This window comes from Heterodontus francisci, chromosome 35 (genome assembly GCF_036365525.1).
Source record: "Heterodontus francisci isolate sHetFra1 chromosome 35, sHetFra1.hap1, whole genome shotgun sequence".
NCBI lineage: Eukaryota > Metazoa > Chordata > Chondrichthyes > Heterodontiformes > Heterodontidae > Heterodontus > Heterodontus francisci.
In genome coordinates this window covers 43,779,989-43,852,077 of record NC_090405.1, presented here as the reverse complement: position 1 = coordinate 43,852,077, position 72,089 = coordinate 43,779,989, and the positions used below count along the sequence as shown (strand labels likewise).

Genomic DNA, 72,089 nt, shown 5'->3' with positions numbered 1-72,089 from the left:
GTATCTGCTGGAGTTTAGAAGAGTAAGAGGTGGCTTGATTGAAACATGTAAGATTCTGAAAGGTCTTGACAGGGTGGATGTGGAAAGGATGTTTCCTCTTGTGGGAGAATCTAGAACTGGGGGTCACTATTTAAAAATAAGGGGTCACCCATTTAAGACAGAGGAAAACTTTTTTCTCTCAGAGGGTCGTGTGTCTTTGGAACTCTCTTCCTCAAAAGGCAGTGGAAGCAGAGTCTTTGAATATTCTTAAGGCAAAGGTAGAAAGATTCCTGATAAGCAAGGGGGTGAAAGGTTATCAGGGGTAGGTGGGAATGTAGAGTTGAGGTTACAATCAGATCAGCCATGATCTTATTGAATGGCGGAGCAGGCTCGAGGGGCCAAGTGGCCTACTCCTGCTCCTAATTCGTATGTTTGTAAGTTCTGGCCTACGTCTGACTCCATTTCACTGATATTTGGCTGATTCTTTATATCCTCTGACGTGGCCTAACAAACCATTCTGTTGTAAAATTCAACTAATGATGGGTAATAAGTTTGGCTTTTACGGTGGTCAACCACATTTTGAGAAAACAAATAAAATTCTTTTTCCCTTTTCCCTTCATTCCATTCAGCCCTTTAGAAGCGCCTCTGTGGCCTCAAAAAGTCTCAGACAGATCCTCTTCTTTGACCGCGCTTCATGCATTCACTCCTAATTTCTCTTTCCTTTCTTTCTTCCCATCTCCTTGCCCAATTCTTATCTACTGCCCTTTGTAAAGCAAATTGTGATGTCTCTCTGTACGTGAGGAGCACTACAGAAATGTAGGTTATTGTTGTTACCGTCCTATTTGGAACTCTTGGGACTTTTCATTCAAAAAGGTCATCGACTAGTAAATCTCGAAACTTTTTCCAGTTCTGATGCGAGTTCATCGACTGAAATGTTAACTCTGTTTGTCTCTCCTCAGATCCTGCCTGACTTGCTGAGTGGTTCCAGCATTTTCTATTTTCATTACAAATTTCCAGCATCTGCAGCATTTTGCTTTTATTTTAGAAAACAATAACTTACTTTTATGTCGGACATTTCCCAAAGTTCTTCGCAGATAATAAATTGGTTTGAGGTGTGCACAGTAAGACCTCGCCAACAACATGCAACGTGAATAACTAATTAAAATTCTAATATTCTAATATTTGTCAGTTCCGATGAAGGGTCACTGACCCGAAGCGTTGACTCTGCTTCTCTTTCCACAGATGCTGCCAGACCTGCTGAGTGGTTCCGGCATTTCTTGTTTTTATTTCGAATAACTAATTAATCTGTTTCTGGTGGAGTGGACAAAAAAAGGCTGCTTAACAAGTGGGGCTTGCAACTGTCCTCACCTTCCTGAGGCAAGACCAAAACTGAATTAACAGAGGCTCTTTATGCCAATAAATGGGGCAAATTAATTTAGAATTGTATCTCACAGCTCAACAATACAGCGTATTGTAGCAATAAAGGGTATGGGATGATGATAGTTGCGTCGGCAAATTAACTAACTTGATAACTCACACAAAAATGGGGTCAGTGCAATCTGGTCATTACTGTAATTAGGGCATACCTCACATCTGATTATTATGCAAAAGGAACTTACATTTATATAGCACCTTTCACAACCTCAGGACGTCAAAGCACTTTATAGTCACAAAGTACTTTTGAAATGTAGTCACTGTTACAGTGTAGTGAATGCAGCAACCAATTTGTGCACTGAGGGTTGCATACGTTATGTGGCACAGAAAGAGGCCATTTAGCCTCAGCAGCTCATGCTGCCGTTTATGCTCCACTTGAGCCTCTTCCCGTCATTACTCATCTAAATCTATCCGCTTAACCCTCTATTCCCTTCTCCCTTATATGCTTTGCCAGCCCCACCTTAAATGCATCTACACTATTCAGTTCAACCATTCCCTGCGATAGTGAGTTCCACATTCTCACCACTCTCCGAGTAAAGGAGTTTCTTCTGAATTCCCTATTGGATTTCTTGGTGACTGTATTATATTAATGGCCTCTAGTTATGATCTTCCCCACAAGTGGAAACACTCTCTCTGCATCCACTCTATCAAAACCTTTCTTTATTTTAAAGATTTCTATTAGTTCACCCCCTCAGCCTTCTTGTTTCAAGAGAAAAGTGAGCCTTTCTTGATATTTATACCCTCGCACCTCTGATATCATCCTTGTAAATCTTCTCTGTACCCTCTCCAGTGCCTCTATATCCTTTTTATAATATGGTAACCAGAACTGCATGCAGTACGCTAAGTGTGGTCTAACCAAGGTTCGATGCAGGTTTATTTAGCATAAGCTTTTCAATTCTGCGCATCTAGAAATAAACCCTAATCCACAGCAAGCTTACACAAACATCAATGTTATAATGACCACATAATCTGCTTTAATGATGTTGGTTGAGAGATGAATATTGACTGGAACACCAGGGAGACCATCCCTGCTCTTCTTTGAAACTGTGGCTGGCAATTGTTTACATCACCTCTGAGGGCAGACAAGACCTCAGTTCAATGTCACACGTGAAAGACATTACCTCAGTACAGCACTAGAGTGTCATGGTAGATTTTGTGCTCACTTTTGGGAGTGGAATTTGAACGCACAACATTCTGACCCAGAAGCAAGACTGCTACCCACTGATCCAACATATCTTGCTTATATTGAGCGTTAGTTAAAATTAAAATAGCTGCAATGGGCTAATTAATAATTACTGTCAATGAACGTCCCAGGCTCAGTTAATGTCGCAACAGCTGAGGGGCTATAACTCACAACACTGTGTGCTAGGGAGAAAAATATCAGGCAGGGCTACCACTTTTGATTGCTACCCAGTGACAGCTGCGGGAATGTGCACGGCCATCAAAATTCCTCAGGGTACAATCCCAAAGGTTATGTCATTTGGGAGGCTTGCTCAGGCTCCTGTCTCCTGCAATATTCCCCACGGTCTGCTGAAGCAGGGGATCAACTTGCAAAATATTGCAAAAGCAATGTCCCCTCTCTTCTTACAGAGTCTGGCTTCTTGGCTTAGATCCCACCAGTGGGGCCCATGGCTGTCCTTGTGGAGGTCACTCATCTGGCATACTGACCATCACATGGACACCAGCTCCTTACCGTGGAGGAGGAACGGGAACTCCCAGATAAGGGAGTCCATCACTTTATCTGAGATTTGCTTCGTCACGGGCAGATGGAAACTCTGCCCCTTGAAATTCATGATTGTAGCTCCTGGAGTGCTGACTTGGGTTGCATTAGAGTGTTAAAGTGGAAGTTTGGTGACTGAGGTTAATTAAGAGTTAATTTTATCTTAAGTCTAGTCTGTCTTTTACTTAGCAGATTAACTTAACGGTTGCTGTTTGGGTTGGAGAAGGTGAGTTTTAGACCAGCTTTAAACAGAGTTCACTCAGGCTCTGCTTGCAGCTGCACTTTGTTAATTAGAGAATTGGCTTAAACCAGTTTTCAGGGACTAGAGTCAGTCAGTATAAAAGTGGGCCATCTTACAGTGCTGACCTTGTTTGCAATGGAGTGCTGACTTGGGTTGCATTAGAGTGTTAAAGTGGACGTTTGGTTACTGAGGAAGTTCGGTGAGGAGGGAGCAAGGAGCTCCTTTCATTTCCTACCTGTCCTAAGGGTGAGGGCAGCCGAGAGTTTCCAAAAAGCTCAGCTGACTGGTGAGTAAGTCCTGGTGGGTATTTTTCAAAGTGGATTGAATTGTAAGTCATTGTTTTAGCAAGACTTAGTTGTTTTTTTAAATTATAATCTTCTAAAGTTTTAAATTTAAAGGGTTTAGTCATGGCAGGAGAGCTTGAAGCCGTGGTTTGCTCCTCTTGCTGCATGTGGGAATCCGGGAACATTTCTAGTCCCCGGGACCAGCATGTCTGCAGGAAGTGTGTCCAGCTGCAGCTCCTGGAAGCTTGGGTTTCAGAGCTGGAACGGCAGCTGGAAACACTGTGGGGCATCCGCGAGTCTGAGAGCATCGTGGATAGCATGTAAAGAGAGGTGGTCACACCGCAGCTGAAGGGACTTGATGGAGGAAGGGAATGGGTGACCGCCAGGCAGTCCAAGAGAATCAGGCAGGTAGTTCAGGAATCCCCTGGGGTTCCGCTTGCAAACCAGTATTCCATTTTGGAGGCTGGTTCCTCCAGGGAGTGTGGACAGAGCCAAGCTTCTGGCACCGCAAGCAGCCTGTCTGCACAGGAAGGGGGAAAGAGAGGAAGAGCAATAGTAATAGGGGATTCTATAGTCAGGGGAACAGATAGGTGCTACTGTGGCCGTCAACGTGACTCCAGGATGGTGTGTTGCCTCCCTGGTGCCAGGGTCTGGGATGTCACTGAACGGCTGCAGGGCATCCTGAAGGGGGAGGGTGATGAGGCAGAGGTCATGGTACATGTTGGTACCAATGACATAGGTAGAAAGAGGGATGAGGTCTTGCATCAAGAATTCAGGGAGTTAGGCAGTAGACTAAAAAGCAGGACCTCTCGGGTTGTCTGAATTACTCCCAGTGCCACGTGCTAGGGAGTATAGAAATAGATTAGCACAGATGAATGCGTGGCTTAAGAGTTGGTGCAGGAGGGAGGGTTTTAGATTCCTGGACCACTGGGACCGTTTCTGGGGAAGGTGGGACCTGTACAAGCGGGACGGTCTACATCTGAACCAGAGGGGGACTAACATCCTTGCTGGCGGGTTTGCTAGTGCTGTTGGGAGGAGTTTAAACTAATTTGACAGGGGGAGGGGATGTAGACTCCTAGCAGAATAGGGACACAGCTAAACACAGGAAAGCGAACAAGTCAGAGGGAATACAGCAAAAGTAAGACCAGGATGGAAGGCCTCTACTTTAATGCCAGGAGTATTGCAGGTAAAACGGATGAGTTAAGGGCAATGATTGACACGTGGAATTGTGATATAGTAGCCATCACAGAGACATGGTTGAGGGAGGGGCAGGATTGGCAGCTCAATATCCCGGGATATAAAATCTTCAGGGGAGTCAGAGAAGGGGGTAAAAGAGGAGGGGGCATTGCAATATTAGTTAAGGAGTCAGTTGCTGCAGTAAGGAGAGATGATATCTTGGATGGGGCATCAAATGAAGCTTTATGGGTAGAGTTTAGGAATAAAAAAGGGACAGCCACATTGCTAGGTGTTTATTATAGACCCCCAGATAGTCAGCGGGAAATTGAGGAGCAAATATGTGCGCAATTTGCAGAGGTGTGTAAAATTAATAGGGTAATTATATTAGGTGATTTCAACTTTCCCAACATTAATTGGGATAGTCATTATGTTAAGGGCTTTGATGGAGTGGAGTTCTTAAAATGTATACAGGAGAACTATGTAGATGATCCAACAAGGGAGGGTGAAGTGCTCGACCTAATTCTAGGGAATGAAGCCGGACAGGTGGTTGATGTGTAGGTGGGGGTGCATTTTGGTGATAGCGACCACAACATGGTACAATTTAAGCTTGTTATGAAGAAAGAAATAGACAAGTTGCAAAAAAAGGTTTTGGATTGGGGGAGAGCGAATTTTAGTAAAATAAGGCAGGATCTGGCCAAGGTAGACTGGAAAGAGTTACTTGTCAGGAAATCTACAGAAGAGCAGTGGGGGGCATTCAAAAAGGAAATGGGGACGGTACAGGCCCAACATGTTCCCTCTAGGGTAATAGGTAGGAGCAACAAGCCCAGAGAACCATGGATGACCAGAAACATTCAGGGTACGATGAGAAGGAAAAGAGAGGCTTTTAGCAAATACAAGGAGAGTAAATCAATGGAAGCATTAGTGGAGTACAGAAAGTGTAGGATGGAGCTAAGAAAGCAATTAGGAGAGCAAAGAGGGGATATGAGAAAGCTCTGGCTGGTAAAAGTAGGGAAAATCCCAAGATACTCTTTAAGTATATCAATGGGAAGAGGATAACCAGGGAAAGAGTAGGACCCATTAGGGACCAAGGGGGAAATTTGTGGGTGGAGCCAGAGGACATTGGTAGGGTGTTGAACGAATACTTCACATCTTTTTTCACCCAAGAGAAAGAGGATGTAGATATGGAACTTACAGAGAGACTGTGAGGTTCTTGAGCAAATTGTCATAGGGAATGACAAGGTATTGGAGGTTTTGGAAGGTTTAACATTGGACAAATCTCCAGGTCCGGACGATTTGTGTCCCAGGATGCTGTGGGAGGTGAGGGTGGAGATTAGGGTGGAGACCCTAATTTTTAATTCCTCTCTGGCCTCAGGGGAGGTGCCAGAGGACTGGAGAACAGCTAATGTGGTCCCACTATTTAAGAAAGGTTGTAGAGATAAGCCAGGGAACTACAGACCCGTGAGTGTCACGTCAGTGGTAGGGAAACTATTGGAAAAAATTCTGAAGGAGAGAATCTATCACATTTGGAGAGGCAAAATTTGATTAGGAATAGTCAGCATGGCTTTGACAGAGGGAGGTCATGCCTAACAAATTTGATTGAATTTTTTGAGCATGTGACCAGGTGTGTAGATGAGGGTAGTGCAGTTGATGTAGTTTACATGGATTTCAGCAAAGCCTTTGACAAGGTCCCACATGGGAGACTTATCAAGAAAGCAAATGCACATGGGATACAAGGGAACTTGATAAGGTGGATTCAAAATTGGCTTAGCTGTAGTAGACAGAGAGTGATGACAGATGGCTGTTTTAGTGACTGGAAGCCACAGGCCAGTGGCATACCAGAGGGATCTGTGCTGGGTCCCCTATTGTTTGTCATTTATATAAACAACATAGATGACTATGTGGGGGGTAAGATCAGTAAGTTCGCGGATGACACAAAGATTGGCCGAGTGGTTAACAGTGAGGTGGAGTGTCTTAGGTTACAGGAAGATATAGACGGGATGGTCAAATGGGCAGAAAAGTGGCAGATGGAATTTAACGCTGAAAAGTGTGAGGTGATACACTTTGGAAGGAGTAATATGACACAGAAGTATTCAATGAATGGTCTAATACTGGGAAGTTCCGAGGAACAAAGGGACCTTGGCGTGTTTGTCCATAGATCTCTGAAGGCAGAAGGGCAGGTTAATAGGGTGGTGAAAAAGGCATATGGGACACTTGCCTTTATCAATCGAGGCATAGATTACAAAAGCAGGGAGGTCATGTTGGAGTTGTACAGAACTTTGGTAAGGCCACAGCTGGAGTACTGTGTGCAATTCTGGTTGCCACATTATAGGAAGGATGTGATTGCATTGGAGGGGGTGCAGAGGCGATTCACCAGGATGTTGCCTGGGATGGAACATTTAAGCTATGAAGAGAGGTTGGATAGGCTTGGGTTGTTTTCACTGGAGCAGAGAAGACTGAGGGGTGACCTGATGTACAAGATTATTAGGGGCATGGACAGGGTGGGTAGGGAGCAGCTGTTCCCCTTAGTTGAAGGGTCGGTTACGAGGGGTCACAAGTTTAAGGTGAGGGGTGGGAGGTTTAAGGGGGATTTGAGGAAGAACTTTTTTACCCAGAGGGTGGTGACGGTCTGGAATGCCCTGCCTGGGAGGGTGGTAGAGGCGGGTTGCCTCACATCCTTTAAAAAGTACCTGGATGAGCACTTGGCACGTCATAACATTCAAGGCTATGGGCCAAGTGCTGGCAAATGGGATTAGGTAGACAGATCAGGTGTTTTAATGCATCGGTGCAGACTTGATGGGCTGAAAGGCCTCTTCTGCACTGTATTATTCTGTGATTCTGTGAAATGGCAAAGATCCACATAACCAGTTCCACCATTCTCCGGTTGCAGGAGACCAGGGAATTCCTCAGGGAATTCAACTCCCCCGTTTGTAAAGGATAAGGATTGAGCTCAGGTGTGATTCCCACCACAGTCAACTAGCTCATAAATGAAGAATGGCCCATAGGACCAGGTGCTGAAGTGTCTGTCGAAGTTTATCCTGGAACTGCACCCCAGCAAGAGTCAACACTTTGAGGAAAGGGTAAAATTAGGAAAAAGATTTCCAGTGAGCAAGGTTCTCTCCTCCAATTTGTGGCCTCATTGAACCCCTGCCACTATCTTTAATATTTACAGGATCTGCACTATTTTCCTGGATATACAATGCTGCTGAACTCTTTTGGGGTGGTGGTCAACTTTGTTGATTCAGGTGTGGGAGAAAACTATCCATCACTGTCAGATGACTCCATTGTTTAAAAAAACAAAGTTCTCTGTGTGCGGAGCCAGACCACCCCCAGAAACCCCTCCTTGCACAATGTGAAGTTAGCAGGAAAAATAAAGGTGGGGGCTGAGATACACTGGTCTCATCAACATTCCACACAAAGGAAGTGAGAGACTAAAATGCGGGGACAGGTAAATTCATAGGATTGCATGCATCCATTTATTCTCAAAACAGGGCCTTGGTTGGTTAAGCGGTAGGGTTAAAAACGCCCTGCTCTGCTCAGCTTTCTTTAGCTCTCGGAACTGCATGTTTTAACCCTTTGAGCACCATGTATGAGCTAGGTGTTGGCTGTGGCTCAAGTGGTAGCACTTCACCTTTGAGTCAGACATTGTGTAGGGTTAAGTCCCACTCCAGGAACATGAGTCAGTCATCACAGGTGATGCTCCAGCATGGTACTGAGGAAGTGCAGCACTGTTGGAGGTACTGTCTTTTAGATTAGAAGTTAAACCACAGTCCCATCTGCACTCTTGGGTGGGCGTAAAAGACCCCACTGCATTATTTCAAAGAAGGGCAGGGGAACTCTCCCCAGTGTCCTGGTCAGTTTTATTCCTCACGCAACACCTAAAACAGATTACCTGGTCATTATCAAATTGCTGTTTGTGGGAGCTTGCAGGGCACAAATTGGCTGTGTCGCATTTTCTACATTACAACACTGATCACATTTGTAGAGGAGGCAGTGGCATAGTGGTAATGTTACTGGAATAATAATCTAGAAACCCAGGTGAATGCTCTGGGGATATGGGTTTGAATCCCACCATAGTAGATGGTGATATTTGAGTTTAATAAATAAATATGGAATTAGAAAGCTAGGTTAATGGTGACCACGAAGCCATTGTTGATTGTTTTTAAAAACCCATCTGGTTCCCTAATGCCCTTCAGGGAAGGAAATCTGCTGTCCTTACCTGGTCTGGTCTACATGTGACTCCAGACAACAATGTGGTTGACTCTTAAATGCCCACTGAAATGGTCTAACAAGCCACTCAGATCAAGGGCAATTAGGGATGGGCAATAAATGCTGGCCGAGCCAGCGACGCCCACATCCCATGAATGAATAAAAAAAAAACCCGACCCAAATCCACCCATTTTCCTTGGATAAAATCCACCCTCCCCCCGCCAATAATGGCCAATTCCAACAGAACCAAAAGGAAATTTAGAACATTAAATCATAATATTATTGCATGTGCCTATTAGACACTAGTCCCTGATATCTCCACCAGTCATGGATGGGTGAGGCTTACTCAATTTTGCACCCTTCTCAGTCTGCAGCAGAGAACTGGGAACAAAGTAACAGTGCAGTACAGCAGCGCCTATTAACATTTGCTGCTGTAGCTTTACGCCTGGAAGAACTGGGACAGCCTGCCGCTTGAAAGAAAGACTTACATTTAAATAGCGCCATTAGAATTAGAATTAGAATTAGAACATTACAGCGCAGTACAGGCCCTTCGGCCCTCGATGTTGCGCCGACCTGTGAAACCATCTGACCTACACTATTCCATTTTCATCCATATGTCTATCCAATGACCACTTAAATGCCCTTAAAGTTGGCGAGTCTACTATTGTTGCAGGCAGGGCGTTCCACGCCCCTACAACTCTCTGAGTAAAGAAACTACCTCTAATATCTGTCCTATATCTATCTCCCCTCAACTTAAAGCTATGTCCCCTCGTGTTTGCCATCACCATCCGAGGAAAAAGACTCTCACTATCCACCCTGTCCAACCCTCTGATTATCTTATATGTCTCTATTAAGTCACCTCTTCTCCTCCTTCTTTCTAACGAAAACAACCTCAAGTCCCTCAGCCTTGTTCTCGACCTCAGGGCATTCCGAAGTGCTTAACAGCCAATGAAGTACCTTTGAAGTAAAGTCACTTTTGGAATGTAGGAAACACAGCAGCCAACACAGGACAGCACAGTGGTGCAGTGGTTAGCACCGCAGCCTCACAGCTCTAGGGACCTGGGTTCAATTCTGGGTACTGCCTGTGTGGAGTTTGCAAGTTCTCCCTGTGACCATGTGGGTCTTTGCTGGGTGCTTCAGTTTCCTCCCACAGCAGACAGATGGGGCCTCAGTTTAACGCATCATTCAAAAGACAGCACCTCCAACAGTACAGCACTGAGGAGTCTACAAAATTTTTGTGCTGAAGCCCTGGAGTGAGATTTGAACCCAAAATCTTATATATTAGAGATGAGAATGCTACCAACTGAGGCACGGCTGATACATACAAGCTAGACATTGAGCAGTTTGGGAACACTTCTGAACATCAGACAGAAGGCCCACTTATGGAATTGCCCAGTACTGGTGTTAGCCTCAGCTCAGAGCATGCTCGCCCCTGAGTCAGAGGTTGTGGGTTCAACTATTCTTATGTAGGAAAATGGAGCAGCTCATTTGTGCACAGCAAGATCCAACAAACAGCAAATTGATCTGCTTTTTGTGGCCTTGATCAAGGGACGAATGTTGGCCAGATTATGCCTCATTTTTCAAATACTGCTGCGGGATATTTTATGTTCATACAACTCACCGGAACAGACAAATGGAATCTCAAATTAGCACCTCCATGCAGCCCTCTCGCAGTACTTTTTTAAAATTCATTCATGGGATGTGGGCGTCTCTGGCTCGGTCAGCATTATTGCCCATCCCTAATTGCCCTTGAGTAGGTGGTGGTGAGCTGCCTTCTTGAACCTCTGCAGTCCATGTGGTGTAGGTACACCAACAGTGCTGTTAGGAAGGGAGTTCCAGGATTGTGGCCCAGCGGCAGTGAAGGAACAGTGATATAGTTCCAAGTCAGGATGGTGTTTGGCTTGGAGGGGAACTTGCAGGTGGTGGTGTTCCCATGCATCTGCTGCTCTTGTCCTTCTAGGTGTAGAGGTCTTGGGTTTGGAAGGTGCTGTCGAAGGAGTCTTGGTGATTTGCTGCAGTGCATCTTGTAGATGGTGCACACTGCTGCCACTGTGCGTTGGAGGTGGAGGGAGTGAATGTTGAAGGTGGTGGATGGGGTACCAATCAAGCGGGCTGCTTTGTCCTGGATGATGTCGAGCTTCTTGAATGTTGTTGGAGTTGCACCCATCCAGGCAAGTGGAGAGTATTCCTTCACACTCCTGACTTGTGCCTTCTAGATGGTGGACAGGCACTGGGGAGTCAGGAGGTGAGTTACTTGCTGCAGAATTCCCAGCCTCTGGCCTGCTCTTGTAGCCACGGTCTCTATGTGGCAGGTCCAGTTCAGTTTCTAGTCAATGGTAACCCCCAGGATGTTGATAGTAGGGGATTCAGCGATGGTAATGCTATTGAACATCAAGGGGAGATGGTTAGATTCTCTCTTATTTGAGATGGTCATTGCCTGGCACTTGTGTGGCATGAATTTTACTTGCCAATTATCAGCCCAAACCTGGATGTTTTGCAGGTCTTGCTGCATCTGGACACTGGCTGCTTCAGTATCTGAGGAGTCATGAATGGTGCTGAACATTGTGCAATTATCAGCGAACATCCCCACTTCTGACCTTATCATGGTGGGCAGGTCATTGACGAAGCAGCTGAAGATAGTTGGGCCTAGGACAGTACCCTGAGGAACTCCTGCAGTGGCGTCCTGGGACTGGGATGATTAACCTCCAACAACGACAACCATCCTCCTTTTCACTAGGTATGACTCCAACCAGCGGAGAGTTTTCCCTCTGATTCCAATTTTGCCAGGGCTTCTTGATGCCATACTTGGTCAAATGCTGCCTTGATGTCAAGGGCAGTCACTCACACCTCACCTCTGGAGTTCAGCTGTTTTGTCTATGTTTGAACCAAGGCTCTACTGAGGTCAGGAGCTGAGTGGCCCCGGCGGAACCCAAACTGAGCGTCAGTGAGCAAGTTATTGCTGAGCAAGTGCCACTTGATAGCACTGTCGACAACCCCTTCCATCACTTTGCTGATGATTGAGAGTAGATTGATAGGGCAGTATTTAGCTGGGTTGGATTTGTCTTGCTTTTTGTATACAGGACATACTTGGGCAATTTTCCATATCGCCAGATAGATGCCAGTGTTGTAGCTGTACTGGAACTGCTTGGCTAGGGGCACGGCAAGTTCTGGAGCACAGGTCTTCAGTACTATTGCTGGAATATTGTCAGGTCCCATAGCCTTTGCCGTATCCAGAGCCTTTAGTCATTTCTTGATATCACGTGGAATGAATCAAATTGGCTGAAGACTGGCATCTGTTATGCTGGGGACCTCAGGAGGAGGCCAAGATGGATCATCCACTCAGCACTTCTGGCTGAAGACGGATGCAAATACTTCAGCCTTATCTTTTGCCCTGATGTGCTGGGCTCCCCCATCGAGGATGGGGATATTTGTGGAGCCTCGTCTCCTGTTAGTTGTTTAATTGTCCACCACCATTTACATCTGAATGTGGCTGGACTGCAGAGCTTAGATCCGATTCGTTGATTCTGGGATTGCTTAGCTCTGTTGTTCCGCTGTTTGGCATGCAAGTAGTCCTGTGTTGTAGCTTCATCGGGCTAACACCTAATTTTTAGCTATCCCTGTTGCTGCTCCAGACATGCTGTCCTGCAGTCTTCATTGAACCAGGGTTAGTCCCCTGACTTGATGGTAATGATAGAGTGGGGGATATGCCAGGCCATGAGGTTACAGATTGCACTGGAATGTGAGCCTGAATAATGTGCTGAAACCCGGGAGTGGGCTCAAGGCACATTACTGTGATCCGAAATTGTGTTTATTCCCAATTAAAATAAACAAAATCTATTCCGGGGCGGCACAGTGGTTAGCCTCACAGCTCCAGCGACCCGGGTTCAGTTCTGGGTACTGCCTGTGCGGAGTTTGCAAGTTCTCCCTGTGACCGCATGGGTTTCTGCTGGGTGCTCTGGTTTCCTCCCACAGCCAAAGACTTGCAGGTTGATAGGTAAATTGGCCATTGTAAATTGTCCCTAGTATAGGTAGGTGGTAGGGAAATATAGGGACAGGTGGGGATGTGGTAGGGAATATGGGATTAATGTTCTTCTTTTGGGCCTCCTTATCTCGAGAGACAATGGATACGCGCCTGGAGGTGGTCAGTGGTTTGTGAAGCAGCGCCTGGAGTGGCTATAAAGGCCAATTCTGGAGTGACAGGCTCTTCCACAGGTGCTGCAGAGAAATTTGTTTGTTGGGGCTGTTGCACAGTTGGCTCTCCCCTTGCGCCTCTGTCTTTTTTCCTGTAGGATTAATGTAGGATTAGTATAAATGGGTGGTTGTTGGTGGGCACAGACTCGGTGGGCCGAAGGGCCTGTTTCAGTGCTGCATCTTAAAATAAAATATTCCAATTAAATAAAAGAAAAGAAAGTTGTGGATTGTAGCTACCTAGCGTCTGATTCCATCCCTCTCCCTGGTAACAATCTGATATTAAACCAGTCTGTTCACAACCTTGGTATCACATTTGACCCTGAGATGATCTTCCGACCTCATATTCTCGCCATCTATTTCCACCTTCATAACATTGCTCAAATTCACCCTGTCTCAGTTCATCTGCTGCTGAAAACCTCAATCATATCTTTGTTACCTCTAGACTTGACTATTCCAATGCGCGCCTGGCTGGTCTCCCACATCCTACTCGCCATAGACTTGAGGTCATCCAAAACTCTGCTGCCCATGTCTTAACTCTCACCAAGTCCCGTTCACAATCACCCCCGTGCTCGCTGACCTACACTGGCTCCCAGACAAGCAAAGTATTGATTTTAAAATCCTCATCCTTGTTTTCAAATCCCTCCATGCCCTTGCCCCTCTCTATTTCTTTAATCTCCTCCAGCCCCACAATCCTTGGAGATATCTACACTCCTCCAATTCTGGCCTCTTGCGCATCCCCCAAGTTTAATTGCTCCGCCATTGGTGGCTGCGCCTTCAGTTACCTAGGCTCCAAGCTCTGGAATACCCTCCCTACACCTCTCCATCTCTCTACCTCACTTTCCTCCTTTAAGACACTCCTTAAAACCTACCTCTTTGACGAAGCATTTGATCATCTGACCTAATGTCTCCTTGTGTGGCTCGTTGCCATATTTTGTTTTATAATGGCCCTTTGAAGTTCCTTGGGAATGTTTTATTACGTTAAAGGCACTAGATAACATAAGTTGTTATTGTTGTGGAAGGCTAAGTCGAAACAACTGAATCTGGGAGGAAACTCTATACCAACATAGGAATTAAGTCATTTACCACCAACAGATAAAATTATCTATACACAAACAAATGATTTAAAAAATCACAAGGGAAAATGTTATCTATTAATTAGTATGATCACAGTGTACCCAGAAGGAAAAGATTCAGTGTGATCATTTACTGAAACAAACTGAGCGTGGGCCTTAAGATTAATTGAACAAGCCCACATAATGTTTCCATCAAAGCCCTCTGACCATAATCAATTGAAGTTTAAATGTTGAATTAACAAGGGATTTTAGTTGCATTGAAGGGATAGGATATATTCAAATCTCACACTTATCTGTTTGCTGAGCGACTGCATTACTGAAGAGACATTTGATAAAATTAAGGCACATCTTGAGGGGGTTCATGACGGAGTGTGCAGTACCTAGAAAAGATGTGAATGTTTAATTGGAAAGTAGACGGCCCCTTCTCACTCACCACATAAGGCCAGGGATTCCCTGCAGGGAATAGGGTTTTAGCAACCAAACAAGAATGATGTGAGAAAACTTGGGAGTAGTGAAGGAGCAATCTGCTTCCAAGTCTAGAATGCAGAATGGGAATAGGCTACAAGCAGAAAAGTAAGGTTTGCTTTTTAAAGAAGAAAACGTTGACATGCTCCGTAATCATCTCATTCTGTGGCATCAGTTGAGTGCTTCCCTTTACGAGAAGGGTCATTTGCCTGCAGCTGCGGAAGAACCCTTTGTGAAAATATTCTTCTGTCCCTACGAGTGGAAAAAGCACAGGATACGAGATATGCATGGTGGCCTTTCAAGGAAGAACTGATCTGTTTTCTAAGGTTAGGGGGTTTCCCTGTCATCCTTTGATGTTTGCAGATATAATAATGGATGGTGCAAAATTCCCACGAGCTGAGGATTGACCCTATTGATGCCTGGAGATGACCTCAATGTGTAGCTCACTTGTAATGACAATGTAACTGTGATCAATGAAGGAAGGATGAACAGTGTAAATTTATTCCACCTATTCACACCAGAATGCTCGTGTGAACAGCAGTGACTAAGAAAGAATGGATTAAGCTGCTTACATGTCAAAGTGCTTTTCCCAGCACCAACTCTTTATTTCTAAAGATGAACCTTTTTTCTTCCAAACGCAAGCCGATATTAATGAAAACAAAAGCAAAATACTGCAGTTGCTGGAATTGTGAAATACAAACAGAACATGCTGGGAATACTCAGCACCAATGCTTGTCCTAAATTTTCTTAGTACTGGACGGGCTATAAACTCCTCTGAGCAGCTTACATTTTAAAAATCATAACCTACATTACAATGTAAATTTATGCTGACATACTTAATGGAGTTGTGAGCGGCCTGCTTATTTCAATGCACGGTACATTCCAGATTGCTTTACGGACCCACAGGCGTGCATGTTAGAGGGAACATTGCTTGGCAGGTCAAACAGCATCTGCGGACGAAAAAGACTTGAATTTATATAGTGCCTTTCATGTCCTCAGGACATCTCAAAGCACTTCAGCCAATTAAGTGTACTTTTGAAGATAGTCACTGCTGTAGGAATCATAGCAGCCAATTTGTGTACATCAAGCTCCCATAAGCAGCAATGTGACAATGACCAGAAAATGTATTTTCCTTTTGTGGTGTTGATTGAGGCATATATATTGGCCAGGGGATAACTCCCCTGCTCTTCTTTGAAATAATGCAGTGGAATCTTTTGCACCCACCTTTGAGAGAAGACAGGGCCTCGGTTTAACGTCTCATGCAAAAGACAGCACCTCTGGCAGTATAACACTCCCTCAGTACTGCGCCGATGTGTCAGTCTAGATGTTTATGCTCAAGCCCCTGGAGTGGGGAGATGATGGGGTAGTGGCAATATCACAGGCCCAGGCTAATGACTTGGAAACTTGGGTTCAAATCCTAACATGGCAGCTGGTGGAATTTAAATTTGATTTTTAAAAATAAGTAAGGAATTGAAAGCTAGTTTCAGTATTGGTGCCAGGAAACTATCATCAATTGTTGTAAAAAAAAACATCTGGTTTGCTGATATCATTTAGGGAAGGAAATCTACCGTCCTTATCTGATCTGGCCTACATGTGACTCCAGGCCAACAGCAATATGGTTGACACTTAACTGCCCTCTGAAATGGCCTAGCAAGCCTCTAAGTTGTCAAGTGCAGTCGGGGATGGGCAATAAAAGCTGGCCTTGTCAGCGACGCCCACATCCCGTGAGAAAATAAAAACGGTTCAGATCAATGTCCTTTCACCAGCTATTAATGAAACTGTGACAAAAACAGGGCATTCACCACAAACTCAAGTTGGCAATCATGGCGGGTTCCCATAGAACAGTAAATGAGATTAACGACCAAATAGTGAGCGCTGTGTTGGCATCTGGAACGCATCACCTGAAAAGGCAGCAGAAGCAGATTCAGTGGTAACTTTCCGAAGGGAATTGGATTATATACTTGAATAGGAGAAATATACAGAACTGTGGGCAAACAGCAGGAGAGTGGGACTAATTGGATAGCTCTTTCAAAGAACCAGCACAGATATGATGGGCCAAATACCTCCTTCTGTGCTGTATGATTCTGTGATAATCTGTTTTTGTTTGAGGGATGAATGTTAGCCAGGACCAACTCCCTGCACTTCTTTAAATAGCACCAAGGCATTTTAACAAGCATCTGAATAGGTAGGACTTTAGTTTAGCATGTAATCTGACAAACAGTCCATCCGACAATGCAATTCTCTTTCACTAAGTTGCGCATGCCCAGTGGTCAATTAGTCATGGCCACTCTATGCATGTCCTTTCCCTTAGCTGCTAGTTCACAAGAGACCAGTGACACATTTTAAAAGTACATTTGGGACAGTGGTGCATTTAGATGGTTTTCTTAGAACTGTTATGTACTGTAAAAGGCTCTGTTTATTCCTTGGAACATGCTGACATTCAACAGTGGTTAGCACCGCAGCCTCACAGCTCCAGCGACCTGGGTTCGGTTCTGGGTACTGCCTGTGTGGAGTTTGCAAGTTCTCCCTGTGACCGCATGGGTTTCCGCCGGGTGCTCCGGTTTCCTCCCACAGCCAAAGAATTGCAGGTTGATAGGTAAATTGGCCATTGTAAATTGCCCCTAGTGTAGGTAGGTGGTAGGAAAATTGAAGGAAGGTGGGGATGTGGTAAGGAATATGGTATTAATGTAGGATTAGTATAAATGGGTGGTTGATGGACGGCACAGACTCGGTGGGCCAAAGGGCCTGTTTCAGTGCTGTATCTCTCTATGACTCTGTAACTGCTATTCAAGCAGCTAAAGTGAAGCCTTTCAAAGTTAACCATGCTATATTACTTGAAACCTTATCTACATAGTAGGAGAGGGGTGGTGTGATCTCTGAATCAACACCATTTTCTTCCATTAGACACGGGCTAAATTTTAATTCCAAGTGATGTATTCTACCATATTCCAATGCAAAGATGAAACACATACACATCGAAAATTCCTTTAGTCAAAAATCTAACCCACACATTGGTAACACATGCAGAGAAGATAATTTAGTTTGAGGGGTTTATTGGAACTCAAATAGTCCTGAATAGTGACTTCTGCTTATAAAATGAGAGGTTACCAAGGGACAGATTTTTTACTTTCCCGCTTCATTTTGAAATGTTCGTTCCTTCTTGGTTCCATGTATTGCGGTCAACACACTATTCTCCATCTTGAGTGAGTGATCGGTAGTTTCCCCCTCCCCCCCTCTACCTCATTTACTTTAATAATAAACCCCTACAACAGCAGCCAGGATTGGGGATCAGCCATAAATTCTGTCTCTCTTGGGAACTCTGCCTAATGCCCCTACTGGCTACATGACTTAAACTGAGATTTTGCTTCAATTCTCTCATCCAAAAAGCTGGGGGTAAATTGAAAATGTCAAAACTAAGATTGATAGATCTTTGTTAGGCAAGGGTATTAAGGGTTACAGTGGTAGATGGAGTTAAGATACAGATCAGCCCGTGATCTAAATTGAATGGCTGAACAGGCTTGCGGAGTTGAATTGCTTACTCCTATTCCTGTGTTCCATCAGCACATATCCTGCTATTCTGTGCTGTGTCACTACTGGGCCTAAAATTAAACGACTTTGAGAGAGGATTATCTTTCAGTTCTGTTCGGCAGTGTTTCTGTTCTTCCTTTTCCCACTTCCTGATATTGTAAGTGCATTGCTTCCTCTCTGACGCAGCGTTTTGACAAAGTAAAGGGAAGCAAGAATGGCTCCCAGCATTTACCTAAAGCTACATTTCAGTCAACCGTCCTTTGGTGACTTAGTGCTATAGTTTGAACTGCTGACACTTACTTTGCTTAGTTATTATATTGAGGTTAATACATGATTATAATCCAACACTTACCTGTAATATAGTCCCACTAAAATATATTTGATACAGTGCACTCAAAGTGTAACATTAATAAAATAATACTGCAAGCCATGTTTTTCCAATAATCTAGAGATACATACGAGTCTGACTATGAGGTGATGTCGTGATGGAACTGGGGAAAGAGCTTTGACATTCTTAAATGTCAATATGCATGGTACTTGGAACATTGGAATCTTTATGATTATATAAATAAGGATGAGTGACTCAGCTGTTCCAGTAGTATGCTGTCCTAAAATATGTCTGCCTGTGATCTTGAGGGAACTTCAGTGTTTGATCAAAGTAAAGAGGGTTTACAATAACATTCACTCAATCTTTAAAATTAGGGACAGGACTGTAAATCCTGCAAAATCTTTCTGCTCTGGGTAACAGCTAAGGAACAGTTTCCTTTAAATCCAAATTGGTGAGAGCTCCCTGATGTGACAGGTAGATTCAAATACAGTGTGTGCGGAGTTAACCAATCTTATCTGGAGCAGTAGTTGGGATATTACAATTGTGCTAGCCTCTCCTGACCACACCCACCCCCCCCCCCCCCAACCACTGGGCTACCAAAGGAAGAAAATTACCAGGGTTCCCATTAATGATTGTTATGTGATGAGAGTGTATGTTTGTGTGGAAGGGGAATAGGCTGAAAAGGGATCCAAATTGTCTGTGATTCCCACTGCAGTTAAATAGCCAGTTGACCCTTACTCTTTAGGCCAACAGGTGTAAAAATTGTAAAAGGTACCAGAGGGGCTTCCAGAATCTAAGCATCAGTACCCCAGCGAGGAATACCACTTTCAGGAGTGGAGTGGGGAGGGAAAATGGGGACTCATATATGGTTATAAAGAGCATCGACTAGATTTATAATGTTTTTGGAATAAATAAATACAGTAACCTTGTCATAGTTCTGATTGCACAATATAACTGACAATGCAATTGCTGAAGGTGATAAAAGAAAATCTTCGGCCATATTTTCCGTAGTGTCATTGCTAAATTGTACTGCAAATTCTGTATTGATAATGCTACTTAGAACTGTAGGAATGACTCACCAGAATTACATAGGAACAGAAGGAGGTCATTTAGCCCGAGTCTGTTCTGCCATTCAATGAGATCATGGCTGATTTACGACTTAACTCCACATACCCGCCTTTGCTCCATATTTGTTAACAAATATCTATCAATCTCAGATTTAAAATTAACAATTGATCTAGCATCAATTGCTGTTTGTGGAAAAGAGTTTCAAACTCCTACCATCCTTTGTGTTTAGAAGTGCTTTTCCCATTTCACTCCTGAAAGGTACAGCTCTACTTTTTTGACTTTGAACCCTAATGCTAGACGCCTTTCCAAATAATTTCTCTTTATCTACCTTATCTGTTCCACTTAATATCTTGAACGCTTCGATCAAATTACCCTTAATCTTTTAAAATTGTTCCAATTATTTCTTCTCCTACCCCAACATTAACAGCAATGCATAATGTTCATGCCATAGCATGATATGGGACAAAGTAGCAGGAAAATGTGTGATGCTTCATTCGTCTCATTGTCATTTGTTGGACCTCGCTCAAACAAACCGGCTGCCAGGTATGCAAACAAACACCACTCAGGTAATTCGTTGTTTGTGAAATGCTTTGGGATGGCTTAAGAACATGAACAAGACTATACAAACGCAAAATAAAAACAAGAAATGCTGGAACCACTCAGCAGTTCCAGCATTTCTTGTTTTTATTTGAGATTTCCAGCATCCGCAGTACTTTGCTTTAATACAAATGCAAAGTTTTACATGCTGCTATGTTGGATTTAATTGCAACCTTCAGGGAGTGTAAAAAGGCAAAAGAATTTGCAAATGAAGAACAAATTCTAAATATGCACTGCAGGTCTTTTAAAGGGGAAAGACATGGGTTACCCTGTCCTAAACTTGATCCCTGCATCTTTCTCTACTTCCTACGCTATCTCCTCTCATCTCCGAGCTCATTTTGTCCATAAGACCCACCTCCAGCTCCTTTGACCCTGTTCCCACTAAACTGATAACCAGCCAACCTCCTTTCCTGGCCCCTCAAATACTGTTCTCTCCCTTTCAAAAACACCTATATTCCTAAATACTCTCCTCAAAAAACCAAGCCTTGATCCTTCCGTCTTTGCAAACTACCGCTCTATATCCAAATAATTATTGTTCTTGTGCACAAAGGAACTTGCGTTTATATAGAGTTAACGTTTCAGGTCAATAACCTTCCAGTTTTGTTGAAAGATTATTGACTGGAAACATTAACTCTGTTTCTCTCTCCACAGATGCTGCCAGACTTACTGAGCATCTCCAGCATTTTCTTTATTTTCTTTTTTATTTATTTTTACAGCATACGAGGAGGCCATTCAGCCCATTGAGTCCATGCGGTCTCTCCGGGGTGCAATTCAGTCAGTCCCATTCCCCCATCCGATTTCCGTAGCCCTGCAAGTTCTGTTTTTATTTCAGATTTCCAGCATCCACAGTATTTTGCTTTTGCATTTAAATAGCGCCTTTCATGATCTCAGGACATCTGAAAGCGCTTTACAACCAATTAAGTATGTTTGAATTGTAGTCGGTGTTTTAATGTAGGAAATGCAGCAGCCAATTTGTGCACAGCAAGATCCAACAAGCAGCATTGAGAAAATGATCAGATGGGTCTATTTTAGTGATATTGGTTGAGGGATAAATAGTGGCCATTAAGAGAACTTGCCACGCTCTTCTTTGGATAGTGGCCATGAGATCTTTTAGGTTCACCTGAGAGGGCAGGTAGGGCCTTGGTTTAACATCTCATCTGCCAAATCTGTTCAAAAGTGTGTGTAGCTGAAGCATTAACATTTGCATTTGTAACATTTTTGGTTTTAATTTATGGGAACTGCATTTCCTATGGGAACACCCTTGCCTCCCCCCCCCCCGCAAAAAGAATCTGACAATTTAGGTAAATTCTTCCAAATGTATAACTAGACCTTTGTCACGTAACACCCACTTGCCGTCAATTATGTTTCACAAGTTCAACTTGCATGAAAATAAAATCAAGTTCTATAGATTTTGTTACATGCATACATTTGGAGTAGAAACATAGAAACGAGAGTAGGCTATTCAGCCCTTTCAGTCTGTTCTACCACTGTTAGACTATGGCAGATCTATATCTTAACCCCATCTACCTGTTTTAGTTCCATAACCCTTAACACCCTTGCCTAACAAAATCTAACATATTGCTGTTTTGTTGTTACCTTCTAATTTATATTCCAGTATTTAGGGCATTCATTTCAGGAGATATGTCTCTAAGATAAAGCAGCTATTTGAAAGCCCAGTGATTTTAACAAATAAAATTAGCAGGCTGGGTGGAATTGCTGACAAGGTCAGAGAGATGTTAGAAATTTAAGTTCAAAAAGGGAGTGATTTTAAGTTTAAACTGCTGCATTTGATTTGTGAAGTGGGAAATATCACAAAAATTTTGAACCAAAAGAAGCAATTCTTGGCAGTTATCCCTCATTATTACTCAGCAAGCAGAAAGCAATTGCTGTCATTGCAACCTGACTCTGTTCACACATGCAGCCCTAGTGCGGCTGCTTCGCCGCCCTGCAGTGAAATCCATCCCTCCAAGGAAAGTAGTTCATCAGTTTTTCTTGGTTGGTAATTACAGTTGGCCTGGCAACGCCTCCAGACCGAAAACCATTCGTGTTGAAACGCGTGCGTCGAGAAGCAAGGCAGAGCGCCGGTTTGCGGCGGCAGAGTGGGAATCAGGTTGGGCTGGTCCTCCGAGAGTGAGGCGGCCGGTCCTCCGGCGGAGCGGTACAGCGCGGTGATCGCCGGTTTTAGGGAGGGGGGGCGGGGAGAGGAAGCGAGGCGGCGGATGGATACGGCGCGGCAGGTCCTCCGAGGGCGAGGCGGCCGGTCCTCCAGCGGAGCGCTATAGTGCGGAGGGAGGTGCCAAGCCTATATGAAGAGCGGCGCGGTGGGCGGGACGCGTGCATTTTGTGGAGGGTGCTGGTGTATTCTTGGTCAGGTTTGTTTGAGTTACCGCCGGTCTAGGGATGGAAATGGAGAGTGGGGCGATATCCTGGCCTCACCGCGGTAACCGGTTGATATTTGGGAACGGCGCTGCTGATCGTCCGTTAGGCCCCGGGCGTCCATTAGCAGAGGTTGCGGTCAGTAGGGCCGCAGTTTCACCATCCATGTGTGTGCTCTCAGTGCAGCATCTTTTATCCCAATTAGATACTAGTTAAATATTTAAAATAACTGTAAAGCCTAGCTGACCATTAACCTACTTAAAACTGTATTCTTTCCCTCCCCTTAAAATAGGCTTTTTCTGTACCTCTGCCCCCTCCCTTAAAATAATCTTTGTTCCTTTGCTTTCCCCCCCCCTTAAAATAAGCTTTTTCTGTTCCTCTGCCCCCTCCCTTAAAATAATCTTTGTTCCTTTGCTCCCCCCCCCTTAAAATAGGCTTTTTCTGTTCCTCTGCCCCCTCCCTTAAAATAATCTTTGTTCCTTTGCTCCCCCCCCTTAAAATAGGCTTTTTCTGTTCCTCTGCTCCCCCTCTCAAAATAGGCTTTTTCTGTTCCTCTGCTCCCCCTCTCAAAATAGGCTTTTTCTGTTCCTCTGCCCCCTCCCTTAAAATAATCTTTGTTCCTTTGCTTCCCACCCCTTAAAATAGGCTTTTTCTGTTCCTTTGCTTCCCCCCCTCCCTTAAAATAGGCTTTTTCTGTTCCTTTGCTCCCCCCCCCCTCCCTTAAAATAGGCTTTTTCTGTTCCTTTGCTCCCCCCTCCCTTAAAATAGGCTTTTTCTGTTCCTTTGCTCCCCCCTCTCTTAAAATAGGCTTTTTCTGTTCCTTTGCTCCCCCCTCTCTTAAAATAGGCTTTTTCTGTTCCTCTGCTCCCCCTCTCAAAATAGGCTTTTTCTGTTCCTCTGCTCCCCCTCTCAAAATAGGCTTTTTCTGTTCCTCTGCCCCCTCCCTTAAAATAATCTTTGTTCCTTTGCTTCCCACCCCTTAAAATAGGCTTTTTCTGTTCCTTTGCTCCCCCCCTCCCTTAAAATAGGCTTTTTCTGTTCCTTTGCTCCCCCCCCTCCCTTAAAATAGGCTTTTTCTGTTCCTTTGCTCCCCCCTCTCTTAAAATAGGCTTTTTCTGTTCCTTTGCTCCCCCCTCTCTTAAAATAGGCTTTTTCTGTTCCTTTGCTCCCCCCTCTCTTAAAATAGGCTTTTTCTGTTCCTTTGCTCCCCCTCTCTTAAAATAGGCTTTTTCTGTTCCTTTGCTCCCCCCTCTGAAGAGGCTTTTTCTCTTCCTTTGCTCCCCCCTCTCTTAAAAGAGGCTTTTTCTGTTCCTTTGCTCCCCCTCTCTTAAAATAGGCCTTTTCCGTCTGAAAGACGCGTTCTTTCTTGCCTCCGCTCATCATGCGGCACCATGCTCGCACGTAGGCGGATCTGCTGTCTGTACCGCATATCCTTTAGTGTTTTATACGATGAAACTTGAATATAATTTGGTGTAACAGATCTACTTGTGTTTTTGTTCTCCCTCTAATGTGCTAATCCAGAATTGAAATCGGCTGTTCCAGACCCCTCGTGGGCAGGGAAGAGCTGAAATGTACTATATGCCCTTGAACTGTGTGTATGCTTCATGCGTGCTTATTTTTTTTTGTGTACAACCTGTTTATCAATTTCAAATCGAATTTGCATCCAGCTTTTATTGTAGCTTAGAATTTTTTCCCCCAACTGGTCTACTGCGCCAAACCAGTTAACACTTTTTCTCAGTTGAAACTATTCTGTTAAAACTTTGCATCTGCAAGATTGCTACGTGAATTAATTTTAATCTCTAGTAACCGGAGTGCTTTACAGGAAGGAAAACTATATCCTTGCCTGTTTTTTTTCTGCTAGAGGAGACCGGAACGATTACTCGTGGCCAGCAATGTGATACCTGGCACTCGTGAGGCAAGATTTTCACCCGATGTGACTTTGATGTCGAATTATCTAGCTAGCTTTACTATGGATCTGAATATCTGAGATGTGTTTTAATTTAACTGGGGAGTTCTGGTCGCCTAAAGTGGTCCATAGAGTTTGTGCGAGATCTGGAAATTCCTGCAGTCCTTATTCCAAACAAAACGGAATTGCAGACTAAACTCTATCCGAACAAAGATTAATTATGGTTACAGCACAGGAGACGGCCATTCGACTTGTGTCGGTGCTCACTCCAAGAGCAACCCAACCTTTTCCCTTAGCCCTGCAATTTCTTCCCCTTCAGGTGCTTATGCAATTCCCTTTTGAAAGCCACGATTGAATCTGTTTTCTATTCTTTCTAAAGGTTAAATTACCTGTGTTCCTAGCACCTGCTTCACTATTCTAAGGACTAGTCTTTCCCAGGTCACTGCATCTCTTAAAACGCAGTTTCAGCTTAAATTTCTTTTTTTTTGTTCTGTCGTCAGTGATAGCCGGCAGAGGGAGTTAACAATATGACTTTGCTTGGGTTGCAGTCTATTGTGTGGAGTTACACTTGTCCTCAGGATTTTCCAGGACCCAAAGACACTTTAGGATATGAGGATCAGTGCAGATTGCTGCATTTTGTGTGTGGGTGTGGGAGGAGTGGAAAGGAGTCTCTGTAAATACCTCACTCGCTGAGATGTGAAATCAGAAGACTTGCAGCATTCGCCATGCGGTCAATTCTGTCTTTTCCGTCTGTTCCTCACCCGCTTGTTAATTCCGTTTTGTTGGGTAAGGGGAGTGATTTCAGTTTGCTGTTGGGTAAATTTCCCTCCTTCAATCCCAAACTGAGCAACATAAAGAATAACTGCTTTCGGTCGCGTCATTTGAGGTTTCGGCTTGTCTCCACGTTTTTGATTTTTTTTTTCCAGTGATTCAGTAATTTAATTTTCCGGGATGATGAACGGTTTCTTTTTGCGTAGTCGCATGGATTTTTTTTCGACATCTTTCCGCCCTTTGAGTCAGGGTATGGATGCGAGTCAGGCTGCACGTACACTCAGAGCTAATGGGACGTGACTGCTACAGAGCCTAGATTCATGCTGCGTAGGGAGAGAGACTGAATCCAGCCTTTCCTTGCCTTGGTTTTTTTTTACTAGTGAAGGTTAATTTGCAGATTCCATTTGCTTCCCCTAAGATTCCTATTTCACTAAGTTTCATGGTGCAATTAAAGCATAATGGTGAGCATGCTGGAAATCTGAAATAAAACGCACAGTGGCGCAGTGGTTAGCACTGCAGCCTCACAGCTCCAGGGACCCGGGTTCGATTCCGGGTACTGCCTGTGTGGAGTTTGCAAGTTCTCCCTGTGTCTGCGTGGGTTTTCTCCGGGTGCTCCGGTTTCCTCCCACAAGCCAAAAGACTTGCAGGTTGATAGGTAAATTGGCCATTATAAATTGTCACTAGTATAGGTAGGTGGTAGGGCAATATAGGGACAGGTGGGGATGTTTGGTAGGAATATGGGATTAGTGTAGGATTAGTATAAATGGGTGGTTGATGGTCGGCACAGACTCGGTGGGCCGAAGGGCCTGTTTCAGTGCTGTATCTCTAATCTAATCTAAAACCAGAAAAATGCAGGGCGCGCACTCCACATCTCTGAAGAGGGAAACGGTTAACATGTCAGGTTGATGACCTTGGCTTTTTTAGTGGTTTTTGGTCCAACTTGAATTAATGACCGTGACGTGTCCGTACTGCACTGTTTTTAGTATGGCATTTTCTATCAAAAATCTGTTTGCAGGCAACAGTACCTTCAGTAAGCCATGTTTCCCTTTCAGTCCTGTTTCATTTTTGCCCATTACTCCTTGCCTCCCTCACTCGAAAAGCTGCTATCTGCATTAGAACATTTTAAATGGAATTGAGTTTGGATTGATGCATGTGCACAGTGCCAAATACTGTGGAATTTTCTAGGACAGTGTCCCATCTTTCCTGTGAGCTTGAAGTTTAAAATTAAACTTAAACTGAATACAATTGCAACTTTTGTCTCATAGCTGATTAATCCATGTTTAGTAATGTGAACATTCATTAACTTTAATGGAAGACTGATGTAATCAGATAAAATCTTTTTTTTAGTTAGAATATGATTGGCTTTATTGCAATAAAATTGGCTGGTGAGAAAATGTTAATCAAGTAGAATTCCATATTCCAGTTGTATTTAAACTATTAAACCCGTGCCTGCTTATATAGGTGGTCTCTATTATATAATCCTGAGACTGAGTGCAGACCTGCATCTCTCTCAAACAAGGTCCCTTAATCCAATGGAACACTTTGAAGATTTACAGTTGTCTTCGATAATTGATCCGAGATCTTGAGAGAAATTTGATATCCCTTCTGAATTAGGTGTTCTAGTCAAGACCAGACACGTACAATATTGCTTGAATCCCTAATTAATATTGATCATCTCTGGTTGGTTAGTTTCAGTATTGTAGTGGATTACAGCTTTCAATTATAGGCAGACTAGGCCCATGTGGTGCTTCACAAATTCATACTGCCTTTTTAGTGTCTCAGTCTAGTTCTCACTCACATTCTCTTGTTTGCCTTTCTTTCCTGTTTAACTGCCAGATTTGGTGCCTGTTGGCAACTAGCATCCTTGCTCATTGTTTTACTGACTTTAACCTTAAGATATGTAACTTTAGCTTTTACCATGTGTTTGTCACATCTGGTAGTTTGGATCTTGGCACAAGTTGGTTCTCCACCCTCGGCTGTAAATTGCTTTTGAGGTCTGGAGCAGAATTTACAAGTTTCGTGACCGTAAGTATTTCGGGTTCTAAAGCAGGAGTGATCTCTGTGGCTTGGCAGTTATCTAGGTGTCTTGGGTGTGACTTTATGAAAAGGATTAAGGTTTTGTTTAGCCTGTATAAATGTCTCTGCATCTGCAAAAGTTTTTGAATCACCGCTGTAATCCTGGTATAATGGTTTAAGAACATAGAACAATACAGCACAGTACAGACCCTTCGGCCCACGATGTTGTGCCGAACCTTTAACCTACTCTAAGATCAAATTAACTACCTACCCTTCATTCTACTATCATCCATGTACCTATCCAAGAGTCGCTTAAATGTCCCTAATGTATCTGCTACTACCACCGCTGGCAGCGCATTCCACGCACCCACCACTCTCTGTAAAGAACCTACCTCTGACATCTCCCCGAAACCTTCCTCCAATCACCTTAAAATTATGCCCCCTGGTGATAGCCCTTTCCGCCCTGGGAAAAAGTCTCTGACTATCCACTCTATCTATGCCTCTCATCATCTTGTACCCCTCTATCAAGTCAACTCTCATCCTTCTTTGCTCCAATGAGAAAAGCCCTAGCTCCCTCAATCTTTCTTCGTAGGATATGCCCTCCAGTCCAGGCAGCATCCTGGTAAATCTCCTCTGCACCCTCTCTAAAGCTTCCACATTCTTCCTATAATGAGGCGACCAGAACTGAACACAATATTCCAAGTGTGGTCGAACCAGGGCCTTGTAGAGCTGCAGAATAACCTCGCAGCTCGTAAACTCAATCCCCCTGTTAATGAAAGCCAACACACCATATGCTTTCTTAACAACCCTATCAACTTGGGTGGCAACTTTGAGCGATCTATGGACATGGACCCCAAGATCCTTCTGTTCCTCCACACTACCAAGAATCCTGTCTTTAAGCCTGTATTCCGCATTCAAATTCGACCTTCCAAAATGAATCACGTCACACTTTTGCAGGTTGAACTCCATCTGCCAGTTCTCAGCCCAGCTCTGCATCTTGTCAATGTCCCGTTGCAACATACAACAGCTTTCCACACTATCCACAACTCCAGCACCCTTCGTGTCATTGGCAAACTTGCTAACCCAGCCTTCCACTTCCTCATCCAAGTCATTTATAAAAATCACAAAGAGCAGAGGTCCCAGAACAGATCCCTGTGGAACACCACTGGTCACTGAGCTCCATGCTGAATACTTTCCGTCTACTACCACCCTCTGTCTTCTATGGGTCAGCCAATTTTGTGTCCAGACAGCCAACTTTCCCTGAATCCCATGCCTCCTTACTTTCTGAATGAGCCTACAATGGGGAACCTTATCAAACGCCTTGCTAAAATCCATATACACCACATCCACTGCTCTTCCTTCATCAATGTGTTTTGTCACATCTTCAAAGAATTCAATAAGGCTTGAGGCATGACCTGCCCCTCACAAAGCCATGCTGACTGTCTCTAATCAAACCATGCTTTTCCAAATAATTATAAATCCTGCCTCTCAGAATCCCCTCCAATAATTTGCCCACTACCGACGTAAGACTGACTGGTCTATAATTCCCAGGGTTATCCCTATTCCCTTTCTTGAACAAGGGAACAACATCTGCCACCCTCCAATCATCCGGTACTACTCCAGTGGACAGTGAAGACGCAAAGATCATCGCCAAAGGCGCAGCAATCTCTTCCCTCGCTTCCCGTAATATCCTTGGGTATATCCCGTCTGGCCCCGGGGACTTATCTGTCCTCATATCATTCAAAATTTCCAGCACATCCTCCCTCAACCTGTTCAAGCATATCAGCCTGTTCCACGCTGTCCTCACAAACGACCAGGTCCCTCTCACTAGTGAATACTGAAGCAAAGTATTCATTTAGGACCTCCCCTACCTCCTCTGACTCCAGGCACAAGTTCCCTCCACTATCCCTGATCGGCCCCACCCTCACTCTGGCCATCCTCTTGTTCCTCACAAGTGTAGAACGTCTTGGGATTTTCCTTAATCCTACCTGCCAAGACTTTTTCATGTCCCCTTCTAGCTCTCCTAAGTCCATTCTTCAGTTCCTTCCTGGCTACCTTGTAACCCTCTAGAGCCCTGCCTGATCCTTGCTTCCTCAACCTTGAGTAAGCTTCCTTCTTCCTCTTGACTAGCTGTTCCACATCTCTTGTCAACCAAGGTTCCTTCACCCTACCATCCCTTCCCTGCCTCATCGGGACAAACCTATCCAGCAGTCACAGCAAGTGCTCCCTAAACAACCTCCACAATTCTGTCGTGCATTTCCCTGAACATCTGTTCCCAATTTATGCTCCCCAGTTCCTGTCTAATAGCATTGTAATTCCCCCTCCCCCAATTAAATATTTTCCCATCCCGTCTGTTCCTGTCCCTCTCCATGACTATAGTAACGGTCGGATTTGTGATCACTATCACTGAAATGCTCTCCCACCAAGAGATCTACTACCTGGCCTGGTTCGTTGCCAAGTTCCAAGTCCAACATAGTCTCCCCTCTAGTCGGCCTATCTACATATTGAGTCAGGAAACCTTCCTGGACACACGTGACAAAAACTGCTCCATCCAAACTATTTGCACTAAGGAGGTTCCATTCAATATTAGGGAAGTTGAAGTCACCCATGACAACACTGTTACTTCTGCACCTTTCCAAAATCTGCCTCCCAATCTGTTCCTCCATGTCTCTGTTGCTATTGGGGGTCTGTAGAAAACTCCCAACAAAGTGACTGCTCCTTTCCTGTTTCTGACTTCCACCCATAATGACTCAGTAGACAAACCCTCCTCGACGACCTCCCTTTCTGCAGCTGTGACACTATCCCTGATTAACAATGCCACTCCCACCTCTTTTACCTCCCTCCCTATTCCTTTTGAAACATTTAAACCCCGGAACATCCAACATCCATTCCTGCCCCTGTGATATCCACGTCTCTGTAATGGCCACAGCATCGTAGCTCCAAGTACTGATCCATGCTCTAAGTTCATCACCCTTATTCCTGACACTTCTTGCGTTAAAAGAGACACACTTCAACCCATCATACTGGCTGCAACTTTGCCCTGTCAACTGTCTAACCTTCCTCACAGACTCTGCACTCTGTATCTGCCTGTTCAACAGCTACCCCATCACTGATCCTTGGCTCCGGTTCCCATCCCCCTGCCAAGCTAAAGTTAGCAGCTTCAAATTATTTTCCTAAGGTTCGCCAATATGAGGATCAGACTTTGAATGTTATGTAGAATATGCAGTGCACCAACTGAGCATTCGGCCTAACCAGTCCATGCTGCTGATTGCACCACTCTAGCCTCATTTAATTCTAGAGTATTATAACCTGCAATTCTGTTTTTCCTCTCACTTGTGTAGCTTCCCTTACTTGTCTATTTGCCTCAACTGCTCTCTGGTTCCATATTCTCTCCACTCTCTGGGTAGACTTTTCTTCTATCAAAACCTTTCATAATTTTAAATTGGGTTACTCTTTTGAAGGGGAAAGAGTGAGCCTGTTGGCCCTTTCCTGATGGGCATAACTCCATAGTTCTATCGATTTTAAGTTCAATTACTTAAAACCTGTGCCTGCTGGTGATGAATTCTCAAGATTAGTTCTCTCTGCTGCCACTTGGGGGGAAAAAATCAGTGTGGTTCCTTCCCTTTGCTGCTATAGTGGCTTTGAGAAGGAGGAGTGTGGGAGAGTCCCCAGTGGGTAACTGCAGTGCCATACAAGATGAGCTGTAAGGAAAGTCCTGAATTTGGTTCACACTACTGACTAATATCTGCAAGGCCTACCTTACCCCTGCCAGGAAATGAAATAGGCACCCCACTCATGATTATAACCAGTGACACCATTTTGGGCAATACAGATACAGATGTGGAATGAGGATGGCAATTCTCTGGTGACCCTATGGTTACGCAGTCTGATTCTCTTGGCTTGTGGGTATTTTTCAGACTGCGACTGTGTTCAGCCTAATGTATATTCCATAAAATAGTAACTGCAGTGTTTGAAACTTTGATCAAAGTAATAAAGTTCTGAGAAGTTGTAGCAGTTGAGTAAGAGAACTCTCATTTAGATTAGATCTTTCATAATCTCAAGTGCTTCACAGCCAATGAAATAGCCACTGTTTTGCAGGAAGGTGTGTTTCCGATGTTGAGCCTAGGTGATGCATTGTTCTTCAGGGCAAAAGTTAGGATCAGAGCCTTTTCTCTTAACTGAATTCATTATTGTGAATTGGAATCTAACTTTTACTGTACCTAAAGCAGTTGATAGTGATGTGTTTAAAAATACTTTTGTTGTGGATAAGTGGCCATATGAAAGAATTCTGACTGCATTCTTTTGCTTTCTTAAAGGAAATGCAATGTATTAATCATTGGTACAAATAAATTATGCAAAAACATCCAAGAGGGCAAGTTAGAGACGGTGATCAAACAAGCAAGTTTCTGATTCTTAAATACAAAAATAAATTTACTGCTGTTAGTCTTTGCACAGGCAGGGTGCTAGCTACATTTTAAGAACCTGAGTAGGAGTAGGCCATTCAGCCCCTCAAGCCTGCCATGCCATTCAATAAGATCATGGCTGATCTTCCCCAGACCTCAACTCCTCTTTCATGCCAGCTCCTCATAGCCCTCAACTCCCCGATATTTCAAAAATCAATCTATCTCCTCTTTAAATACTTAGTGATCTAGCCTCCACAACTCTCTGGGGTAGAGAATTCCAGACATTCATTACCCGGCATGGACAGTAATCAGAAGCTTTTTCCTCAGAGTGCAAGAGTCAGTTACTAGGGGATGTAGGTTTAAGGTGAGAGGGGAAAAGTTTAGAGGGGATGTGCGAGGCAAGTTGTTTACACAGAGGGTGGTGAGTGCCTGGAACTTGCTGCCGGAGGAGATGGTGGAAGTAGGTACGATAGCGACGTTTAAGAGGCATCTTGACAAATAAATGAATAGGATGGGAATAGAGGGATATGGTCACCGGAAGTGCAGAAGGTTTTAGTTTAGACAGGCATCAAGATCGGTGCAGGTTTGGAGGGCCAAATGGCCTGTTCCTGTGCTGTACTGTTCTTTGTTCTGAGAATAAATTCTTTTGTATCTGTTTTAAATGAGTGTCCCCTTATTCTGTAACTGCCCCCTGGTTTTAGATTTCCCACATCAGTGGAAACATCTTGACATCTACCCTGTCAAGCCCCCTCAGAATCTTGTACATTTCAATAAGATCACCCCTCATTCTTCTAAACTCTAATTAATAAAGGACTAACCTGTTTAGCCGTTCTTGATAAGTCAACCCCTTCATCCCAGGAATCAGCCTCCAATGCCAGTATATCCTTTCTTAAATACAGGGACCAAAACTGTACACAGTACTCCAGGTGTGGCCTCACCAACACCCTCTATAGTTGTAACGAGACCTCTCCTATTTTTAAACTCCAACCACCTAGCAATAAAGGCCAAAATTCCATTTGCTGCCTTAATTACTTGCTGCACCTGCATGCTAACTTTGTTTCATGCACAGTAACACTCAGATCCCTCTGTGCTGTGCCTTTTTGGAGTCTCTACCTTTTAAATAATCTGCCTTTTGATTCTTCCTAAGTGCAGGACCTCACACTTTCCTACATTAAAATTCATCTACCAAGTTTTTGCCCACTCACTCAACCTATCTATATCCTCTTGCAGATTCCTTGTGTCATCGCAACATGCCCTCCACCTATTTTTGTATCAGCAAGTTTGGATATATTACACTTTGCCCCCTCCTCCAAGTCATTAATATAGATAGTAAATAATTGAGGCCCTAGGACTGATCCTTGTGGCACTCCTCTAGTTGTATTTTTCCAACCTGAAAAAGACCCATTAATCCCAACTCTGTTTTCTGTGAGTTAACCAATCCTCAATCAATGCTAATCCATTGCCCCCAATACTGTGAGCTCTGATCTTGTGCAATAATATTTTATGTGGCACCTCATCGAATGCCTTCTGAAAATCCAAATACACAACATCTACCGGTTCCCCTTTATCAACTCTGCTTGTTATATCCTCAAAGCCCTCTAACAAACTTGTCAAACATGATTTCACTTTCACAAAATCATGTTGACTGTTTATTTGATTGCGTTAAACTTTTCTAAATGTCCTGCTATTAATAATGGACTCTAGCATTTTCCCAGTGACCAATGTATGGCTGACTGGCCTATTGTTTCCTGCTTTTTGTCTCCCTCCCTTCTTGAATAGGGGCGTCACATTAGCAGTTTTCCAATCTGCTGGGACCCTCCCAGAATCCAGTGAGTTCTGGAATATTTTGACCAATGCCACCACTTCCTTTAAAACCCTTGGATGCAGGCCATCAGGTCCTGGCGACTTGTCTGCCTTTAGTCCCATTAGTTTGTCAAATACTTCGTCCCTCGTGATAGAGACTGTTACAAAATCTTTCCTCTCATTAGCTCCTTGTTTATCTGATATCTGTGGAATGTTTATAGTGTCCTCACCATGAAGACTGATGCAAAATATTGGTTTAATTTATCTGCCATTTCCCTGTTCCCCATTATCAATTCTCCAGTCGCATCCTCCAAGGGTCCCATGCTCACTTTAGCTATTCTTTCTTGTTATGTATCTGTAGAAGCTCTTGCTGTTTTTTATATTTCTTGCCAATTTACTTTCATAATCAATTTTCTCCCTCTTTATTAGTTTTTTTAGTTATCTGCTGCTGTTCCTAAAAAAAAAAAAAATTCCCAATCCTCCGGCCTACCACTAGTCTTTGCCACTTTGTATGCCTTAGTTTTTGATTGGATACTCTCCTTGACCGCTTTTGTTTCGACCGCTTTTGTTAAACGAGGGTAGCTCATCCTTCTCATCGAGTCCTTTTTGACCGGGATAAATTTTTGCTGAGCATTATGAAACATCTGCTTAAATGTCTGCCACTGACCTTCCCCTTAGTCTATTTTCCCAGCCCGCTTTAGACAACTCTTCCTTCATAGCTCTGTAATTGCCCTTGTTTAAGTTGAGGACACTGGTTTGAGACCAGAATTGCTAGCCCTCAAACTGAATTTGAAATTCTACCATGTTGTGATCGCTACTCCTAGAGGATCCTTAAGTACAGTATCTCATTAATCCTACCTCATTACACATTACTAGATCTAAAATAGCCTGTTCCAAGTAGGTTCTGCAACGTATTGCTCTAAGTGGCAATCCCTGATGCACTCTCCAAATTTGTCTTCCATCTTACCTCTGCCAATCTGATTTGTCCAGTCAATATGCAGATTAAAATCACCATGACAATTGTAGCACCCTACTTACATGCCTGTTATTTCCCAATTTATACTTTATCCTACAGTGTGGCAACTCTTTGGGGGCCTATAGATAACTCCCACCTGTGACTTCTTCCCCTTGCTATTCCTTATTTCCACCCAAACTTTTGTTTAGAATCATTGTTTGCAAATATTGGAACGATAGTACCACCAGTAACTCTCATCTAAGTAGTTCCTTTAATGTAATGTCCCAAGGCTGTTCAGAGGAGAAATTGATATCAAGTAGTAGTAAAATTTGAGATGCTGTGGCATCTCAAGAAGGGAGTGTTTCAGGAATTCATGTATCCAGTTCTGCTGTGCAGCCCACTTCCCTCTGCTGCACCATTGGTGTTTAGGCCTCAAGGACAGTGGAGCAGAGTGAGGTGTCCAAAACTGGAGGACGTAAGAATGGGGGTTGGGTAACAAATGATGTACCCTTGAGCACAAAAGAACCAAGCAGTGTTCTGTGTACAAATCTAGTATGCAGTTCGTACAGCCAGACAGTTTGTAATTGACATACTAATGTAACTTAACAATTTGTGACAGTTAATGAATTTCACTACATGAAAGTTGGGCGTCTGGAGCTGCTAAAGTGTTAAAATAAATTGGTGCATCTATTTTCTGTCCATGTATGCTTAACTTTCCGTTTTAAATTATATTGAACCTTTTGGTGCAAGTTATGTTTGAGTTGAGGAACTCTGCTGTCACCTAAAGAGTGATCTTGGATGAGTCTTGCAACTCTCAAGTTCAACTCCAGGAAGACTGATGCTATTATCATTGGCTCCTGTCAGTGTCTCACAGCCATGCAGCCTCTGAAACTGTTTGCAAACTTGAAGTTCTGTTCAGTCCTGAACTTCAAGCCATGTATCCTTTCCATCACAAATCCAAGCTGCTCTCATGTTTGCCCTGATCTGCTTTGAAAGCCTAGCATGTGCCTTTGCTGCCTTTCAGAACTGACTGTTTAAATGCACTTCCTGTTCAAAATGCTGCACATTACATGTCCCACTTGCCTATTGTCCTTGTCTTCACTAACCTATAATAACTCCCAACCTCCATACTTCATCAAAAATCTTTTTTAAAATCCCTTATGGCCTCAGTCTGCTTTATCTTTGCATTTTCATCTAGCCTTAACCTCTACCCTATTCCAACTACCTAACCCTGGCCTCTGTTTCTTCTCTTTACTTCTCTTCCCTTCTCCCCCTCCTGCCCAACTACTTTCTACTAACTTAAGTCCACCTCCTTGAAATTCTTTCCCTAAACCCCTCTGAAAGCTGTATACTCCAGCCAAACTTTTGGCTAACCCTCAATTTCTCTTTCCTTGCTTGGTATCCACTTTCCTTGTTGAACACATTCTTAAAAGTTGCTATATAAATGCAAGTTATTCAAAAGCCACCTTTAAGTTTTTTACCTCCAATTTTCTTCCCCTTCTTGGAGATACTGACTTGTTCTGCTGGTGTTGGTAAATGTCACTTATGCTGCTGAAATAAATATCCTTCATGTGTGAAGTTGACAGAGTGCCAGGAAAGAGCATCTGACTGGTCTCATTGAGCTTGGCGTTGATGACTGCTTGCTTGTGTTTCTTGAATGAAGAATATTGAAAATGGCCTGTTAATTTGTGGTTTTAATATGCAATACAAGCCTTGACTTCAGGCAGTCGCTTGACTCGAAGACTTGATTACCAGTATGCATGGCCAACTATTTAAAACATCTATACTTAAGCAAAGCATGGTTGAGTAAGGAGTCTGTGTCCTTGGTAAAGATGATCCTATGAGCACAGCTTTTACATAAGCTATCTGCTTAATGTGTACAGCTGCACTGGAACTGTTGTGACTTCTATTGCTTATAATTGTCTCAAAAGTTTGGCGGTCAGTGTATGCTTATCTGCATAAGCTGGTGGACTTAATTGTTAAAGGAGGATGCTACTCATTGGATAAATGGTTTGCTAGCAGTTTAAAGTTTTTTTTTACAATGACATTCTTGATGCGTGTTTGTGGTAGAGCTAGCATGGCCACCTACTGGCAAATTATTTTAGTTTTGTGTTAGTGAGGGGATTGTGCCACCAGTTATTGAAGCACGAGTCTGGCACAGTCTACACCAACTCCAGTTTTCAATTGCTGGACTCCTTAAGGCCATTGTATAGTGACTTCAGTGTGTAATTCAGGTGCAGTGAATTATCTTGAAGTAACTTTTTAATATAGCAGCTACTTTGTGCTCAAGTTCCACACGTGATCTGCATGATCAGATTAACTTTATTTGGGAGTTAAGGGAATAAAAATGGTCTGAATATCAGTATTTCCTTTTTTGTCAAGAATCTTTGACTTGCATTTGAACCACTTCAATAGTTAGAGCCATAATTTTATAATGTTTGAATTCAAAGAACAGCATCTCCAACAATGCAGTAAAAGTGCTCCACTTTTCACATGGGTCTATAATCCCACTGCCAGGATAAGTGGGCTGTTAGTTTAAACATGGAGAGCTGGTATGTGGATGCCACTCTGGATCCAAAATAATTAAGATCCACTTCTAAGTGTCTAGAAGTCTTCAACAATCTCAACTTGCTCATAGTTACAATTTAGGAGCTCAGCACACATTTATTTCATTATCCAATCTTTTACACCATACTTATGCATTTTTTGACCTCATTTCAACCTATTCAACTTGTATTTATATGTTGTACTGTCAATGTGGTAAAATGGGACTTCAAGATCAGACAAAAATTTGACATGCTCAAGGAAAACAAATAGTGGGTGTTAGTGCATGTTTAATAGTATGTACTCAATACGTACTGTCCATGTCTCTCCAGGATAGAATCTGCAGCAACTATGCCAATCACAAAAGAGACTCCGCACGAAATGGGAACTGCTTTCATTCAAAAACAGCAGCTGAATGCTGCCATGGCTGACACTTTCTTGGAGCACTTGTGTCTGTTAGATATCGACTCTGAAGCAACAATTGCACGAAACACTGGCATCATATGTACCATTGGTAAGAATTACAGAACAGTCACAATGTTTCCCATAAAGTTTTAGTGTATCTTGGTGTGAAACTAGTTCAGATCTTTGTATTTGATTTCAGCTTTGCAGATTGAGTTTAGTATGCTGTCACTGTAACCTCTTCCATCATCCCAGTTATTCATAATATCGGATTGGATGTACTTCCTTTCCTGATGAAGGATCCACTTAATGTGTAATGTGTGCTGTCCAGAAATATTCTGTACTCCTTTTCTTCAGTGTGGACCTTCTAATTAATCCTTGAAGCTTTCCTTAATCATTATGTTGAGTTTTCAACATGCTTCCCTTAAAGTATAAAGTTCCAGTGTTAATCTCTGTCTGATTGGACCTGATAGCTTTCTTAAAGCACTGCACTTTGTCTCCATCTGATCCATTCCTGTCTGTTTTGATTATGTATGCTTCCTAATTGTTGCACACTTTCAGATTTATCATAACCATTAAATGTTAATTGTATTTCAAAGCTATAACGCTGCATTGGATCCCCATGACAATCAGCCATAAGCCTTGAACTAGACTCTCTTCTCTACTTTATACCATCACACTGGAATTCTCAGCAAAAAGTATCACATTGCATTTATCCTTTGTCAGAGGCAAATAAAATGTTAATCACCAACTGTGTGCTTGGAAGGAACTATGCTGCTTATTTCCAGGGCCTGCCTCCAGATCTGTTGACATGCTGAAGGAGATGATCAAAGCTGGGATGAATGTGGCACGGATGAATTTCTCACATGGAACTCATGAGGTATTGGTATTATTCAACTCTCAACTAGCATGTTATGTCAAGCCACTTAGTGCAGCACTAGGCCAGGCAAGTCAGTCAGAAGTAAAAACAAGGAATGCTGGAACCACTCAGCAGGTCTTGCAGCATCTGTGGAAAGAGAAGCGAAACATTAACTCTGCTTCTCTTTCCACAGATGCTGCCAGACCTGCTGAGTGGTTCCAGCATTTCTTGTTTTTATTTCAGATTTCCAGCATCTGTAGTATTTTGCTTTTAAGTCAGTCAGAAACTTCTGATTTGATCCTGCTGTGCAGTTAACTGATTTGTGCCAGGGTTAATGCTGCTATTTCGTGACTCCTGTTAACCTGTGGATGTTGGGCAAGTGAAGGCATTATTGTCTAAGTTCACTAAGATTGGCTGTGTGGGCAAGGTACTGGAGGACATTGTTAACTAAGTTGGCACTTAAGGCAGGGAGGCTATAGGAAAAATTTATATTTTTACAAAAAAATCTATATTCTCTCTCAAAGGCTACTTTCTTGCCCCAAATAAATCTAGGTCCGATTTCTTTCTGTGAGCCAATTGCTATTTGCTCACTATTCCAGGTGGCTTTTTGGCTGGTTAGTAGTTGGTGTAAAATTAAATGAAACTGCTGCATGGTCCTCACTTTTCATAAACTGCCTGAAGATTGTGCAATAATGGGGCGTTCCAATTAATTTTTTGAGAAATGGTAAAATTTTGCTTCCATTTAACACCAGCAGTAGTTGAACCAAATTTTTCCCTGGCACTCATTTCAACTCCATATGCTATCCTCTGGAGCCATATTTACATATTTTTAAATCTTCTGAAAACCTGGTACTAGAGCATGAATGAATTGTGGCACTTGACATGACAGTTTTCATTCTGTTTCTTCCTTTATACTGTTGGGTAAATTTAAATAGCTATACAGTCTATTTGTGTGTAGGTGCTGCAGAAATTTGGTTTTGCCGGTATTGCTGGGACAGTCTCCGGTGACTTGGCAGTAAGGAGGAGAGATCTTTGTGTCGTCACTGGCAAAAACACTGGATGCATTGAGCTTAATTTGCCTATAGATGTATCTAAAATAGAAGATTTAACATTGTAACTAGTGGCTACTATTTTCATATTCATGCTAGGCCCCTTACTGCCAAGAATGAGGCATGCTAATTTTGTCAGGAACATTGATTTTAAACTGTTACTGGAGTGGGGGGAGGACATGTTAAACAGATCAGCTGTGGCTGGAAAAGACATTTGCATATTACCATGCTGTTTGGAAGGACAAAGGAGCCGTTCCCTGGCATTCAACCCACAGTGGACATTTGATCACCAGACATTGAAGGTGGGGGAGCTTGCATTCCAGGTAGGCTGCTAAGATGGCTGAATACACAAATGGACATGATCAAACTAGCTAGTCATATGACTAACCTGCTGGGCAACCTGAGCTTTTTGAATTTGTGCTGTTTGGAGGGGGGGGAAAAGCTGTTTGCTCCTGGACTGATGTCTTCTGTCTGCTCCCATCTTTCTCTCAAGCCTCTGAATCCACATGAACCGCAAGAGAAAAGTCTCCTACAACGAACAAGATTTAAGAGTACTGGGCTCCAGTGAAAAGCAAGGCCTACCTACAATCAAGGACTACAGTGAGCTCAAAGAACTGTCGCAACTCTTCAGATATTGCCTCAGACTTCCCACTGTTTTTTCTGTCTCTATTTGCATGTGTGTATCGCATATGAATGCTAGTGTGGAGGCATTGTGTATCCGTAGTTGTTAACCAGATTAGTTTGAGTTTAATAAATTTCAACTTCACTACTTTAAACCTGAGCCTGTTTGTGCTGGTTTCTTTGCCTTATGATTGGAAAGCAGTGGACAAGAATTCACCAAGGGGGAGCTAAAAAGTGTTTAGAATTAAACCCTGTTGTAGTAAGACCAGGTGAAGGCTGAAAGGGACCCCAGACCCCACCCCCCTCACTTGGTCGTAACAGCATTGTTATGATCTGTGAGAAAGGGGTCTAGGGTTCCCTCAGCCTTCACCAGGCCTTACTGTAACAGGGTTTTATTTTTCGCTCCCCTTAGGGAATCCTTGTTCACTGGCTGGTTTCTTTGTCTTTAAATTTTTTTAAATTTAGAGATACAGCACTGAAACAGGCCCATCGGCCCACCGAGTCTGTGCCGACCATCAACCACCCATTTATTACTAATCCTACACTAATTCCATATTCCTACCTCATCCACACCTGTCCCTATATTTCCCTACCACCTACCTATACTAGGGGCAATTTATAATGGCCAATTTACCTATCAACCTGCAAAGCAAACAGGTTTTCTTGGGTTTAAAGAAGAACGGTTGAACTTTATTAAACTTAAACTCTAATTCAGTTAACGCCTACGGATACACGATACACATGCCAATAGACACAGAAAAGAGGCGAAGTAACAAAGTGGAAAAGTTTGAGGCAATATCTGAAGAGTTGTTAGTTCTTTGAGCTCACTGTAGAATCCTTGATTGTAGGTAGGTCTTGCTTTTTGTTGGGGCCCAGTATTCTTCTTAAACCTTGTTCGATGTAGGAGACTTTTCTCTCTGGTTCATGTCTTCAGTGGATTTGGAGTTCCATGAGAAAGAGATGGGAGCAGACAGAGGCTGTGGTGAGCCAGCCAAGAGGTCTCTTTTCAGTCCAGGAGCAAACAGCCTGGAGTTCAAACACTGACTAGTTCAGGAAACCCTGGACCAGCCAGTTAGTCATGTGACCAGCAGATTTAATCAGTCCTGGTGCTTGTGGATTGTATCACCGTAGCAGTCTCTGGAATGCTCTTCCTTACGCTTTGTGTCTGGTGATCAAAATCCATTGTGGGTTAAGCGGACCAGGGAATAGCCCTTTGTCTCAACAAGCACTGTCTGTTGGTAGTCCTTCCAGCCAAGTGTCTGGTTGTTTTTTTGATAAGTCCTTTCTTAACTCTAGCAACAGTTTAAAATCAATGTTCATCTGATGAAATTAATATGCCTCATTCTTGGCAGGTGTGGGCCTGCATGACATGTCACTGAAGATGTTTGGTAAGATTGCACTGGATATATGTCATGGTGCTTCCTTTTGGGCTTTCTTTTGGTTGAGTGACTGAGGTGCCAGTTGAAAGCTGAAGGATTTGCTCATGGACTCATGCAAACTTTTGTGTAGTATTTAAAGAAATCTTTGGTAAAGTGGGTAACAGACATTACTTGCTACCACAAGGTCAAAATATTCAAATTGCATAGTGGGATCTTCATGACTTTCTTTGGCTTCAGTAGCATTGAAAAGGTCATTATGACAAACAAGTTGGTGATGGGAGCCACTAATTGGCAGTTCAAAGCAATGGAGCATGTCTGGTTTAAGGGTATCTGATCGGGATTTCATATACTTGACCCAGCAAATGCACACTGGTCAGTGAGCCCAGCTGACTGTCTGCTAGACCTTTTCAGCTGCTCAGACTGGAATGTGTCACTTGGTATATATGTCTATCAGAGGTCAAGTGAAATGGAATATGTTCCATTGATCAAGCTTGTCTATTTAAAGGTCCTCCAGCTGTGCTGTGTAACAAATTGTATCACTTCCATATGCATCAAATATCAGGGCTGTCCTGCAGAATTGATGATTCAAATAATGCATAAGATGGATCCAAGCCAAATACATATTGTAGAAAAATGAGATTTGAACAATTTAAATTCTTACCCAGAACCTTGAATGATGTAAGTTGAGTATTACTAGTGCATTAGTGAGGGATGTGTGCTGAAAGCTACTGCTCTTGCTGACTAGGTTATGGATAACTACTGTGTTGTGTGCTCAGGGAAAACTCTTGACAATATCATCCTTACTGCAGAATTTACTCCTAGTAGGTGGGTTTGCTTTTGGCTTTATTCACTTACTGTACATGTACAGTGAGATACCAGTGTTCCTGTAGATAAAATGTCCTTGCCCACATTTTATCAGCAGTAGTAGAGCTCTTGTAGACTCAGTGATCTGTTTTGAATTGTAATCAAAAATAATCTTTATACACTGTTTATACACAAGTTATTTTCAGGTGTCATGTGTTGGCCTCCAGTGCCTCTCCCAAGTGGCTAGCTTCTCTTCCAGTCAATGTAGCCAATAAATGTTGGTGACTATAGACTATGGGGGAACGTCACAGCAGAACTTGTTCATCTGGTTTCTGGCAGGAATTAGATCAGAATCTGAAGTAGGAGTCCCTTGTTTTCCTGCACTGTTAACCCAAGATCTGTTTAAAAAAAAAAATAAAAAATTTTCACACCTTGGAACTCCAGCATAGGATATTTTTAATACAGTTGTCAGTGCTGTATAAGACAGTGCACTTGGCATCATTAGGTGAGCTTGAAAATAGCTTAACTTTCAGAGGCTAGGCAAATAATTGGTTACTTTATTTTGTTAACTCAAATCAGAAGTTGTGCTGATAAGGTGGTGTAATGAGTTTGCTTCCATGTTCAGCTACTCTGATTCCATTGCAGCTGTGCAGCTTTCGTGACCTAAATGTAACTAGTTTGTGATATTGCGGAACTTCAAATGGAATAATTCCTCTTCATTGTAACCATAGCTCGCAGATTAAACACATTTTCCAGGAAAGTGAAATAATCATTAAAATGCTTAGTGGTATAAGAGTTTGTGATTCAATAGACTGAGCCATCTTGTCTAATTTCAAAATAATAGGTCAGTTCTTTGAATGGATTCAAGTGTCTGGTCTCTGCAGTGTGAAAGTACTTTCTGAACCAGTTGCTTTTCTCTTGCAACGTGGGAAAAAAACTAGTGAAATAGTTGTCGAAAAAAGAGCATTGTATTTGTTCAAACAGCCAGTTAACTGGCAGTGAAAGTTAATGCACTGGATAAAATTGGCGGCAGCTCATCAATGAAGATAAGCAAGTTTGAACTCGGTCACTCCTGATCATTTTAATCTCATTGTCTATGAACATTTTGTTTACAGAGTAAACATTACTACCTCTGTCTACATAAAACTTCCTGTTGTAGCTTTATAGTCTGTTCTAAATGGTGTTATTCAAACTAATGTATATTGGTTTTAAAAGTTTGGTTTGCCTCAATGACTAACTGTAGCACATTCCAGAATTCATTGCTGTTGAGACAACTACTCCAAATTGAGATGCACAAAAGCTCAATGTTGAAATGGCATGTTTCAGGCTCTGCTTTTGAGGAACGATGAGACACCTAGTGTCTGTAATAAGGACTTCATTAGGAAGAAGATCTGAATCTGTTGGACTGCATGCAACTAGAAATGGGATTAAGGACCATTCCACATCTGCATTGTAGAGTATGTGCAGAAAGTCTTGGAGTCGAATATCACTTACCTTTGTACCCTTTTGTATCTGGTTTTGTCAGTATGGGTAACTGTTTGTTTGGGTGGTGTGCAGGTTTGGTCTTGTAGAGGCAAATTATTATGTTGGTTGTTTTCTTTCATTTGGGCGTCACCTTACAGTGTAGGATGCTCTGCAGTCACTAAGTTACTAGATTATGACAGGCTTAAATAAGTTAGATGGGGGGAAAACTCTTCCAATTAACAAATGGTACAAGATTAGCACACAGAATGAAAGTTTTGGGCAAAAGATACAGGGGGAATATGAGGAAGCACATTTTTATGCAGCTGTAGTAATGACCTGGAATTCTGAGGAGAAATACTAATGAAAAAGCTGTTGAAAATAGAGCATTGTATTAGTTCAAACTGTAGTGGAAGCAGAGACAATCAGACAATCATTGACTTCAAGAGGATGTTGGATGGCCACCTAAGAGACTTGCAAGGGGAGTGGGGCTGACTACATTGCTCTGTGGAGAGCTGTCATGGACTCGATTGGCCGAATGGCCGCCTTCTGTGCCATAAATGACTGACTTGGCTTTATTTTTTTTATCTAAAGATGTAGAAAAGAAGGAAGCTCACTTGCAAAGGTATTGTATGGGGCGAATTGCGTTTTATTTCAGATCTTACCTCAGTTAGGAACTACTTTGCACGCAAGTGAAGTTGCTTTGAAGACACTTTGCCAATTTCGTTATCAACTTTTAGAAAGTTAAATTGAACTTGCAACTCCTTGTTTGCAGTACCATGCAGAGACAATCAAGAATGTCCGTGAGGCTACTGAAAGTTTTGCTGGGAACCCCATCAGCTACAGACCAGTTGCTATTGCTCTGGACACAAAAGGACCTGAAATCCGCACTGGACTTATCAAGGGAGTAAGTACTTTGTGTAATGCTTCAGTGCTATTCTACTTAAAATGAAGTCCCTATAGGGGACACCATTCCCCTCTGGAGGTGTGGGTGACATGACGGATGGCCAGCTACCAGTTGATCCAGTAGTTAGTGTGGTAAATCAAGGGAAAGCTGCTTGGATTTTCTGGTGTCATTGGGTCAGGTCAAAAAATAGAGTGGACAACTCTACACACTTATGCTCAGCTGACCTACTAGGTGCAGCTTGTCTGTATTGAAATTTGTTGGGATTGTTGCAAAGAATTTACCTTGTTTGCGTTTCATTTTGTGGTACAAACACTTTTGAATCAAAGGCAATTAGTAATTCATGCACTCAGCATAGCTGTCCAGTTTAATACTGTATCATACAAAGTACAGTCATAAACTGTTCAATAAAAGGCAAATACACTTCAGTGCGAAAGATATGCATTACTCTTGTGTAATTTACAGGGGCACTTTAAGATCCAGTATTTAAACTGGAGAGCTGTGAGTGCTTGAGTTTCTAATAATCTCTGGTAATCTTTGTTTTAAAAGTGATTTGTACCTGACAAAATGAAATGTGAAAAGTAAATACTATTTAGTGGGGGAAAAAAATCTCAGCAATTCATGCATGTAAGCAGCTGCTTGATTGGAAACATTGTTCTTCTGGAATATTGCCAGAAGGAGCAGCAAAGTTAATTTTAAAAAAACCTACCATAGGTGCTCTGAAATGGGAATGTCAATTTGCCATTTGTATCATTGTTGCTAATTGCCCGGTTTCGTTGCAAGTTACAAATTGCTAACATTTCCACTTTGTTAAACTGTCATACTGCTCACCAGTGGGTGGCTTTAAACTTCTATGAAGTCATACATTCCACAGTTGCATGTTTTGCATTGCAACTAGCTGATTTTGTACAACATGTAACTTTATTTGAGCATAACATCCTAAAGCTAGTTCCAGTCATCAGTTTTTGCTTTCCTCTATGCTTTAATCTTTGTCTTTGCCTAGACAGCAATTCCTCAACTTTCCATGTCCCTCTAGTTCAAGCTATAAATGTGACTTGGCAAGTACTGAGTCATTAAAGCCAATTATCATTTTTGCTGCAGAGTGGCACTGCTGAAGTTGAACTGAAGAAAGGAGCTAAACTTAAAATCACACTAGATGATGCCTATCAAGAGAAATGTGATGAAAATGTGCTGTGGTTAGACTACAAGAATCTGACTCATGTGGTTGAAAAAGGTAGTAAAATCTATGTGGATGATGGCTTAATCGCTCTCCGTGTGCTAAGCAAAGGTAAGTGCAGTAGCAAGATCTATTCTGATCTTCAGTCACCTAGAAAAGCCAAGTAGTTTTGTCAAGTTAGGTTTCTTTGTACTGAATTTCCTGTCTTCAGTAATTTTTGTCTGGCACTGAACTCTGCATCTGCCATTTAGTGTTGTCTTTTCCTTCAAAACTAAATTCAAATGCAGTTTTTTGACTTCCGTAGTTTGTGCTTTTATCTTATCAGTAAAGATGTCGAGTGTCAGACTGCACGTTTGAGCATTTAAACTGTTATCTTTTGTATTGCTCATTTTCCTCTCCTGGGCCAAATGCTGATTAGAAATGTAATTGATTCACTTCATCCTGCAAGCTTAAGCTTATTAAATAATATTAGGAGCAGTCATTGTGGTTGCTTCCCTGGTGACACATCCTCATGTCTTGTCCAGGATAAGATGCTTCCAGTCCCTGAAGTATGACATTACCATAGTGCTGCATTTATACACTTTTAGTTTTTAATAACAAAAACTCCTGAAATGTTCTGTGGCACTATGATCTATCTTCAAAGAATCGTCAGTCTAACGTATGGCCTAGTTGTCAATAAAATGTGTTTGTGTGCTTGTTAGTGGTCAGAACTATCAATCTTAAATATAAATAAAGTTTATTTCTGGCACTGTGGTAGTTCCTCTGCCTTTTGCTATGATTGTATTTGGTTACTTTCCCCTTTATGGCCTAATTAAGTGCACTTGCTTTATAAACTTTTTTTTTTATTCTGCACAGTCTGACCTGGTTTGTTTCACTACAGGTGCAGACTATTGTGAGACTGAGATTGAGAATGGAGGTTTCCTGGGTAGCAAGAAGGGTGTAAACCTGCCTGGAGCAGCGGTTGACCTTCCAGCAGTCTCTGAGAAAGATATCTCCGACTTAAAATTTGGTGTGGAGCAAGGTGTAGACATGGTGTTTGCCTCTTTCATACGCAAGGCTTCTGATGTTCGTGCTGTCCGGGAAGTGCTGGGTGAAAAAGGAAAGCGCATCAAAATTATTAGCAAAATTGAGAATCATGAAGGGGTTCGCCGGTGAGTGGCCAGTAACTACCTTCAGACCATTATCTAATACAATCAGATTTGGAGTAAATACCATAGCTATGTACTATCTTGTGTCAAATATGCAGCTTTTGGCTGGTGTCCATAATGCCACATCTGTAGCCTGTAGTTACTTGTACAGTATTTGAGCTAATTCTTCAATCTTTTTGGCTTGTAGATTAAAGAATCCAGCTCTCAGGAAACGAGAGCACTAAAATAAAAGCGAAATACTGCGGATGCTGGAATTCCGATGATGGGTCACTGACCCGAAACGTTAACTCTGCTTCTCTTTCCACAGATGCTGCCAGACCTGCTGAGTGATTCCAGCATTTCTTGTTTTTATCTCAGGAAATGAGACTTGTTCATTCCATAATGGGCTCTGTTCGTTTCAGATTGAGACGTATATTATTTTATTTAGAGATACAGCACTGAAACAGGCCCTTCGGCCCACCGAGTCTGTGCCGACCAAGAACCACCCATTTATACTCTACAGTAGTCCCATATTCCCTACCACCTACCTACACTAGGGGCAATTTACAATGGCCAATTTACCTATCACCTGCAAGTCTTTGGCGGAGAGAGGAAACCGGAGCACCCGGCGAAAACCTACGCAGTCACAGGGAGAACTTGCAAACTCCGCACAGGCAGTACCCAGAATTGAACCCGGGTCCCTGGAGCTGAGGCTGCGGTGCTAACCACTGTGCTGCCCATCTAGGTATAATTCAGAATTAAATGAACGTGTATCCAACAAATAGGTCAACACTCATACTAGAATTTAATACCATGGAATCCTCTTGGTAGCTTTTAAAATGGAAGATTTTCTCCAACTTTTATTCCTTTTTTTTTTGACACTCATGGCTCCCAACCTGTTGTAAAATTTGCTTAAACTCTTAATGAAACTGCTCATTGACAACTACTAGTCATGTTGCAACATATCTGAACCATGAAATGATGTGGCTTTTGCAGATATGAATAGTAACTTGTGCAGAAACTAATTGTACACTCTAGTGGCCTGTAAAATGGTGCACAGCAATTATTAAATGCCATTCATTATCTTCAACCTTTGAAGTACTTTGAGATTTAAGGTTTGCGCAAATCTTTGAGGCTGAATCCAGGTAAAATGAACATTTGATTTGAATCTTGTTTATTGTTTTTCAGGCTAGAAATTATTTTTTACTTCTGGATCCTATTTGACCTGGAGTCTATAGTTCTGTTTCTGCTTTGATATGCTTGCAAGCATTATGTAGAGTGAGTGGAATACCAAATGATCAATAGTAGTCTTTTCATAACTTAAAGAATGAAGTATCATTCCTCTAACTAGCCCTGAATTGGTGGTTGGCAATTATTCTAAGTATTGCTATTGCTTGATCTCCAAATGTAGAACCCAGGATGGCTGTCATAAGTTGTCTTCTCAAATGGATATTTCTCCCCTTCAGATTTGATGAGGTCCTGGAGGCTAGTGATGGTATTATGGTTGCCCGTGGAGACCTGGGTATTGAAATTCCTGGTGAGAAAGTTTTCCTTGCTCAGAAGATGATGATTGGGCGCTGCAACAGAGCTGGCAAACCTGTCATCTGCGCGACTCAAGTATGTAGTTGGCTCTTTCAAACAATATTCTGTATCAAAAATGCCGTAGCTTGCTGCTGAGTGAGTGGCCTGGAATGCTCACTGAGGGCTACATTTGAGTTCTACATTTATAATGAATTTTACAGTTTAATTGGCTTGTGTCTGAGATGAATGTCCCAAATCACTCTTACATGGAGCTGGCCTCCTTTCACAGAGGCTTGTGAAGATTAATTGCTGTTTAGTTTAGTTCTGAAAACCAAAAAGCTTAACTATAAAGACATTCAGATTTCTGTGGTTCTAAATTAGAATGCACAAGATTCTCAGATTATGCTAAGTTGAAACTGAAGTGAAATTTTTAAAGGGGGAGAAAAACTAGTTGTTCTCCAGGTGGGGATGTTAACTTCAGAAATGTAACTTCCGTTTCATTGCTCAGATCAGGATTTAACCCCTTTTAGTTGGTGTGGTTATGCAGATCAAAACTTTGTTGTAACTGTACCAGTGCTTCTGTTTGACAGTTGGTATCTGAATAAGATTGTCAAATATTGGATGAGTGATTATAGCTTTGTCCAAACAAATTTCACTTGGCAACTTGTTCTCCTTTGCTTGATTGGCTCTGTTCATTCTCTGGATTATATTTAAATGGAAGTCCCAGAAGTTAAATTCCAGTGCATGACCCAGTTGATTCTGTGTGTTCTGCAGCGGCAAAACTTTCCAATGGAAATGCTTGCACTAATCTGTAACTATAGGTCTGTATGTATGTTTCTCGTGGCTGTAACTTGTTCTCCTTGACTGGAAGCATCAAGAAAACTGGTCATGGGACAAGGTGTTGCATCTCTACTTCTGATCACATAAATACCACTGAAGTGGTTAGCAAATGCTGCTACCTTGGGCCCATGGTGACAGGCAACCTGTCCCTTGACGCAGAGGTCTGTACATATGGAAAGTGGCTACCACCTTTTGGCCAACTCTCAACACATGAGATAACGCCACACTGACCCTTCGGACCAAGCTAATGATTTATAAGGCCTGTGTTCTCAGTACCTCGCTGTATGGCTACAAAACGACATGGGCAACTTGCAGCTACCATGAAAGGAAGCTCAATTTCTGTCTTTGGCTGTGGTGCTTTATGGGTGTATCCTGGCAGGGCAAAGTCACAAATGTGGCATGCCTCTCATAGGCAGAGCTCCAAGTGCATTGGCACTAATCAAACTGAGGCGTCTTTGGTGGATGGAAGACTGTCGCATACCCAAAGACCTTCTGTATGGTGAGGTAGCCAGGACCAGACAACCAAAGTTCTGCTTCAAAAATGCTTGTAAGCATGATGTGAAGGCCCTAAATGTCGACTATTGCAATAGGAAGTCACGTGCTGATGAAAGAGGGAAGTGGTGACGCATCCTGTGTGGTAGCGTGCACTACTATGATAACCAAATGCTTGGCAACAGGTGACAGTCAAAAACAACAGTCGTATGGCAGAAACTGCACCTCCAGGATTGGCCTCCACAGCCATTAGCAAAGGTGCACTGAAGACACCACCTAAATGGATTGTTTGCATATCCATCTTTCATAGATGAAAGGATGGCAACCCACCATATGTAGACAGTTATTGTGGAATAACTTTGTATTTTAAGTTCTAGATTTCTTTGGGCAGGGGGGAGTGGTCTCCACATTAAATCTTTTAATTTAGTATAGTGCTGTGCTTTAACAAAGCTGCTAGAACTTTCATAGTTATCCAGTTTAAGGTTAGAGATTTTAACAGGCTTATACTTGGAAGTGCACTCTTCGTATATACTGAGGGTTATGATTTCAAATCTTAATTGTATAGTGAAGTGGACCCTTTGAGCTTGACGTGTTTGCTCCTGACCATCTTCATCGAATGTCTTTATACCCTTGGATTTTCTCCTCTTTCAGATGTTGGAGAGCATGATCAAGAAACCCAGACCCACCCGAGCTGAGGGCAGTGATGTAGCTAATGCTGTACTAGATGGTGCAGACTGTATCATGCTGTCTGGAGAGACTGCAAAAGGAGACTACCCCCTTGAGGCTGTAAAAATGCAGCACCTGGTATGTAGTTGACTGTAATCTTGTGACTTAACCACTTGTTTTTGAAGCAGTTATTACTTGATAAAGTAGATTAATTTACTTTAGGAACTAATGAATGTCAAAGTAGTGTAAAACTCCTACTTCCAGTTCCTATCAGGAAGTTGAGGGGAAACAATTTGGGAAAAGTGGCATTAGTGCAATGACTTTGCAACAATATTAATGTTGCATTTGCAGTTCCAATCTTTTTCCAGTCTGCATGTTCCTGGTTTGTTGAACTGTTGAATTAAATATTAGTGATCAAAATAGTTGCACATGCTTTGCTTTCTGCCATGGGGCTACTGGATATTTGTTCAATTCACCTTAACCACCTGATAGCAATTTGATTGATTTGCATCTGACTAATTGTCATTTCATCGCATTGCCAGATCAATGTAATTGGTTTTACATGAAAAGTCATACTGAATCTGCCATGCTTGCAGTAGTGGAAAAATGTCAGCAAGTAAAAATGAGATCAGTGGGTTAAAATGTGCTATACAGGATGATTTGAGTCATGCAGTCCTTCTATGTTTCTGGGCATTTTCACTTTACTGCTGCAGGCCATAAACATGTATGAAAATGGTTGACTGGAAAAGACTAGTTAGTCCATCAGGCCTGTTCAGTGCTGGTCATGAGGCAACTTAATCACACCATGGAACTCCATCTGTTGCGCCTCAGCCTGCTGCACTATCTCATGGGTGAGATTTTAAAAAGTTTAAAATCATTTTGGGGTTAGGAAAGAGGGAGAAACAGCAATCCTATAACATCTGAAAGTGAGCGCACATGATCCAGGTGACCATATTGGTTGGAGATATCCCTGCGCTGTCCCCACAACACTGCACTGTCAATCTTGGTTTGCAACACGTCCAGCTCTTTTGAATCTGGACTTGTCTGAGCAGCAACCAACTTGTTCCATAAGTTGATAAATTTTCTGAAGAGAATAAACCCCTGACATTTAACCTAGTTCATGCCTTACAAAGCTTGCGTTCATGTCCCTGGTTCTCCATAACTCGTCCAATTCATGGTCCATCCAATGGAACCAATTCTAATTTTATTACCTTGACTTCAGTCGAATATCAGTCTAAAACTTCTAGAATAATGAGCCCCAGCACTGTCGCCTTTGTGATTTAAGAGCCTTTAAACTGGTAGCATTCCTCTGAACCTTTGTCACTCACCTGAGAGCTAAAACTGAACACCATCTAGGTGAGGCCTAATCTAAGGTCTTGTGTGGGAACAGTATTTAATGTTTATTTCCATTACATGCTTGCAGTCTTTGCTCCTGCAATAGCTTTGAGGCGCTAGGTACAAGCATTGATTATGTATTATGACCCCTAGGTGTCCCACTCTGAAGCCTTGAGTTTGCAACCCTGCATGGTGTATATATGCTTGGTCCCATCCACTTGTGCAACTGCATTAATCTATATTAAGTGACGTGCTGGACCTATTTTATCCCATGGCATCTAACCTGCTTTGCTCATCTGGGGTCCAAAGACAGTACTGTCTCCTCCACTTCAGTGCCCCACCCCCACCATGGCTTCATCCAGATCACTGAAGAGCAATGAATACCCATTCTTACAGGACTTGTAGTAACAGGTGCCCATGCAGAATCACTTCTGTTAAACACTTATCCCTACAGGAATGCAACCAATTCACTAGCAATGTGTTCGCTAATCCCACAGCAGGGCTCTATCAAGTAGCCTATTGTGTGGTTCATTGTTTTCCTTGATTGACAGAAGCTTTTGCCAGTTTCAACTGGGCTACCTGCATCACCAGCCTGGTGATTTCACCAAAAAGTGTTGATACGACTACCTTTTCTAAAAGCTGAGTGTTTCTGATGACTGCTTCTGTCAAGGTCATCCAGCGCAGGTATGGTTGGAAGGATCTGCAGTAGCTAACTGTTAAAAGCCAGTTAAAACACCATGTCTGCAGTGGAATGCTCACATTCTATTTGAAGTGATGGTCTTTAGCTTTGCTGTAGTATTCATCCTCCAACATTGGTGCATGCCAGGATTAGCTTAATGAGACATACAATCTGCCTTACTGCAACAGGAAATATCAACAATGACTTGGCAAGCTTGACTGCATAAATAGGTTCTGTTCGCAAATATCAATCTTTCCATAAGTCTTGAAGTGGGAAGTATTGGTGTAGAACACTCAAATCAACTTTAATATTTGGTTCTATTGTAATGAAAGCTTTAGATTTCACATGGTGCAGTCTTCAAATTTGAAACATAACAGTAACCAAACCCAATATTTTAATTGTCAGCTGAAAACTGGATAAAGCAAAGTGAAATAAAATGAGCACATTTTGCACTTGATGGGTGGCCAGTTTAATCAACTTGTGCAAACGCAGGTTTGCTCTATCCCAAATTTTGCAGCATTTACAGCAAGCGATGACATTTAAATTCTCCGTGCTATGGTGACTTTGGTCTACTGACAGTTACTGTGCTTGTACTGAGTAATCCAATAGTTTGCATTAAGCAATGTAAATAAGTGCAAATTTGATGCTTAAAATTAAGTGGACTACATATGGCTGCAATTGAAGATTTAACTCATCCAGGTTTTTCTTTTGGTTGCATGAACTCTGGTTGGTTGATTCATTGTATGAATGTGGAGACACTGCAGTCAACCTTCTGTCAAACCTGCAATAGCTTTGCCCAAACTGCTGCACTAATGTAACGAAGGGAGTTTTGGCTGTTACTTCGTCCCTTTGCAGTGAATTCTGTCTTGCATTGCAAGTACTTAATTTTGCCTAATAGGTTAAAACATTGAGCATAGCTGCTTTCAAAATGGCCGTTATTGTACACTCTCCGTGCAATAATCCAATTTTAGACATGGCTCTGCAGTTGACATGGGCAAATTCATTAGAGCCACCTGTTGCTGTGCTTCTTTATTCCATTGGGGAAATGGGACAGTCTAGCCTGTAAGCCCCTGCATCTGATTTGTTTTTGAAATCTCAACCCACAGCTTTTTGTCTGCTCTCTACCTGCTCCCTCAGTCTTTAGTGCTTCACATTCAGCTTGGTCATTAGTTTGGGCTTGCTTCGATGGTTTAGTGCTCAGGCTAGTAAGCAAGTGCAATTAATTGGAGAGGGAGGTCCTGCTGGACTGACTGACTATAGTATTCGGACAAAGTGAATAGCCGTCTGCTCCTAGAGGTTGAAATATTTTTGTAGATTGTTGAGCGGTCATGTAGAACTTCTAAAGCAAGGACTTGGTACCTTTCACCAATCACTCGAGAACTGTATTAGATTGACTGATTTTAACATCATGCTTATTGGCAGGGTCAACATTTCTACTATAAACTTGGTCAGTTTCATCAGTGTTTGCTTTGCTAATCCTGCATTCAGCCATGCAGCTCCTCACTGCTAGCTTGCTAATGCTGCTTTCAGTCATGCAGACCCAAGAAGTTGACTGAGATCTTTAGGCAATTGAAAACAGCATTAAATGTTCAGCCTTCTGGTAATCTGAGGAAACAAAGCATCCTCTAATGGGATTTGGAAGATGTATGGGTTACATTGCTTTATCATGAGTCTTGATGCATGAGAGTGTTCAGTCTTAAATTGGCATTTAACTTGTGTGTACCCCTGAGCAAACCTTAAAACTAGAAAGGAAGTATAGTTGGTAAATATTGAATCCTAGTACCATTAATCTCCCAGAGAGCTGCTTTAAATTTGAGTGGTGCAATTTTTTTTCATCTGACTATATGGAGCATGCATTCTAGTGGTACACTAACAGTTGCTGTTCCACAGGAGTAGTAGGGCCCAACTGAAGTCAAGAGGCTGAATTTGTTAGATTCTTTCACTCTATGCCCCCTTGATTAAGTGCATATTTTCAATGAAAGCATCTCCAGTGAAGGAACAAATTGTCTGGATTGAGACGCAGGAAGAACCCGGCTTTAAATCGTGGAAAATTGGGCACAAAGAATTTGTGTGAAATTCTAACATCAAAATTTCCAATTTCCTTTCTTTGTGCTAATTGGTCACACTTATCCCAACACCCCTTAAGTTACAAAGCCTTGCATGAGTTGCCTGCAGTTGCACTTGATCAGAGGCTCTTCCAATTGTGGCAAGATTTTCAAACACACAGGCACCCATAGTCCCATATCAGTTGCTGCAAGTATTGAAGCCATTCTGTTTAATATAGACAGATATTTTCCTGTTTTTATTTTAATGAGGAATAACATTGGCTCTTCCTGGCATGTTTCTGCTTGCTCTTGAGAACCACTGGTGTCCTGGGGTGTGAAACATCACTAGCAAGATTGCCCCAGACACTACCTGACCTGGACTTGAAAGTAATGGCATTGTGTAGAAGAATCAAATTGTTTGTTGCCCAGCCACAATAACGTAATGGAAGTTATCTAGTTATTGTCCACTCCACTCCAGCTGAAAGTTTACTGGCTGGTATATTTCTTGCAGGTTAGCTGTTGGAGTGTAAAATAAGATGTCCTAACATTTTCAAACAAATTCTACCAAGTTATATTTTGCATGAAGATTTGGGCAACAAATTGCTCAATCTACAAGAGCTAACTGAATTTCTTGAAGGGTTTAAATTTTTCAGCTTTATACAACATAGAAACATATAAAATAGGAGTAGGCCATTCGGGCCTGCTCCACCATTCAAAATAGATCATGGCTGATCATCTAATTCAGTACCCTGTTTCTACTTTCTCCCCATATCCCTTGATCCCTTTGGCATTAAATACAAGAAGCAGATGAGTCCAGAGTAGTTCTTGCCCCAGCTATAGCAAATATTTTGCTTCAGTGGTGACAAATGTGCATTTTGGTCTTGCTAATCACTCAGCTGCAATTTATAGTAGTGAGATCACCTAGAAGAGGCATGACAAAGCATTAATTTAATAAAATGATCTTTTACCCTTCCAACCTGGATTCAAAACTATTTTTGTGCCCTCTACCAAGCAAGAAAAAATATGTAATTTATATTCATGGGCTTGTACTGCTTTGCTCAGCGCACTGGCTCATTGCAGTTTTTTCAAAAAGTTTGCTCACTTGGAACTTTGGCTGGAAACTCCCCATAGCATGGGTATGAAAAGTGTTTAACCAATATCCTGGTGTGGAATCAAACTTTGCATTTTTCTTTTGAAGTTTTTGAACCCAATTCCATATCACAGGACCTGTGATCTTTCAGTTTATAAACCTCTTGGTACATGGGAGCAATTCAAGTTCCAAATGAAGAATCGGGATGTTTCAACAGCACTTTACTGGAAAATTTTGTGGTACCAAATTTTTTCTTGTTTTTTCTCCTCCCCGTCTGCCCGTCTCTCTCCTCCTCTTCCTCCTCCTCCTCCTCTCTTTCTCCCTCCCCCCACCAGCCAAATCTCACATCTGAGTTATGCAAGGACCTGTCCAGTCCTAGTAAATCAGTAGACCAATTAACAGTGCTAGTTGCCACTACAATTTGCCTTGAGTTCTAACTTTCTAATTGAGCACTAAATTTGCATGTATTGAGCTTATTCTTTTGCATGATCTAGAGCACTGGCATGTTTAGGTGGCAGTTGTGCAACATGTATGCAATGGCTAGAGACCATAACTGAATAAAACACTTCCCAAGTTGGATCTGTACAGATTGACCACTTTGCCAATTAAAAATTACATTTCAGCATTGGTTACAAATATCTGGTACAGATTCTTTGCAGGTTGAATATGGGAACAATGCCCTTCTAATTTTAATGAGATCTGGACTTTGTTCTTAGAGAAGCATCAAAACACAAGTGGGCTTTTATTCTCATTCTGCTTAAATATTCCTGCTGTGAAAATGTTGCACAACTACCTAAATCTTGCTTTCACTAATGTATCATGTAAATCTGACTCTCTTGCATCTTTCTCTGTTCCTGTCTTATTTTGTGGCCCACAGATAGCTCGTGAGGCAGAGGCTGCAATGTATCACCGACAGATGTATTTGGAGATCTCTCATCTCGCGCCTCCTATGGTAGACACTACGGAGACTGCTGCCGTTGGCGCTGTGCAGGCCTCTTTTAAATGCCTTGCTGCTGGTATTATAGTCTTGACCAAATCTGGCAGGTAGAGTAGCAAATGAGGAGTACTACTGTGCAGAAGGTTTAGAATTAACCATTTTCTCCTTGCAGGCTTCTGGTTGTTCAATGGCCTGGCAGCTGCATAAGCAACTATTTACAAAGCTATTCTAACTGGCATTGGGGAAATTTGAAGTATAATGGGCTGGGTATATGAAATGACCAGAGTGTCCTTTCATTGATCCAGAAGGAATCTTTCCAATCTTAGTTTTATCCAGCTGCCAGGTGAGCAAGAGTTGGCTATGTCCAACAATGGGAGCACATCAACTGTACTGAAGGAAGGCTGGAAGGTAGGTGAAGGCAGTCTGAAACTCAGTGCGCAAGGTGTAGGCAGGATGAATGGAGCAGAAGTGGTGACTGACCGGAATGTTCCCTTCCCTGGTGCTGTTTTATGTGGCATCTGCAGATTGCTCGTGAGGCTGAGGCTGCCATGTACCACAGGCAGCTATTCGAAGAGCTGCGTCGCCTAGCACCCCTCTCCCGAGATCCATCAGAAGTAGCAGCCATTGGTGCCGTGGAGGCCTCTTTCAAGTGCTGTGCTGCAGCTGTGGTAGTGCTGACTAAGTCTGGAAGGTAGGAATAATTCCATTGCTTGTCCCTGAACTGTTGACATTTCGCTAGCCTATTTTTGTCATCCAGCTGGTTATCCTCCTTACAGGGTGCTTAGGCAGGCCAAATTGCAAATGTCAGTCTGATTTTAAACTGTAGATGTTTGTAGTACTTCATTTAACATTATGTTGCAAGGCCATATTTTGTGCACTTAATGTTGCATTCAGTACTTGGTACATACTTTTTGCAGATGTAATTTGAAGCTGGTGTTTAACCAAGTAAAAACCTGAGCATTGACTTGTGGATTTCTTGCTGTTGCAACTGGACCTAAAATCTACTTTTGTATTGGATCTTCAAAGTACAGCTGCTTTTTCATTCTGGACCAGAGGAGCAACCAGTAAATGGCCACTGGCACTTGAGCCTGTCAATGGCACAAAAAGACATTACTAGTCTCTCTTGAATCACTTTTGGCCTTTATTACTGGGGTTTCCTGTTTGTTTAGAGTAGAAGTAAATCTTCAGACAATCGTGAGTCCTCATCAATGTTTGTGGGAGTGCCTCCATAGACCAGTGAATATTGATGCATGTGCATTAATTTTACCAATTACTGGTTAACTACAACTGTTCTCTAACTTTTTGAAATGCTTGCTGCCATGCTTAATGGTGTATTTAGCTACACTTGGTCCTCCAGATTTAAAGAACTTAGTCTTGGCTTCGGGTTACCTCCTTACTGAAGTGTGCTCCCTGCTACCATCTATCCTCATGCCTTTCATTTCTTGCCCACCCACATTAGATAGTGCATGTAATTCTATTGCCTAAAGTTGGAATTACAAGACTTGGTGGCCTTAGACCACCTGTTGTACAATTCTCCTGATTTTCCTTTTCACTGACTTCAAAGGTGTATAATGACTGCTAATTAGATTTTGACAATTTTACACTTTGAGCAGAAAGCTCAATGACTCATTGCCCCACAGAATCTATAAAATAGAAACAAGCCCTTTGGCCCAACTGGTCTATGCCAGGGTTTTTATATACTATAAGTCTCCTTCCACTGTAATTACCTCATACCAACTTTCACCCATGTATCTTTTTTTTTTCCCCTCGACATATGCATCAAGCCTCCCCTATCTGCATCAAGCACTCCATGTGGTACTGAGTTTCAATCTCTCCCCTCTAAAAATTTCAGCTAATGCTTTTTGACCTCTTTGTGGCTAGCTTGCATTTGTGCCCCAGTGTTGCAGGCTCAAGTTGGAACAATTTCTCTGCATCTGCACAAAACACTTCCTAATCTATCAGGCCTCCTCTTGGGCTCTTTTTTTTTTTCTGATATACAGACTCAGCCTGCCTTGATAAGTGCATCATTTGATTTCTGCAAACATCCTTAAACCTTTTTCTGCACTTCCTCTGGTGTCTTGAACATCCTTTTCTTAGTACAGTGACCAGAAGTGCAGTGCTACTCCTGTGGACTAACCAAGCTTTTTTTTATGGCATTCTATTCCTCTACAAATGAAGTCCAGTTCTTTACAACTTTAACTTGTGTTGCTACTTTCAGCTATTTATCTCATTTATCGCTTGATCATCTACCCATTAAGTTTCATGGCCTACCAAAATGAATAACCTCACTTTATTTTGAATTTCATTTGCCATTTTGCTGCGCACTCTGCAAGCCTTTCTGTATTTTGGTTAAGCTCTTTGCTATGTTCACCACCACCCCCCACAAAATGTGGTGTAATCTCCAAGTTGAGTCTAAATCACTTGTATGTACAGTGAACAACCTTTCTACTAGAGAAAGTTTCCTTAACTCTATCCTCTATTGTGTTGTAGGCATCTTTTTAATCCATTCTGTCTTGTCCCAGATTTCCACTTGCCTTGACCTTTTGTCATGGGTCTCTGCGACATCTTTCTCAAGCTTCCTGGAAAAATCTATACTACATTCACTGCATTGTCCATGACTGAAGAATTCAGTACAATCAAAAGATGACTGACCTTTTGAGATCCAGTCTGATTTTACTTTATCTCTTAATACGTTATCTGTTCAAGTTTCTAATATCTTCATTACCACTGAAGTTGAGCTAACTGGTCTAGTTTTTTGGGTTAGTTACATCTTTAAGATAAGAATTAGATTTGCTACTCACCAGTTCTATGGCAATGTTGCTTCTATTAAATTTGGATACTAGTGTTAGCTTCTCCCTACCTGGACCAAGGGCTTTATCCTCAAGTTTATCTAGTATCTCCTTTTTTCAGTCTTTACTATCACCTTTGCCTTCTATCAACATTTCTTTTTTAGGTCATTTTTTAATGAGACCATTTAGTCTCTTGGACTTTTCATCCCTTAGTGATATTTTGTTAACTTGTGTGCCTATGGAGTACTTTGTGTTCATTTTCATATTTCTTGTCTTCCCAATTGTCTAACTTTTTCTGAACTGCTCATATTGCCCTTTTAGTCATTTATTTGCAGATGCCTTTCTTTGGAATCACTCTTATCCTCACCCCTGTTAAATATCTGACGTTGCATTCTCTCCATCTAGCGTGCTGACTTGGCTGGTTTGTGGCAGCAGTGGTGGTAGTGTTCAGTTTACATTGCCATGTTGCAGCACTGTTTGTTTTTTTCTCCCCCACCTGTCTCAACTGGACTTTAACAAGATTGTGTGGCTTTGGTGGAATCTTTAGATGTTTCACATGCTGATGTGTCCAGGTTTTTGTAACTCTCGATTTTCATAGCTGTATAAAAGTGAACACAGCTGTTACTGTAGTCTTAACAAGCTTTTCTTTGGATTGAAATGGAGTAATGCAGGCAGCTGTTTGCATTTCATTTTTTGAAGTGGCGGATTCTGTAGTGCAACAGTGTAGAGCAGAATGCTGAAGTATATATTAAAAAAAAAATTTAGCTGCCCCCAGCACTGAGGTTTACATTGGGCTGTTGGCTAATTCACTTATTTTAGCTGGGAATTAACTATTTGAATATTGTTTCTTTCTCTATGCAACTGTTGTGTAATGCAGTAATCATTTCTTTGTTTCCAATTTTGGTTCCTTCATATTTTTCAAGTGTGATGTAATCAGGACTACAAATTACATTTAGTTGCCCAAATTTGGATTGACTTTTTTTTGCTGGACAACTTAGTGATCCTTTTGTTAGACAGGCTTCATAATAGGGGCTTGGATTGAATACAGCTGCTTGCTGTCAGTATGAATACTTCAGGTGCCACTGGCCCCAAGTCTGCTGCATGGCCAAAATAAATTCATTTTTTTAGAAATTGCAGCCCAGCTATATATTAGGCTTAAACTGGTTTGTCCCCTGGGCCAAATGTCTTCCTAATCTTTTTAGATGGAAAGGCAAGTAAAATAGCATTGGATGCACTGACTTGGTCAATTTCTTTTATGCACTGAATTTCAAATTGGGATTTATCAAATAACACTAATTCAAGCTGAGCACTTCAATGTCCTGAATGAAGCCCTTGCGTTCCAATTCGTTGCAAATGAATCTAGTCTTGCTGCTCAGTTGGTGAATGTTAATTAAGAACTAGATGGTTGTGTTTTGACCAACGTTTAGGTAGAAGTCTGTCATGACATTATTCATGCAAGTCACGATGGGAAGTATAGAGCAAAATTACGCAATGACAAACTTAAATTCCTGATCTGTTGCATATAATTATTCTGGGGGCTACTTTGGAAAATAAGTAGGATTGTTTTGGGGTATGCAGAAAACTGACCTCAGGCTATTGCCTGCACGGCAGTAATGTTTCCAGTTGGCAAAATTGCAGAACTTGCATACTTATATTGGTTAAGTGCCAGCTTTTTATCTTCCTTGCTTCTTCCAGACCTGGAAATTGGGTGCTATGGAAAGAGCTGGTTTATTTTTCTGCTTGCAATTAGACTAATTTCAGACCAGAATTTGATCTAGACTTGCCTTTTGCACATTAAGATTTTTAATTTTTGGGGCTTGCAAGTTGCTAAACACTTTTGTTCCTGGGATGTGGGTGTCGCTGGTTAGGCCAGCATTTATTGACTGACCCTAATCGCCTTTGAGAAGGTGGTGGTGAGCTGCTTTGCTGCTTTCTTGAACTGCTGCAGTCTGTATGGGGTATGTACACCTACAGTGTTGGGAAGGGAGTTCCAGGATTTTGACCCAGTGACGGTGAAGGAACAGTGATATAGTTCGAAGTCAGGATGGTGTGGCTTAAAGGGGAACTTGCAGGTGGTGGTCCCATACATCTGCCCTCCTCCTTCTAAGTGGTCAAGGTCGCAGGTTTGGAAGGTGCTGTCTAAGGAGCCTTGGTGCGTTGCTTGGTGTGGACTGCGAATGGTTAGTGAGGGGAAACGAGGCAGCTGGGACCTGACTGAAAAGGGCAAGCAGCTGTGCATCTCCTGAACCAATCTGCTGGATTGAGACATAATACCTGAGGAAGAAATGTGAAGCGGGTTAATGCCAAATCAGGAGTGAGGAAAAGAAATGGGTTGAGAAGAGATGGGAAAAGTTTAGGTTTAAAATTTACAGTTTTAACTTCCAGTTAATAACTGAAGGAATGAGATTATACAAGTGTAATTAATTTTTTTTTGTTTTTCAGCTAGAGGCTGGCTGTGATTGCATCACATAATGAAAGACGACATTAGCCTTGTAACAGACTGCTGGCTATTTATTGCTCTTGCAAAATTAACTTTACAATTCAAGGTTTTGGGTTTGATCCAAATATTAAAATTAAGGAATCCATATCCCCTGTACCGCAAAGGAGGAAGGAAATTGGCATTTCTGGTTCCATGCTGACAGTAAAGATGGGGTTGACTTCGGCAATGCAATTCTGTTGATTCACCTGCTGATAACTTGCTGTCTCAATAATAGTCTGTTGAAACATTGGGGCTGCAAGCACCTGTGGCACTCAGCATGCGATAGTACCTTCAGCAGAATTGAGTGAAATGCATATTGGCCCTTAAACCTGCAGACAGAGCAACTAAATGCTTATGATGCAACAGTCGGGCTATTAATTCAGACCAAGTCGAACGCTGTTTAAGACAGTGAGCAGGTCATATCCTTAAAGATTCAATTTAAATCTATTCAAATGGAATTGATTTGAAAATCTCTGTTGCAAAATCTTACTGTTCTACCCCATTACTTTGAGTATTAATGTTGCTATTTTTGCTTAGGTCTGCACACCTGGTATCTAGATACCGCCCACGAGCTCCCATCATTGCTGTAACTCGTGAAGCTCAGACAGCACGTCAGGCCCACCTTTACCGTGGTATTTTCCCTGTCCTCTTCAAGCCACCAGCTGATGCAGTGTGGTCTGATGATGTTGACCACAGGGTGAATTTTGCCATGGATGTTGGTAAGTTGAGCACAGCAGTAAGTGCATTTTCTTAGTGGGGGGGCTAAAGCTGTTCCTTTAGAGGGAGAAAGCCACATAAAGCTTTGGAAATGGATTTCAGCAACACTGTTTTTTATTATGTATAGTTACTTGAATCCTTTTAACTCGCAGGCAAGACTCGTGGTTTCTTCAAGTCCTGTGACCTGGTGATTGTGCTGACAGGCTGGCGCCCAGGATCTGGTTCCACCAACACCATGCGTGTACTGCAAGTGCCCTGAATGTGTAGGATCTCATTTGATGTCTCCTGCAGTACCACCTCCCTTTAGGCAGCTGCAGCTTTGGGTACTGCAGAGCAGCTGCCAGCTGCTAACCTTCAAGCACCTCCACTTAAGCAAATAAGAATGCAGCATTCTTGTTCATAACATCTGCTCCTGATCACTTTGTTCTCATGTACTGCACCTGACTGTCCGATGTAAGACTATTATATAAATGTTTCAGTCAGTGTGCATTGTTGTATGAAGTGCACCATACCTTTGCAAATCCTTATTTATATTTGTGATTGAGACCTTTATATAAAAAGTGTCCAATAATGCACCTTGGTATTAATCAGACAGGACTTTAATTAAATTAATTGTGCATTATTCAGACACTATACAATTCTGTTTAAATTGTACCTGATTTTCAATGTCCAAGATTAGACCAGATGTTTCACTTGGTACAACATGCTTTTGTGAATATAGGAGTAGAATGCAGTTTAATTGCACATTTGTGGATGACATCAATAAAAGCTAGCTCCCACAAGTTACACCAGTTGTCTCATAATTTTCAAACGCAATCAAAGGGTAGCTGCTTTAGACTTGGATGCTAGGAATATTCTGAATACTGTAGACATTGGACCATATGAACTAGCAAGTCTTGTTTACAAGTATCATCTTGGGTTAAGCACAGTTGAGACTGCAGATTTTTGATGCCAAATACTGAAAGATCTTAAGCACTCAGACTTGGTGCATCACTTGTAGCATTCTTGCAACATTGAAGGAAACTTGAATGTTGTCATACATGTATAATGGTGTTGCTATAAAGCAATATACCACATAGTAGACTAATACAGCACAGAAGCAGTTTGGCCCATTGAGTCTGCATCTAATGCTAGCATGCCAGGTTACTGTTTATTGCTGAAAACAGACATTTTGTTCAATTTCTTTTGCCTTGCACTCATAATAATTTGCAAGAATACCAATGCAAGGGAAAGCAACAGATTTATACTGAAGAGTGCTGATTGGTTGGTAAGTAGACTCTGGTAGAGGCATTGCCATGGAGAATGCACCAGTTTCTGGTAACTGACATTTAACTGCCAAGCTTTTTGAAATTTATTTCAGGCGGCTTGACTCTGGTTAAGGCATTCCCCTGAGGAATGAACCAGCGAATGGCTGTCACTTATTTTGCTTGGCTGAAACAGGTGCAATGTTTGTACATGTTCTTTCTGTCTGCAAAGAACAGGGCGCTGTATTAATATATGGTCAAGGCATTGCCTTGAATGAACAGTCAGTCAAGTTGCCTGGTTTAAATTTCAAACAAAGCTTGGCAGTTAACTGTCTGCCACCATAAACTGGTGCATTCTTCATGGCCACACTTTTACCAATCAGCACTCTCTCCAACCAATCAGCACTTTCTCCTTTTTATAGTATAAACTTGTTGCTTTCCCTTATTTTGGTATTCTTTCAAATTGTCCAGATGAGTGCAAGACGAAAAGCTTCGACAAAATGTCTGTTTTCAGCAATACTCAAGGTCTGTACTACCAAATGACTTTTTTTGTTTGTTTAGCACCTCGCATACACAAGTTAAGCAAACAACTATGGGAGTCCCTAGCAAGTTTTAAAAACTGAATATAACAGCATGCTAGAATATTTAAAACCAGAATATAACAGCATGCTAGAACATTTAAAACCATTACTGGCAGTCCACAAGGCTCCTGCACCACCCAGTCTAACTGGATGTTTCTTGCTTCTCTGATACAAGGAAGTAAAATCTCCTGGCTAAAAGGTGTTATGAAAAATGAGTATAGGCAGTATTGATCCAGTCCCTACTAGCTATGGGACAAAAGGGAAAAATTGTTCCTGATTGTGACCTCAATTGCCAGTTTTAGTTGTCAATGGGAAGATGAAGAGCATCTCTCCTGGAGTATGAGAAGGTGCAGTGCAGCCATAGGCACATGACTCAAGGTCAGTCTTGTTTGTAGTATTCATAGCTTTGCTCTGGTGTTGATTTATGGAGATTTAGAAAGGGCTGCCCAACAGGATCATCTCATTGGATAATTTCTAAATTAAGTTCTGTTGTAAACTTGGTGTCCATTGAAGACAAATCTTGGATACCCTGCCCTAGAGCATATTGAAGTACATCTCAAATGGAAAAGAGTAGAAGATTCTTTGGCTTCCAGCAGTGCTTGTTGCCAAAAGGAAAATAATTCCCTAATCTTTTCTGTGGGATATAGTCAGAGTAATGAAACCACTTGTGCATGTCACAATATATATTCTAATCACAATCTGATATCATTGACTGCATCATGCGAGGGAATTAAAATGTTTTTTAGTCTGTCATGCAAACTTTTATTCTACCTTTCAAGATTTCTTAATGAGAAGTCTCCAAGGAAAAAAGTAGCTTTTATTTGACTCCTGTATTATAAATTTGGGCTGAAGTATGAATAGTGCAGCCAACTGATAGTCACCAGCCAACCACATCATTCCAGAAGTAACACTTCGAGCAATTTTCAGTTGAACTTGGAGGTGAGGGAAGCTGTAGACTGTACAGGATTGATCAAAAGATTCTGTCTAGTCACTATCCGAGTTCAGCTTTAGCTAGTGGCCTGGCCTCTGTTAGTATTTGGCAAAGTATCAACTGACTTGTATCATCTTGGGCTAAGGTGGAAACTCAGTCGTGATCAGGATATCTTGAATCAAGTCTAGTTATAATACCAGACAAACAATTGTCTCTGAAATCTACCTCTGGGCTTAATTGTGATGGTTAATTAGTTGTCAGTCGATATTGTGCTACAGCAGCCTTTCCAGATCTTCCCATCAACTCTAACTGAACAGTGTTTCTCTGGAGCTGGCATCGTATTCTCTAAGTGGTCCTATTAATACTGGTTTCAGTTGGTCAGAAATGCAAGTTCAGACTGCCAAATTTTGAAGTGTTTGAGTTGCATTAGTTATCAGGTTTCTGAACTGATTTTTTTTTTTGACCTTTTGCTACAGATAAATTGGGTGGTAATATTAACCTTGGCACACAGCAGTGAACTGAAGATCACAATGGGTGAGATCCAGAAATGAGCTGACATGCTCATTTTGGGTACCTGATTTTTAGCATGGTGTTGCCATGAAAATTGACACTACACCAACTTGTGTTTATATTGTGCCTTCAAAGTAATAAAACATCCTGCAGCACTTCAGTGATATCAAGTAAAATTTGACATTGAGCCACTTGAGCTATTGGGGTATGAAAACTTAATCTACGAGGTGGGTTTTAAGGAGCATCTTCAAGCAGCCAGATGGGGAATTTGAGTTTTGTGGCTTGGCAGCTGAAAGCACTGCAACCAATAGAGTTTTCCTTTTTTTAAAATTGGGGATGCTCAATGCTCACTAAGCCAGATTTAGATGAGTGCTGATGTCTCAGAAGATTATGGATCTGGAGGATATTAGAGATAGGAAGGGCTGAGGCCAGGGAGGGATTTGAAATTGTGGAGGGGAATTTTAAATTATGGCATTTAACTGGGAGCCATTGTGGGTCAGGGAACAAAGGTGATAGCTGAATAGGATTTGGTTAGGACCTGGCAGAAGAGTTTTGGATGATCTCAAGAATTTGAAGGGTAGAACATGGGAAGCTGCCTAGGGAATGTTGGGATAGCCAGATCTAGAGGTAACAGGCATAGATGAGTATTTCAGCAGTAGATGACTTGAGGCAGGGGCAGTCAGACGTTTGATGTGGATATAGATGGCTTTACTGGTAATACAGGTCAGAAGCTTATCTTGTGGGGTTGGGGTGGGCGGTGCTGGTGGTCAAGTATGACATGAAGGTTGTGAACAGTTTGGTTCAGGTTCTAAGATGCTAGGGAAGAGGAATGGAGTCAGTGGCTGGGGAATGGACTTTGTCATGGGACCAAAGATAGTGGCTTGAAAACATGTTGGTTACATTCAGCAGGTGCAGGAATAAAATAGAAGTTTTCTAATTCTGAAAGCGTTCTAATGAAATTCCATTTCCTCTAAGTCAGTAACAAGGCATGGACATGAGAAGTACTGGAGAGAGCAATTGGAAAGTTGTTTTTTTTTTCCCCCTCCAGTTATTGGGACATGAAGTACATATACATGTAACTTGAAGTTGAAACACCAGGACATTTAAGTGTTCGAAGAAAAATTTTAAAAAGTGGGGCACTGACATGGGCCAAACTGGATAAATAGCCTGCACAAATTTCAATTTGGGTAGGCTTATGTACAAGTTGTGTATACAGACAAATGAGCAGTTTAAGATTCCATACTTTCATTTACTTGAACAGTGACAGATGTTCTTCCCCTGGCATTTTCAGCAAGTCATTCTCTATAAATACAGAATGGTCTGGCTGAGGAGTACAGGGTCTGCCCTGGTTGAGAACTGCTCATTCTTACAGGAATCAGTGAGTAACAGGGAAAAAATCCATTTCTTCCCCTTTTATTGCTGTGCCCCTCCTAAATGGAAAACTAAAATCACACAGCGAGCAGTTTGAATGATGAAACACTGAGCAATAGAATATTGTTATGCAACCATGTATACATCCTGAGTATGTCATGAAGTACTTTGTCGCTGCTGATTACTTTTTATAAAATTTGTTCTATTGCCAAGTATGGCAGCCATTTCGCATGCAGCAAGATCTTACGAGACTGCAATGAGCTGCACAACTAGTTAATGTATGTTTTTGGCAGTGATAGGGAAAGAACATTTCACATGGCAGTACAGTCTTTGAGCCACTAGACCAGGCAGTTCTCTATTTGACCCCTCATTCAGTGCAGCTATTGTCGGTGCTACACTGACTTTTCGCCTCCTGGGCTGGGATTGACACCACAGCCTTACATTAGTTCAATTGTTGCACTTTTACGAGCCTTCCCTCTGCCCCTAAAAGAGCAGATTTGTGGGGTGGGGGTGTATAAAATGGGTTGGGAGGCTTGGGCAGCCCTTCCCGATCCCCCTCCCCTGCTGTTTTATGTGGGGTGGCGGTGAAAACTTGCCAACCCCCCCCCCCCCCCCCAAACTGCATGGATTTTACCCTTGGCTGATTGGGTGGCCCAGGGCTGAGAAAAGCTGCCTGACAAAAGCAGGTGGCTTTTTGATGGGCTGGAGGGGGATGCCCCTCATGATCAGGCACCCTGGGTCTGATGGAGGCCCCCCCTCCCCCATTCCCTTACCACCCCAAACACAACACTCCCCTTTCTTTCCTCCCCTCCAAATTGACCACCTTGCCTTGCTGGGGGTGATCGGTCAGGCCCCAAAAAACATTTTTGCAGGGCTGTCTTTCCTCGTGTTCTTGAAGCTGGGTTGCAGTCTCAGCAATGGCCATCACTCCCAGTGGGATTAGGTGGGACTTCCTGCCTCAAATGAGGTGGAAGTCCTCCATCAGACCAATCTTTTAATAGCAATGTGGGTGTACCTACCCCACATGGACTGCAGCAGTTCAAGAAGGCAGCTCGCCGCCACCTTCTCAAGGGCGATTAGGGGTGGGCAATAAATGCTGGCATAGTCAGTGACGCCCACATCCCATGAATGAATAATTTAAAAAAAAAAAGAGAAGCCTGGGGACTGCAAAATGTGGATCGGATCCCTAGGTCAGGCAGGAGGTAGGTTCCCCACTGACTCTTCAGTCTAGTTCCACTTCTTCATAAGTCACAATGTATATTTAACCTTCTTCCCAGTTACTGATATGGTCAATCATACTTTTTTTTTTAATCCCAGAAAAAAAATATGCCAACCAGTTTCATAAACTGATAATTTTGCTGTTTGTTAAACAAGCCATAATCAGCAATAAAGCAAAGCATTAACACCTTTTTACCTCAGCCACTCTCTCTCGCTTGTGCATACACACACATCCACCAGTTAACCAGAAAAGAGAATTACTCTTTAGAGCTCTATTACAAAAAAGGACATGCACAAAAAGAATACTTTGGTTAAGTACTTAGTAATCCTTGAAGAAAAAGTAGACAATGTGGGAAGATGTCCTTTACTTTGGTTTGGCGTCCTAAGCACGCTTAGACGGCTGTCACTTCGATCTTCCTGGAACAGTTTTGTCTGGTGGTGATGACAATCAGTTTGGGTAGGCTTTCCAGGAAAAATGAAGCAAGTGTGTTTGTTTCTTACGCTTGCTTCTCTGAGTAGCTCAAAGAGATGGAAAATTGGGCTTTTCAAAGGGCTGGAACAAACTTGTCCTACTGCTTGTCCAAAGCAAACCCAAAAGCATCTCTGGAGTCGAGCCTCCTGACCCTACAAATCTTGACCGGTCACTTCTTTTGTAAACATCTTTCCCCAAGTCAAAATAAACCCCCTGCTGGCTGTTTATCTGAAACACATGCCTACCAGTAGCTGTTTACAAGCTCACTCGAAAAGACCTTCTGATCTTTTTCTAAAAGAAAACAAAGTTCCAGCATTTATGCAATTTTTTTTCAGTTTTAAAACACAAATCCACATAATTTAACAAAACAAAAAAAATGGAAGCACTAGTAACATCTCTACCCTTGGAGGAATAGAATGCTTTTCAGTACAAAGTAAGTAAAATAGTTGGGTGCTGGATGGCCAGCACAGACACGAAGGGCCTGTTTCCTGTGATGTATAACTCGGGGCTCGAGCCAGATCTTTCCTCCCAGAACTTTCACTGGAGTCAAGACCACCCCTTTGTCTTTGTTCCATCTTTTTAACTTTGAATTCCCTTCCTTCTCTTTGTCTTTCTCTTTGAAATGCTCTCTCTTTTTCCCTTTCCTCTTTTTAAAATACAAGCTTCTTTCTTGTCAATTCTGTTTGAAGCTCAAATTTTTTCAATTCTATTAACTTCTTTTCACTGTTGAAGCTTAACTTTTTCCATTTCCTGTTCCCGCTCAAGCTGCTTCATCTGTAACTGAATTCTAGCTAATTCAACTGCACGACCACTGGTTTGCCACCTTCCAATTTCAAATGGTGTACTATTACTTCAGTTATGTCTGCTTTCTTAGCTCCTGGTTTTAACTTTAACACCAACAGTTCTGCCAAATGCTTTTGTTTAACCTTGGTTAAGTTTCTCACCACTCAGTGATACATCCTCCTTCCCCAGAAAGATCACCGCAACTGATAAAGACATTCCAGTAAAGTATACTTTAATCTACTGCACAAGAAACCTGTTTATTTTTTTAATTTTTCCTCTTTTCAATTGTTATTTTCTCACTTACAATTGTATGTCATCGACGTTGGTTTATCCTGCAAAGAACCTCCAATTATATGTTATGACTGAGGCGGGAGGACTGCACTGTTTTTCTAGTTCCACTTCTCCACAGGTCACAACATATATTTAAATTTTTTCCCAGTTACCGATACGGTCAATCATAGACTCCATTTTTATCCCATAATAAAATCCACCAACCAGGTTTCTTTAATAAACAACAAAATTATCAGTTTATTATAAAACAAGACAACCAGTAATGAAGCAAAGCATTAATACACAGATTGAAATATAAAAGTTCCCTTTTTACCATAGCCCCCTCACACGCACATAACCCGGTTAACCAAAAAAAAAAGAGATTTACTCTTTAGAGCTCTATTACAAAATAAAACAGACAAAAAGAATACTTTGACCAAACACTTGCTCAGTCTTGAAGAAAAAAGAGAAGATATGGAAAGATATCAGATGTCCTTTGTTTTTGTTTGGTGTCCCAAATACGCATAGACGGTGGTCACTAGGATCTTCCTAGAACAGTTCTTGTCTGGTGAGATTGAAGATCAGGTTGGGCAGGCTTCCCAGGAAAACTGCCGCAACAGTTTCAGTCTGTTTCTTACACTTGCTTCTCAGAGCTTCTCAAAGAGGTGGAAAACTGGCAGGCTTTGCAAAGAGCTAGAACAGACTGAGTTGGGGCTTGTCCTTGGCAAGTTTTTGCCAACTGCTTTTCAAACCATTGACCATCTCCCAACTGCTTGTCCAAAGTGAACCCAAAAATATCTCAGGAGATAAGCCTCCTGACCCCTATAAATCTTGACCTGTCACTTCTTCATAAACATCTTTCCCCAAGTCAAAAAAACCCTGCTGGGTATTTATCTGAAAACACGTGCCTTCCAGTAACAGTTGTTTCCAAGCTCAGTCCAAAAGACCTTCTGATGACCTCTTTCAAAACAAAACCAAAGTTCCAGCATCTATGGAATCTTTTTTCAGTTTTAAAACACAAATCCTCATAATTTAACAAAAAAAGGAAGCACTCGAAATAATATTTAAGTTTTCAATTGGTTCCTATCAAGGTCATTTACATATATTCCCTACTCAACATATATTCACAGTCTGGTAGTAATTCTTTCTCAAGTGCTTCTTATCCAAACCCGAAATCTGTGCTGAAATACAGCTTTTAATATTCAACATTTCGCATGGAACTTTCCCTTTTAAAAGCCAAATAAACTGTTCTAAAGAGTTCCTTTATGCTGACACTGTTAGATTGAATCAAGCAAATTAAACAGCCCAACAACTGGAAATGAAGCAGTTGACCTTTAGTGATTTGGATTCGCTTTGCCACAGGTGGTAGGTGAAATGTGTAACACAATCTTAGCTTTGAGTAGGTCTTATTTCAGACAGCATAAGTTTTGTATGTAGTTAGAGGAAAAAAAGTAAGTCATTTTTGGTTTCAAAAGCCATTAAATGTCAAAATACCTCTACTAAAATTGCTCAAGAAGGCTTTTCAAAGAGCTGGAACAGAATGAGTTGGGGCTTGTCCTGGGCAAGTTTTCAACAACTGCTTTTCAAACCATTGTCCATCTCCCAACTGCTTGTCCAAAGTGAACCCAGAAACATCTCGGGAGTCAAGCCTCATGACCCCTATAAGTCTTGACCTGTCACTTCTTTGTAAACATCTTTTTCCAAGTCAAAATAAAACCTTGCAAAAACCAAAAATAAAATTCAACAGTGGAGCTGGACTCCAGAAAAAGTAATTGTCTGTAGACCATGGATTGATGGCAGTGATTTACTTCAGAGGTGACCCATGACACTATTGAGATCAACAGGATTATCTGATCAGTGATTTTGGTAAGTGATTTCAAACATATTGTGACATTTACTATTCATAACTATAACTATGTAATGCCACCTTCAAATGGCTCAGAACGCATACTGACCATCCGACTACTCACCGCCTCTGGGTCCAGTACACCTACTCAGCATATATGCTCCAACACTGCTCCCCACCTGAAGCTAAAGACCAGTCTTCCGAGGAACTCCATGATATCATGAGCAGCATCCCCAATACCAAACATCTGTTCCTGCTGGGCGACTTTAATGCCAGGGTTGGGGCCGGCCATGACTCATGGCCCGACTGCCTTGGGCGCTATGGCATTGGAAGGATGAATGAGAATGGACAGAGACTGCTTGAGTTGTGTACCTATCATAACCGCTGCATCACCAACTCGTTCTTTCATACTAAATCCTGTCACCA

At 42.1% G+C, this 72,089-nt stretch overlaps 1 protein-coding gene across 2 annotated transcripts; it reads left to right on the top strand.

Annotated features, from left to right (window-relative positions):
• Positions 1–22,556: 22,556 nt before the first annotated feature.
• Positions 22,557–63,223, top strand: pkma (pyruvate kinase M1/2a). Of its 2 annotated transcripts, none has more exons than XM_068015438.1 (11): positions 22,557–22,657; positions 37,397–37,578; positions 38,255–38,346; positions 44,415–44,546; positions 45,645–45,831; positions 46,601–46,871; positions 48,314–48,464; positions 50,352–50,504; positions 56,977–57,143; positions 62,258–62,439; positions 62,590–63,223. In XM_068015438.1, exons 2-11 carry the CDS (start codon positions 37,416–37,418, stop codon positions 62,694–62,696), a joined length of 1,605 nt encoding a protein of 534 aa, XP_067871539.1. In that variant the 5' UTR covers positions 22,557–22,657; positions 37,397–37,415; the 3' UTR covers positions 62,697–63,223. The 2 variants fall into 2 exon arrangements, with proteins under 2 accessions (XP_067871539.1, XP_067871538.1); XM_068015437.1 differs by having other exon boundaries at positions 22,560–22,662.
• The last annotated feature ends 8,866 nt before the right edge of the window (positions 63,224–72,089 follow it).

What these genes read in the sequence shown, in the direction of transcription:
- pkma (XM_068015438.1), top strand. Translation starts at nt 37,416, where the DNA reads ATGCCAATCACAAAAGAGACTCCGCACGAAATGGGAACTGCTTTCATT. An exon ending in AATCATGAAGGGGTTCGCCG is followed by an intron (nt 46,872 to 48,313) that starts GTGAGTGGCCAG and finishes TCTCCCCTTCAG; the next exon opens with ATTTGATGAGGTCCTGGAGG. An exon ending in GTGCTGACTAAGTCTGGAAG is followed by an intron (nt 57,144 to 62,257) that starts GTAGGAATAATT and finishes ATTTTTGCTTAG; the next exon opens with GTCTGCACACCTGGTATCTA.